At 46.6% G+C, this 71,831-nt stretch overlaps 2 protein-coding genes across 3 annotated transcripts; both read right to left on the bottom strand.

Annotated features, from left to right (window-relative positions):
• Window positions 1–218: 218 nt before the first annotated feature.
• Window positions 219–4,860, bottom strand: LOC311191641 (serine/arginine-rich splicing factor 5-like). 2 transcript variants are annotated; one of them, XM_084263878.1, is made up of 8 exons: window positions 4,760–4,860; window positions 4,045–4,190; window positions 3,781–3,851; window positions 3,301–3,396; window positions 2,508–2,577; window positions 1,136–1,209; window positions 705–815; window positions 219–558 (listed from the first exon to the last, which is right to left on the bottom strand). In XM_084263878.1, exons 2-8 carry the CDS (start codon window positions 4,168–4,170, stop codon window positions 312–314), a joined length of 795 nt encoding a protein of 264 aa, XP_084120004.1. In that variant the 5' UTR covers window positions 4,171–4,190; window positions 4,760–4,860; the 3' UTR covers window positions 219–311. The 2 variants fall into 2 exon arrangements, with proteins under 2 accessions (XP_084120004.1, XP_084120005.1); XM_084263879.1 differs by having other exon boundaries at window positions 219–555.
• A 15,788-nt stretch (window positions 4,861–20,648) lies between these two features.
• Window positions 20,649–61,205, bottom strand: SUSD6 (sushi domain containing 6; the record flags this gene model as incomplete). Its single annotated transcript, XM_084264208.1, has 6 exons — window positions 20,649–20,674; window positions 22,225–22,646; window positions 23,832–23,970; window positions 26,124–26,321; window positions 56,682–56,711; window positions 61,085–61,205. 6 exons carry the CDS (start codon window positions 61,203–61,205, stop codon window positions 20,649–20,651), a joined length of 936 nt encoding a protein of 311 aa, XP_084120334.1.
• Window positions 61,206–71,831: the final 10,626 nt, after the last annotated feature.

Raw genomic sequence — 71,831 nt, 5'->3', positions numbered from 1 at the left:
TGACTTTTTTCTTGTTTGGAGTACAAAAAAACTGTAAGCTGTCTGCTTTAGTTATAAAGAGCTCTGCCAAAATACACAAACTATACACTTCAGACATTCACAAAAAATGTGAGCAAGAAAAGGGTTATCAAAAAACATTTAATACAATTAGTCAATAACCCTTCCCACCATGGTCCACATCTACAAAGTCCCCCTGTCCCCATCCCTCCCCGCTCCCTATCCAAACCCTTCCCCACAGAAAGTCACATACTTACCACAAGTATTAGCAAGTATGGTTTAAAAAAGGGCCCCCAGGGCAAGTTACTTATAGTTCAGTTGCCACTGTCAACAGATCTCGATCTCGACCTAGACCTCTGCCGATCCACAGATGACGGGGATTTTGATCTACTGGAAGAACCACGTTTCTGGCTCTTCTCTGGCATTGGAGATCTACTAACTGATCGAGACTTGCTACGGCTCCTACTCCTTGACCTGCTGTACGACTTGCGGCTGCGGGAACGGGAACGGCTACGAGACCTGGATGAGCTGCTACGAGACCGTGACCTGCTCCTGGACCTACTGAGGGAGAGAAGAGCACCACTGTTAGCAAAGAAACCTCACACACCACAACCACCACCAGGCAGTTCGCTGGTCTCCAGTTCAGCTGCCTGGTCGCTGACTTGAAATTTTTCTTAATGGATGTTGAAGAGAACAGAAATGCATACCTATGCCTTTTGCTGCCTTCAATTAGTTTTATTTTCCTTCCATTAATTTCTTTACCAGAAAGCTTTTCAATAGCATTCTTTAAATCACTGTAAGAGGCGAATTCAACCACCCTAAAGGAAAAAAAAAAACAAACCAAAAAAACAGAACACAAAAGTTCACTACTACAAACTTATCTTTTCATGATAAAGCAAAACATTCTAGGGAAAAAAAAAATACCTAAAACCCAAAGCCAACTCGAAACCTCCCACTCCAGCATCAATTGATGAACTCCCCTCCCCAAACACCAGAGAACTGATTTTCAAAAGGAAAAAAAAAAGCTACATTAACCCCCAAGCAGCTGCCTAGCACTGACACAGCCAGCTTCCCTCCCCAAATGTTACACGCTCAACAATTGCCCTACAGCTTTCAAGAGATGATTTTAGAGGCTTACCCTTCATTTAACTTCGGTCTGTGTGCATCTGCAAAGGTTACTTCCCCAGCTTGTCTCATGAAGTCTTTGAGATCCTAACACAAGACCAGTTACGTTATGCAAAGAAGTGAAATTAACACTTACCTATACAAAAACAGCTAAATACAAACAAAAACACCCCCAATTTATGACTACTGAAAGAGAAGGTGTTAGATAAATTACAAGCATGGCAATTGCCATACTTGTGTTCTATCAAAATTGAATTATCTAGATCAGGGCACGAAATAAATGAAAAGGGCACACTGCTTTAAGCAAAATGCCAGTAAGGTGTCTTAACATTAGGGGAAATATTAGTCTACAAAGATTAGATTAAGATAGAGAGAGAGAAGGAGAGAGAGAGAAATAAAAAAGTACATTTGTGTATATATATGTATATACTGGACTGAGTGGGAAATACTACTCATGTATTGTTTCAGTCTCTGTTTACGTTACAAAAGAACAGGCATACAAAATTACATTTACTTAATACCAATTATTTTGTGCCCCATTATGCCATTAAAAATATAGTTTACTTTACCTTTATTAATATTTCCCTAGGCTAGCCAAGCAGCAAAGTGCATTAAGCGACCGGAGATACCGTCATGATATATGCCCGACTGGCTCTTCACCACCCACTTGACGAACACTACCCAGTCGATGGAAGCCATTAATCGCACTGCCCTCCCTTATTGGGAGGCCACTGATGGATCCAGACACTGGCTACGCTTGCTGTCACCAAGGACCACTCTACTGCGATCAGGATTCCAACGACCACCTAACTCCGTATCTTTCAACTCTTTTTCGACCAGGACCTCTTTACTCGGAGGCGTTACGGGAAGAACAGCTCTCAACTTAGGAATCAGATCTCGTTAAGGCTCTGGGATCGCTGCAATGTGGCACTTTAAGGAGTGCATCGATTACGTCTAGACCGGCAAACACAGATCTAGAGGTGGCCATGTGACATTGTAGGAGCGGACTGGAAAGTCAACCAGGCCCGACCAAGAGTGACCAAGACAGAACGGTTAGGATAACCCACAGGCACTCCTCGTCATAAGGCCAACGACACAGATAGGCTGGCAAATAAAGGGTTTAATATGTGGTTAAAATGGATTTAAAACACAAGAATAAATAAATATATATATATCCTCAATTACATACATTTATTATTATTACACATTAAAATTAACTAGTTTTCATTAAAACATTTTAAAAATTATAACATTTAAAATTACATTAACTACACAAACATTTTAAATAAATTATATTAAAATGTTTAGTTTAATTACTTTTACAAAATAATTACATTACATACCCATTAAACGAAGTCAAAATAGTTAATCGTGTTTCAACAAACCTGCCAGCTGACTCGGGAAGACAGATTTTCTACTCTGAGGCGGTTTTCTGTTCTTACAGGTGGGGCATTTCTGTTTAGAAATAAACAGTTGAGACTCTTGTTTGTAAATAAAATAATAAAGGTTGCACCGAGAACTAGGGCCACAAAGATGATCAAAGGGCTGGAGCACCTCCCCTATGAAGAGAGGGCTGGGGGAGCTGGGCTTGTTCAGCCTGGAGAAGAGAAGGCTGCAGGGGGACCTCACTGCAGCCTTCCAGTCCCTGAAGGGAGCAGAGAAACAGGAGGGGAATCAACGTTTTAAAAGGGCAGACAGTGGCAGGACAAGGGGGAAGGGGCTGCCCAGAGAGGGGGTGGATGCCCCGTCCCTGGAGGTGTTCAAGGCCAGGTTGGACGGGGCCCTGGGCAACCTTGTGTAGCTCCAGGCCTGGAGGTTGGTGTCCCTGCCTGTGGCAGGGGGATGGAATTCTACGATCCTTGGGGTCCCTCCAAACCCAGACCAGTCTATGATTCTATTCGCTTATTACCATCACAATAATCTAACTATGCAATGAGTAATCTAGGACAATGTTATGGGGGAAGTGGGTGGGAGCAGGACACAACAAAGCAGGGACAGACATGCCATAAAGACAAGCATATGTAACAAGTTTTGCAATCCTCACTACCCTACTGCTGTATCAAATGCTTAATTAAGAAGGAAAGCAACACAACAATGCCTTTTAATAACTCCTTCTAGCTCAAGCTCTTGGATGAGCCCACAGTATTCTTTTTTAGACTATATCAAAGATATGCATACCTCCTGTCACTACGTGGACGGCGGCTACTGAAACGGTCAGAGTACCTCCCTCTGCCTCTACCCCTAGAGCGTGCTCTTGCATGCTCAATTGTAACCCTAAGGAAGAAAAGAGGAAAACTGTAAGTTTTTACATTTTTCTTTTTACACATTCCTTCACAGGCAATCCCACAAAATACATTAGCCAGTTTAGACAACACAATGCAGGCTACAGTTGACTCATTGCACAGGAAGTTCCACACCAACATGGGGAAGAACTTTTACACAGTGAGGGTGACAGAGCCCTGGGACAGGCTGCTCAGGGGGGTGTGGAGTCTCCATCTCTGGAGAGATTCAAGACCCGTTTGGACACCTCCCTGTGCGATATGAGCCAGGGAGCTGCTTTGGCAGGGGGATTGGACCCAATGATCTCTGGAGGTCCCTTCCAACCTATGACTCTTTTAGATACTCAGGCTTATACATTCATGAAATGGGTTCTCTCACCTCTCACTGCAAAGCTCTTTGCCATCCAATTCATACACGGCATCATCCGCATCCCTTGGATCCTCAAATTCCTGCAAAACCACCACAGTAAAAACGCAGCAGCAGTAAAACCACCCCGCGCCCCCTCAGGAACTCACACACGCTGACTCGCTACGCGGTATACTTAGCTGAGCTCGTTACCGGCATTATCTTTACAAGTAGCTTCGTGCGCATCGAACGCGCCTGAGATCCGAGCGCCCGCCGGCGGGCCGGGGCCGCACTCACCACAAACCCAAACCCCCGCTTCAGATCGATGTCCCGGATCCGGCCGTATCCCTTGAAGAACCTCTCCACGTCCTTCTCCCTGGCGGCCGGGTTCAGCCTCCCGATGAAGACGCGGCAGCCGCTCATGGCCGTGGGCTCGGAGCTCGCTGCGGGAGACACGGTGCCCCGGCCCGTCAGCGCCCCCCGGCCCTGCCCGGTGACTCAGCGCGCCCCCGCCCCGCGCGGCCGCCCGCCCTGCCGCAGTCCGCAACAGGCTCCGCGGCCCGGCCTCGGCCTCGCCCCCGCTCCGGCCCAATAGGAAGGCGCTCCGTGGGGCTCCCACCTTGGCCTGCACCAATAGGAACACGACGTTCTGCCCGCAACCCCGCCCAGATGACGCCGGGAGCCCAGGCGGCCCCGCCCACCCCCCGCCAGGCGCATGCGCAGCGCTGCCGCCAAGCTCGGAGGAGAAGAAAAGCCAACGCCATCGCTCCGGCACAAAATGGCGGCCCGGGCCGCACCCAGCGGCGACGCCGAGGGCGCCTGCTCCGCGGAGGCACTGCAGCGGAACGCAGCGGCCAGAAAACCGGCCGCCAGCCGGAGGCTGGCCGGCTGCTGTGCCGGGAGCACCCTACGCCGCCGACCCTGCTCCCTCGACGCCACCCGCTCACGGCGCTACACTCCACGGGGAGGGCCTCCGCGCTCCGCAACGCCGAGCCCCCGGCCCGTCACGAACCTGGGCTGCGGGTCGCGGCGGAGTCCGAGCCGGTCTTGAGACAGTCGGCGCCCGGCTGGAGAGCGGCTCCCTCTTCGCTCCGTGAGGACGGGCTCGGGACTGCAGCGCCGCCCCTGCGCTGCGAAATGGAGGCGGCCCCCGCGCACCGCTGGCGCCCCACGTGACGCTGGCGGGGCCCGGGGATTGGCGGACCTGGCAGCCCCGCCCCTCCCCCGGAGTATCTGGGGCGGGGCCGGCTCCGAGCGCCGCCCTCCGGGGCTCGGGGTGGGTGTTGGTCGCTGTCGGCGCCCCCGTCACTGGGGCTTCCTCTGGGCGCGGAGGAGCAGCCAGCCAATGTGGTTGATAAAGCAACCTGCAGCGTTATTGCGAGCACACACTTCCTTTCATAGTGCTCCTACCACGTGTTATACCTGTCGTGTTCTCACTGGCTCTTAACTAAAGGTTACATTTACATACTTCACCCATCTGGCAGCCTGGGAATCATATCTCCTTCTCAGTCCCAGGAGCACTGAATCCTTGTCACACCTCCTGCTCCCACATCTTGTGGCCTTGCTGCATGACACACAAGAATACACTGATTGTTGACCCGTCTGTTCTCACCAGGACGGCGTGGGGCCTGGTCTTACTAAGCCACACAGGCAGCTGCTTGGACAGCTTCTCCATAGGCTCATGGCCTGGCTTCTCAAGCCACTCTGCAACACGGAGGGAGGTCGGGCGCCGGTGTACTTGCCTTCTGCTCCTCAGCCTGGGTTAGGTAACCGGTGGCGGCAGGCAGATGAGGCTGGCCCGGCGTGAGGAAGCGCGGTTGTGTCGCCGCACCTGGAGAGCGCTCTGGGGAGGCGTGAACAGCACCGACAGGCTCGGGTTTCCGCAGGGCTGCATAGCACAGCGCTGTCGTTAGAGCTCAGGTGATGGGTTAGAGGCAGTTACCGGACTCCTTCATTTGTAAAGCACCTAACAGGCTGAAATGTGCCGCGCCTGTGTGCAGGGCAGGCACCAGAGCAAGCAAGGCCTTGCAGGAACAGCCGTTTCCCTCTTGGCCATCATGAGCAGAGAATGAGAGGAGCAAAAGGTGCAAGGAGCACCTGACCTGTTTGCATCCTCCCTTGGAATCAAGTGTGCGGTGACAGGGAGCCAAGCCTCCTTTCTTGTTTTACATACCTCTGCAGAATGGATCACTGTTTGGCTTCTGGATGGCTGCGGTGAAGGCAACAGATCACCCCAGGGGGCACTTGTGGAAGAGTGGCTACGTGAGAAGCAAGGCCATGGCTCTATCGAGCAATTGTTCAAGCAGTCTCCTGTGTAACTTAGTATCAGTCTTCTATGAAACTTAATAGCAAGAGTAGGCCTTGCACCATCCTGACGCAAATGATAGAGAGGAAGGTCTGTATGTTCTCGATAGCGATGTTATACAGTAACAAGATGGGTGGTGTTACACAGTAACAAGAAGTAGGAACAAGATGTGTGTTTCGAGGATCTGCTGTTCCTGCGAATGAGAAGGAAGCACAGTTCTCAGAGCACAAGGTGGGTGATGTAATCTTTAACCAAGAACCAATCAAGATGTGATAATTATAATATGCATTAGTAACAATTATAATATGCATTGCCAATAGTATAAAAGAAAGCCGTTTGCCATAATAAATCGAAGCTTGCTGATCACTCATATTGAGTGCGCCTGTCTTCCCTCCGTCACCACAGGCACTCAAGATGCAGAAGTCATCTGTGAGTTCAAAACACACCCACTAGTTTTCTGACAGAGGCTGTGGTTCTGTGACTTACCCTTGCCACATTTGTGTGCTGCTGAATTAGGTGGCTTTACAGAGAGAGTTAACTGGTTGGTGTAGCTGCCTCAGGTCGAGCCGAGGACATGACCCTTCGGATGGCATCTCCCTGCCTTGCCACCTGGAGCCCTGTGCTGCAGGGGCCCTGCTTCCCCTTGTGGGCTGGGATGTGCCACTTCGCTGCCCCCACGTGTCTGTTACTAACCAGCTCTGTGAAGACCAACTTCTCTGTTTCATGCTTAGTCACAGGGGTAAATTCCTCTGGAACAGCACTGCACATGATGCCGCTGACATCATCATAGCATTGCAGAGCTGCCCACACACAGAGGCCCAGACAGCAACAGTGTGCACAGTCCCCAAACTGGGACAGTTATGTCTGCTATGTGCAGGCAATGGTGAGAGAAGCTACAGTGTAGCTAAAGGTTTAGAAAGGGCAGCTGGCAGCAGCCCCTGCTTTTCACCAGGATATCTACTTCCATTTGGGTCTGTGAGAAAAGGAAGGAGGATACACGCATGGGAGGACCTGCAGTAGAGGAAGGACTTCAAGCAGTGAAAGACACTGCTTGTGATGATCCCTGAGGATCATAACCTTTGTCCATTGAGGAGGATAGACCTCACATCTGAAATATAACATTTGACCCTGCTCATTTCATATTGAGCTATGGCACTCTTGACAGGTGCCACGGGAACAGGCAGTCCCAACACGGGGGCTCTTCTGACCACAGAGTAAGCTGGTTCACAAAGCTAAACCAGCAAAAATGAGCCCTGGAAGAGGCAGCAAGCTGGTTTAACTCATCAGGGTAACCAGGTAAATACTGTTCACTATTTGGAAGAAGAAAGGGCATGAAGCAGCAGAAGACTAAATGAAAGCTGAAATAAAGTCCCAGCCAGCTAACCATTACTGTCCAGCACTGCTTGTGGAAAATAGTCACTAGAGATTAACTCTTCAGTGTCTCTTTCAAATACCAAAATTAGATCTTATCAAATGAAGCTAATGAAGTCCAAGGTCAAAAGATGCAAAAGGAGGTGGTTCTTCACCAACTGGTAGTAGACCTCTGGCATAACATGCTGGAGGATGCTCTGGATAAAGGAAGTAAAAAGAAAGGCTCTAATTGAGAGACTCTACCTGCCTGAATACCACCTGCAAATACTACTACCCCCAGACCCACCGTGAAGCTCCTTGGGCAGCCAGAGACTCATGGCTCGCCCATTTCGGTGGCAGGTCTGTGAACCCAGGCAGAATGTAGCAAGCATCCCCTCCTGGTGCTGGGGAACGAAGTGGACACTTCTTCCACTGCGGTTTTGCATACGAATCTCCTTTCTGTACATGTGTTTACCTGTGTTTCTCTGTCTTGTTTCCCAAGGCTCTGTGAGCTCTCCTTCACACTGCAGGCAGTGACATTGGAAGGATCAGGGGGATCCAATCTCTGTGGCTCCGTGGCTGGTGTCACAGTTTTGGTTTCTGTGGCAGTGGGATAGCCTACATGGCACCAGGCTTGGTGGTACCTAATGGGAAACACCTTTCTCACAGGGGGAAAAGGGTCTTTGCCCAAGAGATTGTGGGGCTGATCAACAGGGCTTTAAACTAGATGTGAAAGGCTTGTCTGTGGCAAGCTGTGGGATGACTCATCCGGGTTGGAGGGACGGGGTACTAGTGGGGGGGCTTCCATCTGTTGCCCTGGGGCAGGCTGGGGATGCTGCAGCACAGTCAAAGTCTTACGGGGTTGAGCCAGGGCTCCTGAGGTGGTCGGAGTCCATGGGGAAACAGCAGTGAAACACCTTGAGGGATGTTCCTCTAGGAAGGTGACCCAGCCAGCAGCCCAGCTGATGTGCCTCTGCATGACCACACGCAGCATGGGCACCAAGCAGGAGGAGCTGGAAGCTCCTGTGCTGCTGGAAAGCTCGGGCACAGTGGCCATTCCTGAACCGTGGTGTGATGAATCCCGGGACTGTCGTGTGACTACCAATGGTGACAAGCTGTTCAGAAGGGACAGGCAAGGAAGGAGGGGCTCCTGCTAAACCCCCTTGGATATGGTTCCTCACACTCATCTTTCCTAGCCAAACATAATGATATTAATTAATTATAGCTCAGCAGCAGCATTCAACTAGTCCTGGAGGTACCTCATGGTGACAGGGGGGTGTCTGTAGCGCATCCCTGAAGTTGCAGACCTTCCCTCTTGGTTCATGTGAGCTGTTCAAGGCTGCGGCTCAGGCAAGTACTGCTCACGGCTCCTCTGGCACATGGAGCAGGTGCTGCCTGTGTCTTCTTAGTTTTCTGCCACGTGAGGCAGTTAAGGCAGATTCACAGCATCACATCAGCTCACACCCCAGGAGAGATTTAATGCCCATGAGGCATTCCACAGCACCACGGTTTTTACAGTACCCCCTGCATGCATCAGAGCTTAGGCTAGGTTTACCTTTGCATGCTGAGTTTCTAGCAGCTGCAGAAGGACAGGCAGTACTTGGTCCAGTGTGAAGCTGACAGGTACAAAGTGGAACAGATTTTTTTTTTCTCTCTCTTTTGAGTTAGTATCTGAATCACCACAACACGTTTATAGCGACTTGGGGTGTTTAGCTGTAGACACAGAGTGTGAACTTGTGAGGAGACTTCACAACGCTGTGAGAGCAAAGTCTAGACTGCTACAAAACCACTTCCCTGGGTTGAAGCAATTTATAAACCTTTGGAGGGTGACAGGAGAGCTGCTGCAGGATCACACGTCCTCCCTTGGCTGGCCCTTTCCTGAAAGCCACCCGGGCCCCTCTCTGATTTAACTGGGCATTAGATGTGCCCCCAAACGCAGGGGCGTGGGTGTGGTCTGCGGTTGCATTCCCAAGCAGTTCCAGTCACACCACCTCTTTGCTTTGGCAAGCTGTCTGCTCTGCACAGAACTGGGGACTGATGCTGGCAACAGTTTTTGTTTGGGGCAGGTTGCAAACACCGAGCATGTCATGTCACCTTCATCTTTGGCTTAACAGACCCCTTAAAATGGGTGTGAACAATGCAAGTTAGCAGGGGAGGAGCAGGATGAAGAAAGTTCACATACTCTCAAGCAGCCAGCACTTCTCATCTTAAGAAATTCTCTCAAGTGACTAACGAACCACGGAGAAATCTCCAGCATCATCCCAAATGCCCAACTTCCTGGTGGTGCAGTGGTTTTTAACTTCACAGGTCAGGAAGGCAGTGGAGCACAAGATAAAATCAGCAGTTTATAAGCACTTTCATTCAGTGAACCCGTAAGACGCTTGTGCCAACTAGACAGGCAATCCTCAACAATCTGTTTCAAATGAATCCAATCTTCCCCCTTGGAATAACTAAGCTAGCAAGCAAGGGGGGGAAAATAGAGATAGTGCTAATCCTGGCTGTAATAAAGATTTTAGTGCATTTTCTTAAGCAACTGGGGAAATAGGAAGGTAAAATTCATCATGTGCTAGCACAACAACATTTTCAGTCCTCACATTCAAAATAGAACCTTGACAAACTCGAGGACAATTCCTTTGTGGGGTCAGGGCTCTCTTAGCAGAGTCCCGTTCAACACCTGCATTAATAATTTGTTAAGCAGATTAGGGCATGCAGTGTGAAAGCATGCAGATGGATCAGCCTGGGGAGGGTTTCAAACACTCTGAAGACAAGAACAGAATTCAAAATGAGTTACAGAAACCGGGGGGATGATTCAACAAGATGAAATTCTGCAAGAACAAGGGCATGCTATGTGTAGAAGGTCTAGTGTATCAGCACAAAATCAGAGAAAGCCAGTTAGGAAGTAGTAACTTCTAAAAAGGCTTGAGCTGAAGTAGATTGAGATTTGAGGCACCGTCTGGAGTCCTGTGTCCAGAGCTGGGGCCTCAATACAAGAAAGATGTGGGACTGTTGGAGAGGGTTCAGAGGAGACCACAAAGATGATCAGAGGGCTGGAGCACCTCCCCTACGAAGAGAGGCTGAGGGTCCTGGGCTTGTTCAGCCTGGAGAAGAGAAGGCAGCAGGGGGGACCTCATTGCAGCCTTCCAGTCCCTGAAGGGAGCAGAGAAACAGGAGTGGAATCAGCTTTTTAAAAGGGTAGACAATGGCAGGACAAGGAGGATGGATTGAAGCTGAAGGAGGGGAGGTTTAAATTAGATATTAGGGGGAAGGTTTTTACAGAGAGAGTGGTGAGGGGCTGGAACGGGCTGCCCAGAGAGGTGGTGGATGCCCCGTCCCTGGAGGTGTTCAAGGCCAGGTTGGATGGGGCCCTGGGCAACCTTGTGTAGCTCCAGGCCTGGAGGTTGATGTCCCTGCCTGTGGCAGGGGGATTGGAACTCTGTGATCCTTGGGATCCCTTCCAACCCAGACCAGTCTATGATTCTGTGATTCTAAAAAAGAACTCGACAACTACACTGGTGCTGCAGGAACAGGTAAAACCCATTCCGGGACGTGGTAACAGAGTGTCTGATGCTTAATGGACAAGTGGTGATCTAATTAATGACAGTATGGTGAGTTAGATTTAGTAGTGACCTCAGCTTTGTTATGGTGTGGTGCTTCTCCCACAGGCATATGGCTGTGGCACCAGAAACCAGGAGTAAGCCTGGTGCCACTGAGGCAGCGTTAACAGGCGGGCATTCTGTGTTGCAGCGCTGGATGTACAGGGGATTGCTTCACCCAGCGTGCATGGCACACAGGTGCAAGCAGACAGGTTTTATAGAGTAAGGGTGTACATATTCATTCTATTTCTGGGGAGCCATCTTCTTCTCCTCCCCGCCACACGCTCAGTGACTCGAGCTGGTCGGTCGCACACTCGTGTCCATGGGCACGAGCGGTATCACCAACCTTGTGCAGTGTCATTCACCTGCCCAGAACGACCTGCCCGTGATCACTGTTCCTTCCTGGCCTGTTATCAAGATGGGCAAGGGCTGCACAAGAAGCGCAGCAGCATTGTTCATTGCAGTGGTCAGTTGGTTTCACCACTCGTTACCTCATCCACCATCACGTATTCCCTCAGTTACAAAACTGCACATCAAACAAGCTCTCTTGACCTACTGACCACCCCCCTTCTCATACACCCCAGGACGCCATTGGCCTTCGTAGCCACGAGGGCACATTGCTGGTCATGGTCACCCTGCTGCTCCCCCGGATCCCAGCATCCCCTTCCTCTGTATTGCTCTCCAACAGCTCCACCCCAACCTGTAGAGGTACAAGGCTGACCTGGACCAATCTCTGCTGCTCTGGGGCTGCGTTGCTGAGAGAGGCAGGAAAACGGCCTCCCCATCCAGTGAAGGACACCTGGCTGTGACTCCAGCTCAGCCATCCGACTGAGATAGAAGTACAGACATCAGGCACTGGAGCTATCGGGCAGCTTCATACCGGAGAGGAGGAGTGACTGGGGACAACACTGTGTGGCTCTGTGCTTGGCCTGGGACATGCTGGGACCAAATGGGAAACTTGGAGCTGTTCCTCATGACTGCACTGGGGTTGCATTCAATCTTCCTTTGGGTTCGGTTCTTTTCCCCAAGGCTGGGAGGAAAATTATTTAAAAAAAAAGGGGGAGGGGGGTAGGGAGGCTCATTTCATTCCCTATTTAAAGCTAGGACAACTTTAATAAGTTTTTATGCATTACTTAATTATTTTCACATTCCAGAAGAAGCAGGTGACTGTGTGGTTAAACCTTCAGGCACCCTGACTGCCCAGCTAAGAGCAGCCCCAGCGCTGCAATCACCAAGGGGCCCGTCATCTGGGCTCCATGCTCCACAAGTGGGCACGTGGAGGGAAATTCAGGCAAGATCTGCCTTGTATGGCTGTGGAGAAGCAGCAGCAGCAAGACTGCGAGCTCCTGAAAGAAGGAATAAAGGCCCCTCACCAAATGGTTAAGCTCCATTTCTGTTACACAGGCTATTAACTCGAACCGGTCAATGACATAATGGCTCATGGCTGCTTTATTTAAAGTTTCATTGATCTTTCTCTGTTGGGAGCTTATAATGAATACCAGACCCCATAGCCCTAATATTTTCTATGGAGACAGGCAAAAGGAAAACACTTAAAGCAAAGCAAGCTTTCTTTGAGAAGCAGGAGAGGGAGGAAATCCCCCTGAAGCATTAATATCCTTCTGCTCCCTCACCAGACTAAAAAGGAGACACATAAAATTTTTAAATACCTTTTTTTTTCTTTCCATTTTAGAACCCAATAAAAGAAGAAAGATATTTGGACATTAAAAATATTATTAAAAACTATTGTACTTTGTGTCTTTGAAAGTTTCAGAGGAAACTGCACAGAATCATGGAATCCCTAGTTTGGAAAAGACCTTTGAGATAATTGAGTCCAACCGTTCCTGTCCTGTGCTAAACCATATCCCTGAGCACCTCATCTACCCGCCTGTTAAACACATCCAGGGTCAGTGACTCAGCCCCCTCCCTGGGCAGCCTGTGCCAGGCCCTGACAACTCTTTCAGGGAAGAACTTTCTCCTAACATCTAATCTGACCCTGCCCTGGGGCAGCTTCGTGCCTTTTCCCCTTGTCCTGTCTCCTGTCACCTGGCTGAAGAGACCATTGTCCATCATGGTGATAAGGTCTCCCCTCAGCCTCCTCTTCTCCAGACTAAACACCCCCAGCTCCCTCAGCCACTCCTCGTAGGATTTGCCCTCCAGCCCCTTCCCCAGCCTGGTTGCCCTTCTCTGTACTCGCTCCAGGACCTCGATGTCCTTCATGTAGTGAGGGGCCCTTGAATGGCTGTAAGAGTAACAGCAACAGCTGTTGTTTTCTGCAGCAATTGCCCAGGAAAGGCGATGTGTCTGGAGAGTTGGTTTCCTTGCCTATAAGAACACGACCACAGGTTGCTCTGGCAAAGAAAGCAGCAAAGCGAGCTCTGCTAACTGCAGGAGCTGGTGACTGTCTCCAGCAGCCACAAAGACTGGTTTTCCCAAGGGCCCTCAGACCCACAAACGAACCCCACATCTTTGCACTGAAGAAATCAGCAGGTTTTTGCCTGGAAAAAAAAAACAAAACAAAACATTGTCCTGTCAAGTCCTCTGCCAAGGAGTTTCTGGCCCCAGGCAGGTGAGGGTGTTTAGCACGAGCTTGTGACCCTCTGCAGATCATTGAATAGAATCAATTAAGGTTGGAAAAGACCTCCAAGATCATCTAGTCCAACCGTCCCCCTACCACCTCTATTACTAACCCACCCATGTCCCTAAGTACCACATCCAACCTTTCCTTGAACACCCAGAGGGACGGTGACTCCACCACCTCCCTGGGCAGCCCGTTCCAATGGCCAACCGCTCCTGAGAAGAAATTTCTCCTGATTTCTAACCTGAACCTCCCCTGGTGCAGCTTACAGCCATTCCCTCTCATCCTGTTGTTACTTATCTACGAGAAGAGGATGAACTCCAGCTCACCACAGCCTCCTTTCAGGGAGCTGTAGAGAGAAGTAAGGTCTGCCCTGAACCTCCTCTTCTCAGATGCAAGAGTGTATGGACAGGAGTGGCCTCCCAGCACGTCCTTGAGATCATTTTCTCAGTGTGTTGCTGCCATGGCATTCACCATTGCAGTGGAGAATCCCAGACTGCATTGGGTTGGCACGGACCTTTAAAGCCATACAGTCCACCCCTGCAGTGAGCAGGGATGCCTTTAACTACATCAGGTTTGTCAGAGCTTCCTTCATCCACCTGGACATTAAATGTCTCCAGGGATGGGGCCTCCATCACCTCTCTGGGCCACTTGTGCCAGCAGCTCACCACCCTCAGAGTGAAGAACTTCCTAAGGTCTCGTTTAAACCTGCCCTGCTCTAGGTTAAAACCAGCACCCCTCATCCCATTCACTCCATGCCTTTACAAACAACCCTTCCCAGCTTTCCACAGGCAGACACACCCGCCACCAGCCCAGTGTGCCCAAAGCCCCAACCAGCCTGGCCTTGAACCCTGCCAGGGATCCAGAGGCAGCCACAGCTTCTCTGGAACCCCAGTGCCAGGGCCTCCCCCCCTCTCCAGGAGAAATATCTTCCTTACATCTAAACTAAATCCACTCTCTTTTGGCTTTAAACCCTTGTCCTATCAACTGCAGCCCCAGTGAGGGTATGCTTCCCCTGCTGCTCCCATCTCCCTGACTTCCTGTAAATCTGGATTGACTGATAACCACTGGTGTTGATTGTGATGCCTGCATCGTCTCACGGTGAGCTCAGGAAGACAGGTAACACACAATAGCCAAGGGCTATCTCTGCTCATGTGCCAGCCCCACAGAGCACTGGGCAGTGTCCACTGGCATCTACGGGTGGTATGTAAATATGACTGAGCCAATCATCTTACTCCATACATAGTGAGCAGTCCCAGAGCCCTCTGAGCTCTCCTGAGAGGACAGTGGCTGCACGCCAGGATCTCCCCTGGAAAGGGACGCCTCTCGAGGTTAACTCCTTGAGGTGGAGAGAATCCTTGCTGCAACAGATCCTTGGTGAGTTGGGAGTAAGCGCACTAAACTTTGTGATCTTGGTTGAGAAATGTGAAGGACTGATTGTATAATATAATCCTTTAGATATAAACCGTTGATGAAGTCTGGGATTAAGACTGAATCCAGCTGCACCTCGGCTCCTCTCTGAGGAGTTTAGAAAGCAAGGGGGTCCTTTCTGAACCTCGTGACTCAACGGCAGGGTCTCCCCGATAGATTTATCTGACCCTGTTCTCTATGCACTAACTAATCAAGATTCCCTCACCATCAAACCTTAAACACTGTTGCCTTTATTACCAAACACCCTTTGTTTTCTATCAGTAAACAGATTGTTGCCTCTCTCAAGAGTGAAGTGCATCCTCTTACCTGTCCCACCTGCAACAGCCCCTCTCCAGCTTTCCCGCAGCCCCTTCAGGTCCCAGCAGGCTGCCAGCAAGGCTCCCTGGAGGGCCACAAAGACGATCAGAGGGCTGGAGCACCTCCCCTATGAAGAGAGGCTGAGGGAGCTGAGCTGGTTCAACCTGGAGAAGAGAAGGCTGCGGGGGGACCTCATTGCAGCCTTCCAGTCCCTGAAGGGAGCAGAGAAACAGAAGGGGAATCAACTTTTTAAAAGGGCAGACAGTGGCAGGACAAGGGGGATGGACTGAAGCTGAAGGAGGGAAGGTTTAAATTAGATATTAGGGGGAGTTTTTTTACAGAGAGAGTGGTGAGGTGCTGGAACAGGCTGCCCAGAGAGGGGGTGGATGCCCCATCCCTGAGGGTGTTCAAGGCCAGGTCGGATGGGGCCCTGGACAACCTTGTGTAGATCCAGGCCTGGAGGTTGGTGTCCCTGCCTGTGGCAGGGGGGTTGGAACTCTGATCCTTGGGGTCCCTCCCAACCCAGACCATTCTGTGATTCTATCATCTTCTCCTTTCCAGGCTCAACAACCCGGGGCTTTTCCCCGCCACGTCAGTAAACGGCTGTGCCACACACGCTGCAGAGCACAGAGCCAAACCGTGCCCCCCAGCAGCATCCTCATTAATGCCCCCCCGTACCCAGCAGGCCCATGCCGTTACAGAAACAGGCCAGAGAGTAGAGATTCACTTCAAAAGAACTTTTTTTCCTTTTAATTTAGAAATGCAGTTATATACATAGAACAATTAAATTAAACTTTGTACAAATATTAAAATACTATCTTCACACCCACTGCAATGTACAGGATACCAGAAAAAAATATATATAAAATAAAGCAAAAGAAATCAAATCGAGTGACATCCTGCACAGCTTCAACTCTGGTTTTGTTTTTAAATCCCACATATACGGAGTACCATTCTGCAAATAATTCCCACAGTGGTGCAATTCAGATAGAAAGAAAAAGCATAGAGGAAAGAAGAAAAGATTAATGCACAAAGGCAATCAAGCTCCCCTTGCATCACCAACCACCAGCAGACCACCCATTGCATCAAGAGGACATCTGCTGCTCAGACAACTTGGCTTGGTTTTCTTTTGGAAAGAAGCAAATTCGAGATTTAGAAACTAAAAGCTTTTCTAGCACAACTCGGTTGCCTCTGTCCTTGCACGCCCTGGGACAGAAGCAGAAGCCCAGCTTACAGAGAGCCCATGCAGAGCACTGGTAGAAACTGTTCTGGTGGGTACATGTCACCATACATCATCTGCAGAGGGTCCAGTTTGGAAGCAGTGCTGAACACAGGGCTCCGAAGAGAAGTGTGGGAAGGGGCACGCTCTGTCCAGATGTGGAAGGGTGGGAGAAAAGAAGGAAGGGTTGGGAAAAGGGCTGATTTCCTGTACAAAAATATGCCTTGAAACAAAGGCTGCTTTAGGACACCTCTCTGCGCTGATCACAGAGAATAAATGTTTTCTAAAGAAGTTCTGGTGTTCACAAAGAGCAGGCCAGTCTGCAGCTCCCTGGTAAGGACTGAAGGGTGGGGATGGGGTGAGGCAAGATGTGCAAAATGGATGGGATTTATTGCATTTATATATGGAAACCAGGAAGTGGAACTGATTTAATTGGTCATCTGGATAGATTAATAAGGCTTTTTCTTGCTTTGTTTTAAATAGCTGCTGTCAGAACTGTAAAACCAGGTTTTGCAAATATCTTCTAAAAAGGTCAACACAGAAATCTCAGCATGTCCAGCCAGTTGCACATTAATAATTTTATACAGCAGGCTGCTGGTGTCTGCTAAATCATCTGAAAACCAGAACAAGCTTCCTTACAACCCAATGATCAAAGTATCAGCCCGTTAGCCTGCAGCATACCCACCCCTACTATCCCTCCACTGCTTGGCTGTGCTCCTGCATCATGTTCCCTTTTCTGTGCTGCCCGCGACTCCACCATCCGAGATGATTTCCCACAGCCAAGCTGGGTGCTCCCTCAGCCCCACTCCTGGCTACTGACCAAAGTCACCCACCTCCAACCATTTCCAAACCAACTGAGGGGAGCAGATTTCTTCCTAACACACCTGACTTCTCCATGTGCTGGAAGGTCAAATAAAGGTGCATTAAAAGCATCACCACACCAGAGCTGAAAGGCTGAGGAGAAACCTCAGGGGAGATGTCCAAGGGGTTAACAAGAAGCAGCATGCTTGCTGAGTAAGCATTCTTCTGCAGCAGGTTCCCTGGTAGTTTAAAAACAAAACAAAAGGATACAAATGCATTAAGCTCTTCTCCCTCCCCAACTCAAAGAGTTTTAACTCAGCATCAGGGCCACAGGCCTGTGTGCTGCCGCATGTCTGTCCTCCTGGATTCATTTTTTACCCCTTCTGCAGTTACTGACAGGGAGCCACAAGCTATTCAAATGCTGAAAGCACAAACCCATCTCTCGCCAAGGCTGTTGACCATCTTCGAGGGGGCAGGTGGCTCCCACACAGCCAAAGCTGCCTCACTGTCAGAGCTTTGGGGTGTAGGCCCTGCCAGGAAACTGCCCCACGTTCCCCACTGGTCACTGTGAGCTTCACACTCTGGTTCCCTCAGACCACTCCAAGCTCTGCAATGCTTGGGCTGTTGGGTTTTATCCACCTTTTTAAAAAGTCCTGTGCAACTAAAAAGGAGCAAGGAGAGGTTTTTATTGCACGTTGTACTTTGAATTTCTGAAAGGCCCTTTTAATTTGTTTCCCTATCTGACTGCAAAAATAACAGAACCCTTCAGAGGAAGCGCTGGTTTTATTTTTTCCAACATAATTAAACAATTTTCATGTTCTTGAATACAGCAAAATCCAGCATGTGTGACAGAACATGAGGGATTCTGTCGGGGGTGTCCAATAAGAAAAAAATGCCTCCCTTTGAATTCTTTTGCCAGGTGTAAGTGGGGGAAGAAAACAGAAGGAGGCTGCAGCCCCATTAAAAAAAACCCCAACAACCAACTGAAAAACAAAACAACAACAAAAAAAATCATGTACTGCCCTACATATTGCAAGGCTCTGTGCTCCCCATGCCACCCCCTCGAGAGCCCCGCGACAGGCAGAGGACACGCTCTTTGCTCAGAGGTAAGGAATGCTCCTGAGATAGAGGAGCTCAGGACTGAGGGACCTTTCAGCCTCAGCCCTGGCTCCCATAAGTAGACAGGGCCTTGCAATTTCCAATCTCTGTCCAAAAGCCTTCCCAATCCCTCAGCCTCCCCAGAACGAAGGCAAAGAGGAATGAGTATCAGTGACTTGCTGCTCAGTGAGGCCTTGCTGCCTGCTCCCCCTGCCTCCCTGGGAAAAAAACAACTCTTGAGCAGCACTGGAAGCTGAGAGACCACAGCCCACTGTAAAAGTGACATGGGTCTTTTATCATCCAAATGGAACAAAAGATGCCCAAGCCACCCAAACTGGATTTATCAAACCCTTGTGATAACGCCAGGTAATGTGAGCAATGCAGAAGGAAGTTTAAAATTCTGTATTTTTAAATTAATAACATCCCTCTAAAACAAGGATAGGGAAAATAGGATTCTTCCATCCACAGGCAGGCGCTGTCTCAAGTGTCCTGGGATCTAAGAGCTCATCAGGAACAGGAGCAGCGGGCATGTGGCTGGATACTACAGCCACTGCCCTTTCTGGGAACTGGAGCTAAGCCATGGCAACTTGATGGATCAAGCCGCTGCATTACTTTAACCAAGTGCTGTGATGGTATGTTCCTGAAATGACAAGGATGAGGATGCTGAGGATCAAAACCCAAAAGCAAAAGAGCAAAGAGAGCATCCCTATTTACCTGTATATTACACATGATGTATAAGGCCATGACATTTTGCTCCAACTCAAATCAAAATTTAGCAGCTTCTCACAGGGCAACCACTCCCCTAGTTACTTCAAGACAGTTGTGACAAGGTCCATGCATCTAAGAAGCCAACTCTTCTCACTGAAACCAATCCCAGTGAACACAGTGTCCAGACCTGCCTTGGGTGGAGACCCTTACAAGCAGCACGATGCTTCTGTGAAAGCATCACCTGCCCCAGATGAACGTGGCTTCTCGAAAAACAAGAGTCCTGTGAACAGCAACCAGGATGTTCTGACCTGCTGTAGGTAACTGTGGCGGTCAGAGGTATTACATATTTTTGGATTTTCTTTTCCCTACTACCAGAACCTGAGACAATCTTGAAAACTTAGGTTCAGGAATAAGCTATGAAAAGCGCTACCTCTGCCTGGAGGTCTGCCCAAAAGAAACCCAAGCTTCAGTGCAGAGCCACCTGAACTGACAAAGCTCTGAGACACAGCTTATTCAGAAGAGCAGCGCCACAGACTTGCTTCTGGTCCCAAGGCCTCAGTGCCTGGGACTAACTCATAGCTAACACAGGGTTGGGTAACTGAAAGTCACATCCTTGGAGCTTTCTGGACCGTGCTAACCACTGGCCACTCTCCAAGGCTCTTCTACAACCTAACATCAGAAGCTGCTCTGGTACTTGATCAAAGCCAAAAGGGCTGTTTTATTGGCTGTACAGTCCCAGGTTCTAGAGACACAGCAAAACCAAATGGGCTCCAGAGGCAGAGGAGGAAGGAGAAAACGAGCGTGGTGTTTAGGAACAGACTCCTGCAGAGATGGTCTGTGAGAAGGGGTCAGAGGGCGTTCCCACACGTTGGGCTTCTCAGCCTTCAGCGCTCTAGCAGCTCTCAATGAACTGTTACTGCACAGCTGTGTTGTCACACAGCCCATCTCACGCGGCGCTTCTACATGTCACGAGCTGTCCCTTCACTGGGATCCCTCCCAAACCCAGCTTCAGTCCCAGCAAGGCATTCTGTCCTGCCCTGTCACCAAGAAGATGCTAGAAGAAGAGCCTATATAACATACATAGGTATATATAAACTGTGTCTGCACCCAGGGAGCGAGCGGTCATAGCCCCTGCTCCGTGGGCAGCAGAAGGGCTAGAGAGGCTGATAAGCTGCAACAAGCCGGTGTGAGGAGGAGAAAGGCACAAGTAAAGAGCAGCTCTTCAGAGACTGCTGTCAAACATCTGGTTGGGGGAGAGGGGAGGAGAGCTCAAATCCACTCTGTCCCTTGAGCCCCTGATGCAGATGGAATGGGGAAGCCAGCGCTGCACCAACCCCACTGGTGCATCCAGGAGGCAACCTGGCGACATCCTTTGGATCTTCAGCTGAGGGCGTCTCTGCTTGGAGGTATCCAGGGTACAGCTCATGAGGATGGGGAAGGCTGCACAGAGTGCTTCTGTCTTGAAGGCAGGGGAAGGGAGGACAAAGAAATCCAAGAGGGAGAAGGCTAGGCAGACAGCAGGCCTCATGCTTCCTTCAATAAGGGAATATCTGAATGGTGGGGAGAGAAAAGAACAAAAGTAATCAAACTTTTGCAGTTTCCTAGTGCCTAATCTGAATGTGTCAAGTCACAGCTTGTGGCATTGTCCCATGTTATATCCCCTGGCTGTGAAGAGTTTGGCTCCACAACCTTTTCAGCTCCCTGTAATCGCAGTCAGTTGTTGACTTGGCCCTCACCTGCCTCTTCACCTGATTAAAGGAGCTCAGCTCCCACAGTCAGCCTCCACTAGACCCCAGCTGTCTTGGCAGGCCTCCAACAGAGCCTGTCTAGTTTCTCCACATCTCTCTTGAGCTGAGGGTCCCACAAGAAGATACAGTATTCCCAGTAAAGCCTCACCAATGCTGTTTAGGGGAAGGCAATGATTTCCTTTCAAAATATCAGTTTCCTTCTTTCCCATGATCTCATCAGTCTTGTAGTTCCTCAAAAGGTCTAAGAGATGTTTCTCACTGTGACAGGGATGGTTGGAGAAACCCACCCTCCAACCACAGCTGCAACTTCCTCATCTTTGAGCCGTAAGCACAAGCTTTATGGTCTCCTACTGCAATCTGCTACCGTACAACAAACCTTAGAGGCAAGAAGCGTTTCAGGCAGCGATGAAAATGATACAGTGTAGAGGCAACACCCTCTAATTTCTAAACTACAAAAATGTTTTTGTTAAGCTCTACTTTTGGATTTCTGCTGTTTATGCATCTGAGGTTTAATTCCCATCTTGGGACATGCTGCCCCATCCAACCTGAGCCCCATCCAACCTGGCCTTGAACACCTCCAGGGATGGGGCATCCACCCCCTCTCTGGGCAGCCTGTTCCAGCACCTCACCACTCTCTCTGTAAAAAACTTCCCCCTCATATCTAATCTAAACCTTCCCTCCTTCAGCTTCAATCCATCCCCCTTGTCCTGCCATTGTCTGCCCTTTTAAAAAGTTGATTCCCCTCCTGTTTCTCTGCTCCCTTCAGGGACTGGAAGGCTGCAATGAGGTCCCCCCCCAACAGCTTTCTCTTCTCCAGGCTGAACAAGCCCAGCTCCCTCAGCCTCTCTTCGTAGGGGAAGTTCAAGTACTCCTGGCATGCCAGGGCTGTGGCACTGCATGCTCTGAGGCAGTAAGCTGCTTACTAAAGCAGTCTAACAATGAAGGAGCCCAAACGTCACACAGGGTTTGTGTTCCACCCAAATCCTCCCGCTCCCACCACCTTGCTTTCCACAAACACAGGTACTTTACAGCACTTGCACTGTGATGCTGGGGACTGGCATTTCTCTGCAAATCCTTCACTAAGGTGACGAGCAGCAGGACCCAAACAGTCTTTCCAGACTGCCCCAGGCTGCCAGTCTGAGAGTGCCACATACTTCAGGAGGTGGCATTAAATACGGCTTGTGCCTCTAGGATGAAAAATGTGCCATGGAGGCTGTCACACCTCTTTTCAAAAGCTCCTCTGGTGACTGACATACCTAGGGGCATCCCTTGCCATTTTCATCCTAGGCACTCAACTGCAGCAACTATTCTTATGAGGTTCTTGTTCAATACTCCTTGCCTAAGTCACGTACCGTCTGTGTACTCCTCAGAGGAAGTGAGTGATAAAAGGCTCTGTATGTCACTGCTTTCTGAATCTTGGACCTCTTTGTGCACAGCTCTACTGTTGGCCATGCCAGCTACCCAGGAAGAGGTAGCGGCCTGATGCACAAGTACAGTTTCAGAGCGCTGAGACCCACTGGCTTCACACAGTCCAGACTGTCCAGGGGCTTCATCTTCTCTTTCAAAGCTGTTGCGAGCCCCTTGGTCCTGCTGTTGTGTCTCTCTGGCTCCGTTCTGCCCAGCTCCCTCCGCGAGCACGATCTGCACTCGGGAGTCCGAGGGTGGAATGCAGTTCCCTGTGCTGCCATACACTGCTTCTTCGTAGGATGGCAGGGCCACCTGGACACCATCCACCATGATGGAGACCTGATCTCCAGACACACCTTGGTCTCGCCTCAAAAAAAGAAACAAAGGGGAGGGGGAAATCAAATTGAGCACTTACATTTTTATACAAATGTTAGAGAACTCCAGAAACTTCCCACAGCAGAACTCTAGTGTTCCCCATTGACTTTTTTAGAGAACAGAAAGAAGCAGGAACAGTGGTTTAACAAGGTCAATTAACCGTGGCCTCGCAGTCCTACTGTGAGTTACCATAAACATGAGCAGGCACTGTAATTCACAGTGCCAAAATGGGTTTAGCAGCAAGAGTTGAAAAGGTTACAATGCTGGGTTCCCACCTCACACACCTCCATCCCTGCGTGTGACAGAGATCCTGACTGAGAGCCTGCTGCTGTCACACAACCCACAGATAAACACCAGCTCTGACTGCTGTGGGTTTCAGCTTGCTCCGTGCACTGCCATGGTCTGCAACTCCCAGTGCTGCCTGTTCTGTCACCTTTGCTGCTGGCAAGATAACCTCTGGCAGGGTGGGGCAGATGGCTCCTAAACCAGGACAATGTGGATCACCTGAGCCCCTGAGTTAGGGCCCTGAGATTGGATTGTGGTGGTGGTTTGGACTTCTTCAGAACAGGGCAGACCCCAGGGCCCCTCAGCCTCCTCGCTGCTGACCGCCATGTCTCTGCTCTTTTTTTAAGGAGATTCAGGAGAATCAGATTTAGCTGGTTCAGAAAGTCCACACTGACTCTGTTGAAATCATCTGGCAGCAGTGTTACGTCTGAGTCCCTCTTGTCACCTATAAACCCAGGCCAGGAGGGTTCACCAGCCACGGCAGGGATCAAGGGCAGACTGGCACACACATCTCAGTGGTGCTGTCACCCTTCGTGTCCATAGGATCTCACAAAGGGAGTGGGGGAAATAGATATCCAGACATGCACTTCAGCAGTGAGAAGAGGCAGAGGGTTGAGCAAGACCAGACAAGCAGGGATCACAGCTTTTCCTATTCAGGGCCAAGGAAAAAGAACAGGGAAACCACTCATCAGATGGCATGTCAGCATACAGACTGCAGCTGGATGTCACGGACGACCATTTAAGACCATAGGGTGCCACTGAAGTGATTAAAACAGGAGCACAGAAGCAAGGAGGTTAAGTGGCTCCAAAATGAAGGCCTAAAGCAAGTACTTTAGTGGGTTTCTGCTGCAGAGAAACTGGACAGCTCTAACCACCTCCAGGCCCCACTTACCTGCTGTGATGGAACGACTTCAGCTTCGGCTGCAGCAGGACAAACAGCACAACTAAGAGCAGAATGAGGGCGACAGAGCTTGCCGTGGAGGCTACTATGGACAGCGTGGGTACTCCGATCGTCGGAGGAGAGTCCTTCTCTGCAAAGCCAAGAAGATGGAAGGTAAAATCATCTGTTCCCTTAAATCACTGTCATGGGGAACGAAAAACATCCACAGTGCCTGCCCTCAGGACTTAGACTTGGGTGCACACGTTTTCCATCCAGCCAAGGCGCACCAGTTCTCTCTTACAAAAGGCAGTTCAGAGCTCAAGGTGACACCTCTCCACCAGCTGTGAAGGGAACCTAAACCAGACCATGCACACACAAGGGTCCTTTGGCAAACCACAAGACAAACAGAAAAGCAGTGTAAGCAGGCCATGGGAGCTGATGGACGGTGGCAAGAATCATCTTACATACAGATCTGTCTGAGCAGAAGCTAAAAAAAGTCCTGATGTCACCAGCAAGGCCAACAATTGCCTAGCACAATAGATAGGACATCTTAGACCAAACAACAGATTTTCCTGGCTAATGGAACAGTCTCCCAAAGGAAGAGGGGGAAGTCACCTGGCTGGCTGTATTTAAGATGCAGCAATCATTCTGTTTCTTACACACACAAACACGTGTCAGAGAGCATAGAGGGAAGGCAGATGTTGCTCCAGGATGCTGAGTTTTCAGTGTTAGATACACGGGCCCTGTTCACCACAGTCCTTCCTACCCTTCCTTCAGGAACACAGGTCTCAAACTGGAGGGGGATGCAGGACACACCTGCAGACAGGGAGGAGGGTCAGAGGAACACGTAGACAGAAGAAAAAAGCTGGAGGACCACTGTTTTAAAGCCTACAGCCTGAAATCTATGTCCAAACTAGGCATCTAAGCTGGAAAGTCAGTCTGTGTTTTCTGCACCTTCTCTGAGGGTCAAAAGTTTTGGTTTGTTTTGAACTTCTTGTCCTGAAATTTTTGAGAAGTACCTTGACCTCTCCAAAGGGGAAAAACAATATGTTTTTTCCCTATGGTAAACAGGGGTGAATAGGGGTTCCCATTTTCAGCGTTACTGAAGGCACTGAGTACACTGACAGGGAAACAAGTAGGCAAATAGAGATGCTCTGTTATCAGCATCAGTAGGCAATGCCATAAAACTGCTCACCACCTGGGGTATGCTCCAGCACCATCTCATATTCCAACAAGATGATCATGAGTATGAGTTATCATACAATAAAGTGTCAAAAGGCTATGACAGGCTCAGAGCCACCCAAAACACTTGGTTTTATTTACTCTGTAAAGATCAGATGGGATCTGATCCATTACCAGTCATTTGAAGAGCTGCTGTCTTTCTATCTACAGCCTTTCACCTCCTCCTTTTAGCCCTGTAAGGAAGACTGGTTAGTTAAACCTCAGTTGCCCCTGACCCCAAACAGTTGTTTCAAAGTGCTGTGGAAGTAATGGCTTTTCCACTGGGTCAGGCTTTTGAGGCCCCATATTTTTAGTAAGGATCCTTCAGGACACTGAAGAAATCTGAGGGATTGCTGCTCAGCACAAGACAATCTCTTCAGCCCAGTCCAAGTGCCACCATGCAGGAATGTGACCCAGGGGACACCATTCAAAATAGCACAGCTTTGTTTTCCAGCCCAGGGTTGAGCAATGAGAAAGGGGAGCACTGTGAAGAGGAAATTTATGCTGAATTTGAGATGTCTCTTCAGGATCTGATCGCTGCCAGGTAAAGTCCCAGTTCCTATCCTTTACATCACAGGAAGGGGCTACAGGAGTGGCTGTGACAGGGACACTGAGAAGACAGCATCTCTGGGAGAGGACAGGATGTTCCAGAGATCACAGATGTGCAGTGAGCTCCAAAGAGAGCTTGAAGCAGGTGCTTTTCTGTTTCCTTCCTGGTTTTGCTTTATGCATGATGAGACAATCCTGGTGCACACATCCTGCTGACGCAGGGTGACTGAGCAGTAAGACTATCAACAAGCAGAACTAGAAGAGGGGAGGGAGTTCTCCCTTTATCCAGCATGCATGCTTTTAAAACCAGAAGAGCCATAGGCAAAGTAAGAGCTGTATGACATTCCTGCAAACTTTTTCACTTCCAGCTGAACAGGAATTCCTTCATCAAAGCAGGGGAGAGACCCACAGAACAAAAGCTTTCCCCTCCATTTGGAGAGAAGCAGAAATCACCTGTCAACAATGTCCTTCCTTGCCCGTGCAGTGAGAAGCAGCACCCCTGAGGCACAGGAGGCAGAGTCAGGGAGCACTCACCTGGGCTGAGCCTGCAGCTGACTTCCATGGCCGGGTTCCACTCCCCATTCTTGCAGGTCAGGTATTTATAATCTCCCTTCAGCATGTAGCCTTCAACGCACAGATACTCTATGACACTGCCTGAAGTCAGAGGGTTGTTGCAGGGGCTGGGGTGGCATTTATAGCCTCCATTCTCAGGCTGAGGTGGCTGGGGACAATCTGGAAAAAAGAAAGCAAGCATCACAGAGGATACCTCAGAGGATGACATCTGTTGCATAGTAGATACAGCATGTAGGCAGCCTTCTACCTACAAACACCTACTAAATTAAGAAACTACCAAAATTGAGAGGAAAGACTGTTTCAGAATGGCAGAGGAAACTGCTCAGTTTCACCTCCAATGTGTCTCCTGTGATTGCTAAATACTACTTGTTGTTCCAGCAGTACAAAGCAGGCATCAAACCAGTGATGTTTTTGAACAGCAACACCTAAGTTTCTCACAACAGACATTCTACATGAGAGGAGCCCAGGAAATTCTTGGTGCTATCTCTTCCCCACAGCTGCTTCACTAGAGACTGGTACAGAACCTAACAGCCAGCGTTCCCTACTAGCCTGATACCAAAAAAAACATGGGACCTCCTGCTGAAACAAGGGAAGAATGTGAACACCCCACTGTACTGTGGGTAAAACATCAAGGTACACAGAGCTGCCCTGGAAGGCACCCTGGAAGCCTCTAAGACCACACCAATTCGAGCTATTTTACACAGGTTTTATACCAAAAATATATGGGGAAAAAGTGTGGGGAACCGAGCTTTGCTTCAGTAGGACCAAATATTCTAGCCTTGTTTTAAGAAAGAAGTAGTTACATAACAAAGATATTTCTAATATATCTGTTTGCCTGTGTGAAGCCTGGAGCACTGAATGCACCTGACATTTCTCCTTGCATCCCACCTGTCCTGACTAACGGGCGGAGACACAGCACATGCCAGAAGTTTTCTTGCAGAATTTTCAATAGCCATTCAAATAGAAACAACAAACCACAAATGAGGAAACTGCATAGAAAACAGGATATTTATATTGCTTAAAACTTCCTCTCCTCTGGTGGGTCACAGTGACCCTACAGAACAGCCCCAACACCCCCGCTGATGCTGAAAGGAGGACAAACACAGATTTTTCCTTTGAAATCTACATCAACTTCCCAAACTTCACAGAAGAAATCAAATCATCAAAGATTCCTCCTGAGACATTTTGGGGCATGGAAAATCAACCATCCCATCACAGCATGGTGATCCAGGGCTGCCACTGAAGCCTAAAGCATATGTTCCCACACAGATTCTGTCCCACTTACCGTGGGACAAACAGCAAGAAACAGCTGGACAAAGTTTAAGCAACTGGATTTTGGGCAGAATTTAAAAAGCAAAAGAAAACTACAGAGAATCATTCCATTGTGGAAGAATTTGCTACATTGCTGCAGTGCAAGTGACCCTTGAACCTAATCACATGTGTGAATGCATCACAGGTAACGCCTTGTAAATGCCAGTAAACCCTGAGATCAAGTGCTGAGTGAAGCCAAAAACTCTCTGGTATGAGTTCTGCCAGCTTTATGACTTCACTTCAATTTACTTCCTGAGAGAAAAGGTTAACAGGGGTCTAGGCAGCAGCCTTTCGAGAGGACTTTGTTCTTGAGATTTGTTCTTAAATAAGCTTTGGAGAAGCCACTATCCTGTGCTTCATGAGTATAAACTGTTGGCTCTTTGGCTTTCCTTTATTTTTCCTTTATGCAATAATTTCCCATTTTGTAACCAAGGGTTTAACCCTTTGCCTCATCAGGCTAAAACTAAAACCTGTTTTCACTTTAAGCCTGTCCAAAACTTAGGATCAGCCACAGCCTCATGGCACACTTCACATCTAGGTCCGTAGAGGAATGCCCTGCTCCATCTGTAGCCCGATTTCATTTCTTGTTAAATTGGGGAACCTTTTTGAGCACCATAAATATTCTCAGCAATGTAACGGGTGCTTCTCTAGGCAATGGTAGAGCAGAGTGCTGTGGGGAAAGGGAGGTGATTGTGCCCCTGTACTGGGCATTGGTGAGGCGGCACCTCGAGTGCTGTGTCCAGTTCTGGCCTCCTCACCATAAGAAGGGCATTGAGGTCCTGGAGCGAGTCCAGAGAAGGGCAACCAGGCTGGGGAAGGGGCTGGAGGGAAAATCCTACGAGGAGTGGCTGAAGGAGCTGGGCGTGTTTAGTCTGGAGAAGAGGAGGCTGAGGGGAGACCTTATCACCACCTACACTGACCTGACAGGAGGTTGTAGAGAGGTGGGCGATGGTCTCCTAAGCCAGGTGACAGGAGACAGGACAAGGGGAAATGGCACGAAGCTGCCCCAGGGCAGGGTCAGATTTGATGTTAGGAGAAAGTTCTTCCCTGAAAGAGTTGTCTGGGCCTGGAATAGGCTGCCCAGGGAGGGGGCTGAATTACCAACCCTGGGTGTGTTTAACAGACGGGTAGACGAGGTACTTAGGGATAGGGTTTAGCACAGGACAGGAATGGTTGGACTCAATGTCTTAAAGGTCTTTTCCAATCTTGTGATTCTGTGTGAAAACTTCCTGCTGCCACAGCAGCTACTGAAACTTGGAGCAGGTGGGACAGTTTTCCTTTTATGCCACAGGAAAATGCTCGAGAGTCACTCACAGCACCTGTCCACTACCTGGTTGCAGCAAACAGAGCTCATTCCCTCTGCTCCCCCTTCTCCTGAGCCATACCCATGCGTGGCCATTGCACCAGGAGCCATTTTGGACCAGGCAGCAGCTCACTGTTCAATTCCCCTCCTGTTGTAAAGTGCCACCTATGGTGACGAGGTTTCTAAGTTACACACAAAAATAAGCCAGCAGCAAGGAACAATTTCAGTCTGTGATTTACACTGTGGCAGCACTATAAAAGGCTTGGAAATATGACAACAGTTACCTACAGAACCCTGACTTGGTTTCCTTCTGCAAGGGCTTCAGGACAAGATGCTAAGCAACTGCAGATGCAGAGGAGAGATTGAGGAATTAGTCACACCCCCCCTTCCCCCCACCCCTTAGGTCATTTGTCATCCCAGCATCCAAAAGTGTCACAAGTACTTTAAAATGTCACCTCCAGTGCGACAGAAAACCTCTCTTTACATGCTAGGGAAAGAGACCAGAACATTAACATGGGGATCAGAACATTAACACCCTCCACCCTCAAACGTACTGAGCGTATCTGGGCAACTCCGGCTTCCCTAGAGGACCACTTGGACCGTCCTCTGCGAGGCGGCCTCATGGCAATGGAGCATCTTGGGGCCTGCAGCTCTGGAGAAGGCTACCAGACAGTGCCAATGACTTTGAAAAATCGGTGGAGGTGGCCCAGGCAAGGGCTGAGTAGGTAAATGATGGTCTGGTAGTGCCTGAAAAAAATTCTGAGGAACCAAAACACTTCTGCTCCCTGCTGGACCAACTCCCTTTCCTTGGCATCTCAGAGCTCAGCAGATCTGTAAATTTAAGCCTCAGCAGAGGTGTCTGTGCACTGCTGGCTGGTTGCTGTTTGGATAGTACCTTGGCACACTGATCCCTTTTTTGAGGCGTGTGAAGGTAAGCTGTGGAGGAGGGGTTTTCTGCATTTCAGCCCCAATTAAGGCTGGGCAGATTTCAAGGGACGTTGCAAAACCGTGACCCCCTAGACTGACTCAAAGGTGTGTGGCACATGGCAGATACACTGAAGCTTCCCAAAAGGTTACAAAAATTCCTTTAAATCTGTGGGACACATACTGTAACCACTGACCCCCTCCCCAACAGCATCAGCCCATACTCACAATGGCACCAGGCTATACTTGAAATATAAAAAGGCATGCAGGAATTTCATCAGCTCCCTCTTTGAAACACATGCTCTTGGAAGTATCCCAGAGCTCATGGGACATCTTAAAACAAATGTTGAAGCGAGGCAGGGAAGAGAAAAAGAGCCAAGTTACAGAAGTTATCAACTCCCTAGGGGGTTACCAACATCCCAGGCTTGCAAAGCTTTTCCCAGGATCTTGACTGAGGCCACACAGTGGGCTTAAACCTTGCAGCACTGCGAGCAAAGGGGGCAGAGCTCGAGTCCCAAATTCCCCGTCATTTTTACGAGTACTGACGTTTATGACATCTCCCAAGAGAGGTGGTTCTCTGCCAGCACACGCTGCTGGGAAACAGGAAGGAGGTAACAACCGACGAGAAGTCCAAACACTCTGAGTATCACTGAACTCTGGTCAGAGGCCAAGAAATTGTCATTTCCAGATTGAACAGGAATAAATAAAAGTTATGCACTGGAGTTTCTGCCAATGCCATTCCAAAATGCTGGAGTAATTAATATATGGACAATCTTTTTCATATACAGATTAAACAATATGAAGCCAGTAGCCACTTACACTCAGTTTCAACTCAACTGCCTACAATTACTGTGTTTTTTTGCATCTAGGTCACATGAGCAAAGACTCCTATGTTCTCTGAATAGCTGTTAGTAACTTGACAATAAGCTGCACAATACTAAGGATCCTCTTTTTTCATTCAGCCACAGTGCCATCACGTTGTACCTTCACCTGCTCCCTTTCCCATGGCTCCACTAGTAGTAGCAACAAGCTGCACTTGTTTTCCTTTCTACCAAATTCAGACAGCTATGAGGGGTTGGTTGGAACATGGCTTTTTTTGAAGACAGTAAGAGATGTTAGTTGGCCAAATTGATGAATCTTATCACCAAAGAGTGAAACGGATCTTCTGTCTTGTCTGAGCTGAAGCTGAGCCATGGTCCTGAATGCCAACCTGATGCAGAGCTACTAAAGCATTTCTAACTTAGCCCCTTTCACAGTCTTGTATACTTGGCACTGGGCACTTCTTTCTTTTCCCAGATCCTAGCAAGGGTCTTGCAGCCTTCTTCCTGCATCAAGCACCTGGCCTGTATTTCAGTCATTTGCCTGTTTTGCTGGGCAGCCTCACCGTGCAGAGGTGAAAACTGAATCCTCCTTAACACTGCATTCTTGTAAGAGAAAACAAAGTAAACAAAAAACACCCTCACAACACCAAAAACAACAAGTAGAGAAAGACAACTACTAATAATCATCTGCTAGGGTATCTGTAGGTTTGGAACTGAGGGTCAGCAAACCACTGTATTGCTCAACTCACGTGGGTGGGCAGGACATACCATTGCTTAGCAAAGAGGTGACTGGCACTCAACATCCAGTAACATGTCTTCTACTCCTCCACAGCAAGGCACAAAGGTCACTTGAGCAAGGATGGGAACAGTTTTCACAAGTCAAGTTTGCTGTTTACATGAGTCAGGCCCAAACCCCAACAACTTCAAGAGGAAGCTGAACTCAGCCTCAGCTAAGTTCCTGACTACAAGAGTGCTCCAGCATGTCTGACCATTCTCAAAGCAGCATCACAAGAATCTTACACCTAAGTGCTGAGGTAGCCATCTGGGTATACGACTGTTCTGCTGGATCATATGCCCTGTTTGGAGATGTCAACACCTCCTAACACCTGGCCTTTCATACATACTCCAACTTCTAAGAGATGCAAAGAATGGAAATGGAAGATCCTAAGCTCAGTACCTCTGTTTCCTCATCTACAAGATTTACTCCATTTAACCAATGTTATCAAGAAGAAAAACATCTGACAAATGAAAGCCACCGTCCTGATCTAACAAGATGCCTGTTCCCCTGGCTCATCTGGTTAAACCTGTCATGATTGTCTCACCCCTGCACATCCTGCCCAGTGAGCAAACATCTGTACAGAAAAACAAAGCAGCACCCAGTTAAACTGTTGCAGTATTAGAGGTCATACTGTGCTGTGCTCTCTGAAGCCTCATCCTAACTCATGCTGCACCTTGACTCCACCCCAGCACGGGTTTTGTGGAGCAAGTTAAAAAAGTCTGTCTTGCCATCATAGAATGGTCTGGGTTGGAAGGGATCCCAAGGATCACAGAGTTCCAACCTCCCTGCCACAGGCAGGGACACCAACCTCCAGGCCTGGAGCTACACAAGGTTGCCCAGGGCCCCATCCAACTTGGCCTCGAACACCTCCAGGGACGGGGCATCCACCACCTCTCTGGGCAGCCTGTTCCAGCACCTCACCACTCTCTCTGTAAAAAACTTCCTCAATACCTAATTTAAACCTTCCCTCCTTTAGCTTCAATCCATCCCCCTTGTCCTGCCATTGTCTGCCCTTTTAAAAAGCTGATTCCCCTCCTTTTTCTCTGCTCCCTTCAGGTACTGGCAGGCTGCAATGAGGTCCCCCCACAGCCTTCTCTTCTCCAGGCTGAACAAGCCCAGCTCCTTCAGCCTCTCTTCATAAGGGAGGTGCTCCAAGTATATGCCTTCAAGTATATATTTTTTTTTGTCTGTCTTCATACCTCCCATCACACAGGAAGGTTCCCCCTGGTCATGGTCACTGCCTTTAATCCCTTCCAAGTTGTTCTCCAGCACAGTCCACAGCTGCAGGGATCACTTCTCTACCCAAGTGTCTGGTTCTTCAAAACACTGCCACCTTCATTTCCTCAGCCAGGACTTGTCACTAGCCACAGAAACAGCACATCCCTCTGACTTCCAGTCTGGATAATCTGCGTGTGTGCATCACTTCAGCACAACAAAGGGAACTGCAACAGCCAATACCAATTTCTGGTAAGGACTTTCATAGAGCCCCAAACTCTAAAGCATCCTCTCTACTCCCCTCTTCTACCCAGGTTCCACCACAGCTAGAGGGGTGGTCTGGAACACCAGCAGCACCTGAATCCTCCTGCAGAGACCGTGCGTTGTCAGCACCTCAGACCTGAGGCTCAGGTTTAATTAACACCCTACTGAAGGCAGCAGAGACAGGTTTGCCATTTCTCCCCAGTCAGTGCTCTGAACAAGCTTGCAGGAATAGTGTGGGGTGTTTTCAAGTTACTATTTGTTTATAAATTCATACACAGGGACTCCAGCTCTTTCACATAATGCTTCTTCACAATAAAATGTAACAGCCTGACGCAGCCAGCCAGGGACCCCCAAGTGCAAGTCAGAGACCAGCAATAATGCTCACTTCAGCTTCCAGAGGGACTGGCAGTTCCAGCAGAGTGCTGCTCCCGGATCACACTCAGAGCTAACACCCAACACTCATTTCGCCTTAGGAAGCAACTTGACCTTTGCTAGCAGGAGTTCTGGCTATACTTGCTAATAGAAGAGACAATGCTTGCTCTCTGCAGACTCAGTTCTTGCCAGCAGGCCACTACCCCACCTCTACACTAATCTCCTGGTTGTTTAGTAAGCCAATAAAGAAACCATTTACCCCTCCCTCAGCCCAGTCCTTGGATTTCTTCTATTTATTGCATATACTCACAAACTCTATCACCGGTACTCAGACAGGCATGAACTGACCCAACCAGGTAGCAGTGTCATTACTGTCCTAACTCAGTTTCCAGTGGGGAAGCCAGCAGGAGTTGCCAAGCTCACTCAGCAGCTTCTTGAACAGCAACATATCAGTCTCACAGTGCAGATGGCGGTGCCTCAGCCTACACCTAACAGAACACACTGTCCAGGTTTTCACATAAGTCATTTTCTTCTTTTTTAAATTTATTTTCAAATGTAGCTTTTCCTCCCAGAGAAGTGGTTGTCTCAAACTGTGTCCAGTTCTGGTCTCCTCACTACATGAAGGACATTGAGGTCCTGGAGTGAGTCCAGAGAAGGGCAACCAGGCTGGGGAAGGGGCTGGAGGGCAAATCCTATGAGGAGCGGCTGAGGGAGCTGGGGGTGTTCAGCCTGGAGAAGAGGAGGCTGAGGGGAGACCTTATCATCATGATGGGCGTTGGTCTCTTCACCCAAGTGTCTGGAGACAGGACAAGGGGGAATGGGCTCAAGCTGCCCCAGGGCAGGGTCAGATCAGACATTAGGAAAAAGTTCTTCACTGAAAGGGTTATTAAGCACTGGCACAGGCTGCCCAGGGAGGGGGCTGAGTCTCCGGCAGATGGGTAGATGAGGTACTTCGGGATATGGTTTAGCATAGGACAGGTATGGTTGGACTCAATTATCTCAAAGGTCTTTTCCAAACTAGGGATTCTGTGAAACTCTCCCCAATTTGCTAGGGTAGAACAGACTCCTACCTAGCATATGCTGATCTGAAACCCCATTACCTAGCGACCAATTGGAAAAAAAACCTTACAAAAGTGGCACCAAAGCTGAAGGCCAGCATGCAACTGGCCATTTTCAACAGGCACTTATTTCAGAAACCCTTCCCAGCTAGCAGACAGGAAATTCACTGTCCCTGTTGGCTGCTTTTCTCATGAGAGCTTCACCCCTTATGCCCTGAAGTCTGGGCTAAAAGTGCTTTGCTGCCTCAAGGAAGAAAAAAAATAGATAGATACACATACACAGGTACCTAATTGACTCAAAGAGTATACAGACACATATCAAGCCCCTCTAACCCAAGTTTCCTGCTGTGTCATGTTCTGGCAGAGCTTGCAAAGCCCAGCACAGCTACATTGTCACCATGAACAGAGTGCAAAAAGTCCCAATGAGCTTTTCTTTGGGTCAGGATTTTCTCCTCCTAAACATTCAGTCACACATAACGTTTCCTTTTGCCTGAGGCAGGATTGGTGTTTGGCTCCAGGAGACTTCAGCAGAGAGAGAGATGATGGGGAGGGGAGAGAGGACCAGCCAGCTTTGCTACCAGTGTGAAACCCAGACATCCTAGGTTTTGATCTCTTCCCTTGTGTACCCAAACCAGCCTATAAACAGCAGGACCCACTTTTGGAATGCCCTCCCTCAGCAGCAATTCAGTTTTTGGGAGATGAAAGCCTGTATAATTTCATACCCTTTTCAGACAAGCTAGATCAACTAAGCACCATCTTTCAAAAGAGCAAAAACTATCTCCCAGGCAGCTGGTCTGCAGGGAAAAAGCACCTGATAGGTTTTGATCACAGTACTGTCTCTTCCCTGCCTACACCTTCCTTCCTGTTGGGAAAGTAAAGACAAGGGGATGCACGCTGGTGGTAGATGCACAAGTGGCAGATACAGAAGCAGTCACCTCCATCCACACAGCCCAGCTAGTGAGCGGTGCCAGCTCTGTTTCCAAGTTGAAAATACGTTGAGGTTTCCAATCAAGTGATGTTTGCCTGGATTCATACAAAAGCTTTCAGCACAGCAGCTTCCCACTATGCACCCTCTGCTCCTGCGTTGTCCTCCACAGTCAGAGTGTTTGGATTAATACAAACATCAGGTTAGAAAACGGCTCATCAAGTATTCTGGGGATAAATGGCACTGCTTCTAACAGCAGGTCTGTGCTGAACACCAAGAGCCACATGCTTTAGGTGGGGGTTTCTGTTGGCAAGCTGGGTCTGAGCACAGTAGTGACCTGCTCTGGGAATCACCATTGATACTGCACCCTGTCCTGATGTCCAGCATCCTGTTTTTTAGCCCACATAATTAAATTCCAACACGAATGTCTCCCAAGAGAAAAGGTGGGTTCTTCCCAGTGAAGGTGAAATATATTCTGCTCCCCTTTTAGGCACAGAAAGGCATTAGTAGGGTTTTTAATTTGTTTCATGTGCACAAGCAGGCTAACCTGTGTGTTTTAATGATACAAACACAGTAGCTGCAGTTACAACATCTGAAAAGGGACCCAGACTGAAGGTATCCTCTGCCAGCTGGAAACAGTTGAGAGCTCAGTGTATTTCCCACCAGAGACAGCGTTCACAGAATAAAAAGACAGATTACCAGATCCCCAGGTTTCCCACTGTTTGTAATATCTGGGGTGGAGATGGGGAGCAGAATCAGGAGAACAGATTTTGAACCTTCTCCTTTTCAGCACTCTGTCTTTCTCTAGCACATGAGCAGATGGGACATCTCCCAGAGGGACCAACCTAAGACAGCAGCTGCTGCTGGGGCCCAGTCGCAACAGCTGAGGCTAAAGGACCTCTTTATATTTTACTTACAGGAGGCAGAAGTCAATAAAAGGCCTCCATTGTGAGCACACACGCTTTTCACTAACCCTGCCCCTAAAATATTTTAAGCCTTCCTACAAACACACTGCAAAACATAACAACATAACCCTCTTTTGGGCTCTGCGCATTAAACAGAGGCCAAAGCCCACTGAAAAATAACCTCTCTGTCTTTACTGGCTCCAGATGCTGCTTGTAACAGAAGAGTCGACTGAGCAGGGCAAGCAGAGCCTCTGCAGGCAAATTACAGTTTCCTTAGCAAGGACATGCTCTGAGGAGGCGGCTTATTTTTCTTTATGTCATAATGTGGGTAAATGAGAAGAAACCAAAGCAAAGAGATGTGTATATATAATCATATAGCTGTACATTTATACAGTTAGACACAAACACTTACACTGTGTACAGTCACAGGCACCCTTCACAGCCATCCCATCCACTCTGAAACTGCCTCTTTCTTTTCTGTCTCTTTTTTTGGTTGGTGGGTTTTTTTGTTTGTTTTTTGGGTTCTTTGGGTTTTGTTTTTAGGCAGGGAAAGAAAAAAGAAGAAAGAAAAGCCTCTAATTGCAGCCTTCCACCAATGCAGTCACCATCTGGTAACTCAAGAGATACATGGAGCAGAATTATCTTAATTAACATGTTACAACAGTACTTAAAAAACTCTTTGCTTATTAACACTCAGCTGTGATTAGCCAACCATGGAGGAAGCCTGCTAGTGCAACATTAATTATGGGTCTTGTCTGTCTTTCTATTAGAAATACGTTGGGTTTTTTTTTTCCCCAGTGGCTTTATCTCTGTCCTAAAAAGAAAACCATTAGCATCAAAGCTCGCTCTAAAACACCAACTCTATTTGCATTCTACAAGAGTCAAAATGTTTAGGCTACACAAAGCTGACGCTGGTGCTTCTCGATTGGCTTGATATAAACCGTACTCCCCTCTGTTTGCCCCTTAGAAAGCTTTGGACACCCCTTGTTCTCCCTGAAATGTTAGCAGAAAAATGAGTTTCAATGCCTTTCAAGTTCCTTTCCCAAACAGGAGCACAAACTGCACTGCTTGCTATGCAGGGAAACTGAAGACTTAATATCCAGGGCTAACAAAAGAAGTGCATGAGAGAAAGGAAAATGTCTCTGATGGAAAGCAGCAGCCAAAGCACAACCACACTCCAGCAACAGACTTGCCTCCCTAGAAGAATACTACTCACTATGACAACTGTATTTTCCCTGTAATAGAACCATGTGTAACGTGCTCCTCTCAGATACATCCCCAAACACTTCAAGCCTGACAAGCTCCAAGACTGCTGCTGCCAAGTTTTTCAGATTTGGCTCCTCATGATGTTTGCACAGGGCTGGCTACAGCAGGGCTCTCATCTGCACCGGGCATTCTGGACATCAGGATAACACCAAATCGTAAACCAAAGCCCTGATGCTTTTAAACTAAGCCAGGACTGCTGAATTAATTCCAGAAACATTAATGAGGTGGGGGAAACAAACCAGGAGCAACTGCAGAAGTTTTAAGATCTTTTGATGAAGCAATCTTACTGTTGCATGCATGCCCACACAAATAAATAAGAATTGCTCTTGGGGATGTGTATGTAAGCTCGTGCTGCTTGCTCAGGTCCAGTAAGGATGAAGCCTGGCTGACTGACAGCATCCCATACTGCCTGGATAGTTTAAACAATTTGCATCTGGGCTGAAGTTGGTGCCAGCACTACAGTGGCTCTACAACAAATCCTGTTTAATGCAGAACCCTCCTCTCCCCCGTGGGCACAGTGCAGCTTTCCAAGTGGCACGTGTTTCATTTGCCTTTGTTTCCCAAGGAGGCTGCCGGCCTCCCCGTGCCTTCCTCCAACCACTCCATCATTATGTCCACGTGTTTGGAGAAGGAAATTAAACAAGTGCAGGAACAGCACTGTGTATGATCACTAGGGTTTCAAGTTCTGCTTCTGAAACACAAACTCACTCATAAGTAACACCCAACTAGTCTGGTGGGTTTCCTTCCCCTTCAAAAGTTCCATGAAGAGGGTCCCCCTAAGAAGGCTGCGTACGAGTTTTGCTTTGAAAGGTCCAACTATTAAGAAAGGTAGAGATTCTAAAAGTTTTCACTGCTCCGGGCAGAGGCAGTTAACACTCACCTTCAGCCTCTTCCTATCACTAGTAGCTCATCCAATTCTAAATCTTAGTTCCTATTGCAAGGAGGAGGATATTATTAAAAAAGGTAACAAAAAATGATTTTACATTCTTTCAAAGGAGGAACAGGTAACTGCAGGAACTTACAGCACCTACTGTGTAGAGACAGATCAGTAGAAAAGGTATAGCATGGCATTTGAACTCAAATTAACACCCACTGTCCTCAATTACTGGTGCTACTTTTAAACTTCCACTTCACTTTTGTCTCAGCTTTGATTTGTCATCTTGCCCCTGGCTTGCTTCTCTCCAGACACCTTAAAAACTAAAAACTAAACTCAATGCAGAGGTAACCTAAACATTTACCTGGCTGTTTGCTTGGCTGTTCCTAGGTGGGGTTTCAATTTGGATGCAGTAACACCCTAAAGCTGTCTTTTTAGGATAGCAGCCTGAGCAACACTATGGGCTCTGGTCTCAGGAAAACCATCTGGCTCTTCAGCTAAAACAAGGAGGTGCTGTAGGAAAAAGCATAACCATCAAATGTTCATGCTGATTTTGGACACCAGGTTTTGACAGGGCAAAGATGACCCATTTGTGCAGACCAGTCTGTAAGCCCTGACTGAAATAAAAAGCCTCTCTATTGACACTCAGTGAGGCCATAGCAGAAACATACCTTCAGGATTACAGCAGAACAAAACTCATCCTCTACCAGCAACTCACAAGAGCCTTGCAATTTACAGTGACTGGGGAGGCTTAACTTGCTTGTGTATTTCCCTCTAACTACAAAACTCTCCCATTCCCTAAACTTCCGCCTAGTATGGTAACCAGGTTCCTTTCCCCAGTCTCCCAAAACACGTCCCTGTTGTGGGTTTCAGCACAGCCACTTGATGCCTGGGTGACACTAGCAGCAGGAGCCCATTGTTCTCCTACTAGAAGGTGGAGTCACCACCAATCCATACAACACCTGGCTCATCCCTACCTTCTAAGCCAGTTCTGCTAGGGTTTAATCTGAGACTTGGCACAGGTCACTGCACAGCCATGAATCTGCGCAAGAGGCAGTCCTAAACTCCAAGGGATCACTGGAATCTCTGAAATAGTAACTTTAAGGTTTAGAGTCTCCTTACCTACGCATGGAAAGATCCTGACATAGCCAAGTCCCTTTAAAGCTCTGCGCTGGTAGGTCTCCGTAGTTCACTAATGAGCCTTTCGCAACTGATTCGTTTTTCATCCTTTCAGCAGCAGCAGCTGTTGCCTCTGACTCAGCCTATCCAAAAAGTACTAATTTGGAAGTTTGGCCAAGGCTGATCTAGTAATGACATGCACACAGAAGATTGCTTTATGCTAAGCATTGTTCCACTTTCATCCATGTGGAAACTGAACCAGGAAGCTCAAAGTTTTAGGTTTCAGAGAATCATAGAATCCCTGAATCTCCTGAGCTGGAAGGGACCCATAAGGACCATCGAGTCCAACTCCTGGCTCCACACAGGGCCAGACAAGGCAGAGCACGGCACTGAGCGCATTGTCCAGATGCTTCCTGAACTCAGCCAAGCTCTGTGCTGTGACCATTTCCCTGGGAAGCCTGTTCCAGTGCCTGATCCCCCTCTCAGTACAGAACCTCTTCTGACATCCAACCTAAACCTCCCCTGTCGCAGCTTCATGCTGTTCCCTCGGGTTCTATCCCTGGCCACTCACAGGCACCTGCCCCTTCGCTCCCCCTCGTCAGGAAGTCACAGACTATGATAGGGTCTCCCCTCAGTGCAGAACAAAAGTAAAAAGAAATGTAGAGCCTTCGGTTTCCGAAGTTACCCTCAGAGGGATGCGGACAGGTCGCTTTGCCAGGGAATGGTGGGTTAGGTCAGCAATCCTGAAACCTTGGTCTAATATATTGACACACACTGGAGGAAGCTTTCTCATCCTGCCATGCCACTTCTCTTGCGACCTTTTGCTCTGTTCAGGACCACTGCACATACTGGAATCCTGTATCTGGGCACATTTGTTTATCCTTTAAGAATGACTCATCCCTGTCACGGGACTCTTCAGAACAAACACTCAAATCATTTACTACTGGCTGGGCAAAACTGCAAAGAGTTATTAGTCCTCTCTCACTGGAAAGCCTCTCTCAAGCACACTTCATATTTTCACTCTAGATGTGGTTAGGTTAGCTGTAAATATTAAGTCATCTTTTCTGCTGGCTTTACAGGAGTTCAGCAGCGCAAGCAGCTTCACTGCTGAATCTGGCAGGAAAGCAAAAATAGCCCCACTTGAACACTCCTCAAGTCATCCCACTCAGAGTGGGAGGCACCTCAGACCAGCGTGACAGAAGTATTCCACATGGCAAAATCCAGCCTTCTCAGAGTCCTAGAACCTCCCCAGTTATGCTGCAAGGAAGTTCAACCATACTCAGCTCCATTTTGTGGAACTGATTAGCTGATGCAGACTCAAATCAGGCTCTAAAAATTCTAAGTCTCACACAGAGTGAAGTAGAACAGCTCAACTTCAAAGCAAAGAAGCTTCTTCTACAAAGAGTTTGCTGTGATACACGTTTCTAAACTGCCCAATGCTTTAACACTGTATAACCTGTACTGAAATGTAACAGCTCCTCAGTCTGTGGTCTTCTCTCTTTACTGGCAACACAAATAACAGGAGTGTGTTTTTTACAAGGAAAGGAGGTAACTAACTGAGAGAGGCAATCTATAAGCTTGCTTTGTCACTGGAGTATGACTAGGAAGAGGCATCAAGGTCTGGTGGGATGCTGCTGCTATTTTGATTTACCAATCACAGAAGACACCATCAGTTCTGTCAGAACAGGCAGAGTCCCACACATTCCACCCACTTAAATTCTGCTGAGGATCAAGCAGCACATAGAAACTAAACTGCAACTCAAACTTAAAAATGCAGTATATAAAAAGCATTCAGATTTTCCACTACCTCCTTTGAGAGGATTGTCTTATTATACAGGTGTAATAGCTCCAAAGCATTTGATTTCATACCTCTGCTTTTCCAGTACCTATCAACAGCTCAAAGCAACCCAATGGATATGAATTAGCAAATTGTCTAACAAGATGTATTAGCAAATTGTCAAAACCACACCTAGCAGTAAAAACATACAACCTTCCTTTCTGTCTTTCTAGCTCTTCATCCCAAACACCCACAGGGTAAGCAAAGCTGAGCTGAAACAAGCCAGGATTGGGAAACAGTTTAAAGGAACAAGCTTCTTTTGCAGCTGGCAAGAAAAGTGTTCAGAAAAGGTGTGCAGAAGTTCTCACCCTTTGAAATATTACTTGCCCTTTTGATGCTTTCATTATAGCCATAGGAATCAAAGCACAGGCAAGTCAATACACGCAGCTGGAAGAGTATGTAATAAAAATAGGTTAGAGGCAGCAACTACCTAGACAGGACCCACATGTGGCCCTAGATGCCTCATGAAAACCTAAGAGGAGATGAAACATCGCTCCCTCCATTTAACACAAAAGGAGATGATAAAACATACTACCCGAAACTCCACAGTACAACTGTTCTTAAAACCAAATCACCTCAAGGACAGCTAAACGCCAGTCCTGCCTCTGCATTTTGCTGCTTTGGAGCAACAAGAAATACAAGGACACATACTCTGCTGTTGTGGTGGTTTAGACCTGGCTGGAGGCTAGACGCCTATCACTCCCCTTATCAGTTGAACAGGGGAGAAAATATGTATTGAGAGGCTTAGGAGTCAAGGTAAGGACAGGAAGAAAAAAATCATCCTGTCATCAATGAAATGGGCAAAACAGACTCAACACAGAGTGAAAGAAAGAGAACTAATTTATTACATTACACACACAGTGAAACCAGAGGTAGATCATGAGAAGCGCAACCAGATCTTAAAGAAGCGTGACCAGATCTTAAAGCACCTTCCCCCCACCCCTCCCTTCTTAGCAGACTTCCCTTTAGTCATGATTTTGCTCCCTGTCGTGGCATGGGGAAGGGGAGTGGGGGCAGGGACTGGGAGAATGGGGTTCTCAGGCCTTGGTGTCTGCACAGCTCATTACATCTTCTCACTCCCTTCTCTGGTGGTGAAATGCAGCTGCTTGTGGGGTTTTTTTTTCTGCTATATGCAATTCCCAGAGGTGCTGTGACCATCGCTGATTGGCTTGACCTTGGTCAGCAGCAACTCTGGCCTTGAATTGGCCGATGTTTACTCTCTGCGGCCTGCAGAGAGCTTCTGGCTGCTTCTTAGAGCAGCCATTTTTGCAGGCCCCCGTTCTCCGTCAGTACCCAGCTATGCAGAACTGTGACAGCTGCTTATTTATGTTCCCCTGTAACCTAGTGCAACGATTTACAGGTCCTTGTCACCCTTAATTTCAATGACAAAGATTTCCAGATTAGTTGGACTGCTTTAATATTTGTTTATTTTGCTATACAAGGAAGACCAACACAGATGCAGGATTTCACAGTTCAGTAATTCTTCCGCATAGAAGTATCTGTTCAGGAATTTACTACAACCTTTACTGCCAAAAACAGGACTACCACACAGTTAGGGATGTGTATGCTGCTTTACCATCTTGCAGTGGTACTGTCTGATTTTAACTCAGCAAGGCTCTGTTTGTGTCAGTTGGGTTTTTATTTGTGACACTTCATTAAGTTTCACTTATTGTTTTGAGGCACTTATTTGCTCAGCTCTCTCAAGTGGCTTCCTTCAGCTACATCTTATCTATACAGCATCATCAGTCATGTCAGAACAGCTCTTGCTGAACCAGCTAGAGTATTTCTTAGGGCAATGTGCAGTTAACAGGCTAACAATAATGTGAAAAAGCATGACTGAGTTTTGGCTGTGTAAGATACCCAGAATCACACCTCAACAGCACCATTTTACCTGGATCACTCTTGAATTCGACAGGCAAACCTGAACGATGCTATTATCAATTCTTGCCAGCCAGACCTTGGTGTGTAGGACACTGCCTAATGCAGAAAAAAGAGACTGTGCAGGCCAGTTTCTTCCAGATAATTCAGTTGTCTCGCAGATGCTGCTAGAAAACCTGGTTTCCTTGAACACCACAAGATCCAAAATAACATAAATCCATTTTCATTGCTTGTTGTCTTGTGCACTTTCCAGATAGCCTTTACAGCATCAAGCTGGAGAAATTTCAAGTCCCTCTTCAGCTTCTTACAGTTTTGCATTGTCCATCCTGAAGTCTAACTGCTTCTACTCAAAATCTTTTTGTCAAACATGCATGAGAAAATTCCCTCACATCAGACAATCATGTCAACTCCCCAGTTCCTCTTTCAGCTACCTAGCTCCGTAAAAGAGCATGGCTAGCTGGGGTTCTGGTTTTGTTTGGATTTTGTTGCTGGTTTGGGTTTTGTTGTTGTAGGCTTTTTTTAAAGCATTTATCTGCAAGGACAGTTTTTGCACATTTCAATGCTAATGAAGTAAAATTATCAGTGGGTGCTGACAGTATCCACTACATTAGCACTTGTTGCTTTTTTGTCTAAATTATCAATCCAGCAGGACAACATCTCACATTTAGTTTCGTGAGGTACAGAGCCACCCTGCCTTCACTGGGAGAGACAAAAGACTTATCAGAATGAAATGCTAACTTTACATTATACAATGTCATTATAGTACATTACAGTTATGATGTTCTGAGAAACAGGATGAGGTGAGAAGGCCAGATTATTCCAAAAGGTAAATAACTGGTTAAAGGTTTTGTTTGTTTGTTTTTTTTCTTCTTGTTCTGTTTTGTGTTGGTTTTTTCTTTTGATTTTATTTTTGGTGCATAACTCCCTAGAACATAAAACCCCCTTCCACTACTCTGGTCAACTCCAAATACATTTCACATCTACAGACACTGATCTAGCAGACAGATTTCACAACCACCTTCTTCTGACTTGGAAGGAAAGTATTAAGCAAAAGCAACCAAGACAGTAGGAGAAATTACTGCCTAGCAGCTAGAAACAACAACATAATCTTTTCCAAACCATGGAAGAACAAAGCAGTTTAAAGAAATTCCTTACACAGAAGTTTCAGGTGCTCTCCAGGGAAGAATGCAGTAGAGGAAGCTGTTGCAGCATGCCCAAATGCCACAGGAAGTGCTGTGATGAGCACAAATCGGGGGAAAAAACCCAGAAGAATTCCCAGCTTCTGCAGAGCTGGGGAGAAAGCTCAGAGGAATGCTGAGAACACTCTGGAGAGCCACACACACATAGTTGGACCAGTATCTGCCTCCCACATCATCACATGAATGCATGTCGTAAGAAGTAAGAATCCAGCTCCCAGCTCTTCCCCAGTATCAGTGCTCCCATCTAATACCTCCTCAACCTCAGGGAGAGGAGAGAAAGAGTAAAAAAAGAAAAATAAAAAGCAAAAAGATGAAAAAGCAGCATCTGTTTGTTTTCTAGCACGAGTGCTATGAAAAGCTTAAGCCAGGGGAGGGCAGCGGTCATGCTATTCCTTTTCTGTGTTCTCTCACCAGAGGCCTCAGTGTTACCATCACTGCTGGGGTAAAGTTTCTGCAGCTACATTTCCCTCCTACTACAGATCCAACTGCTGAACCTGCCTTATACACACCTCCCCAAGTCTCACAAGGCTTCTGCCCATCAGGCCTGGCTTCAACCAGACATTATGTGCCCTGAGCACTGACACTGACTCAGCAAGCCCCATTTCTGCGGAAAGGCTGCTCACAAGCAGATCATCTGACACTTTCAGGAAAAAAAAAAAAAAAAAAAAAAAAAATCTACATGACCCCTCAAAACATCGTGCACCCCTATCCTAAAAGCTGACCCCATGCATGTTCCCAAGTCACTTTTTCACGGAGCTGAAGAAAGCACCTCTTGTGTGGGGATCCCCAGACATTCAGGCTCAGTTCTGTGGCACTAGACATCCCCAGGACTGGTAGATCCAGCATACTGTCTTCAGGAAGCTGAAGGGCAGACCAGATGTGCAGGCCACTGACTCCAGCCTACTCTCCATCACATCTTCATCCAAACACTTCCCATGCTAACTAATGCGACACTCCTTCAGCCATTTCTAGACTGTCACCCAGCTTTACGTCTGTCCCCCCAATAGAAGGCAAGGTCTCCCTATGCTCCATGAATTCCCTGAATCACAAACTCCTTCCCCCTCATTTAAACAGATGACTCACAAGTTAATGCATTTCGTTTTCCCCCGCAGCAGATGTTCAAATTTCTCCCCCAGCACCCTCTGAACTGTAGTTCAGCAGTGGGGCAAGAAACCACCACGCGTTATGGCCAAATGGAGTTTATCAGTTGACACAAATGAAGACCCCAGACACAGTGAAAATAAAAGAGTACACAGATAATGCCTCTGTATCAGTTGTTTCCAAGCTTTAGTAACTCTATGCTATACCAGGATGTCTTTTCAGCTGCTCAGGGGAGGTCAGTCTACCAGAGTTTGGTAAAAATGACCACACAGCACTTGCAGGTTTCCTAAGTAGCAGAGTGAAAGTTTCCCATGTAACTTTGAGATCCATTTACAGTATTGTTCAACCTCTTGCCAGTTAGTGAAATTTCTCACACAAAGGAAATGGAAGCCCCAAAGAAATCATGCTAAAAATAGCAGAAATGCTGCCTTGCAGAAACACATATTTGGGAACTCTCCCAACTGTGCACGCAGACTCCTTGAGAACACTTAAATAGCAGATACAGCTGTATTATGCCTGAGAACTAGTGGGGAACCAAAACAGCAGGGAGAGAGGTTATTTTGGTGCTGATAAATTACTGTCCAGACAGTAAAACAAAGTTCCAGAGAAAAATCAGGAGTGTATTTACAAAATTTATCAGTTACTGTTCTGTAGCTGAGAAAAAGGGGAATTTCCCACTGTTAATGAGGTGGGTGGAGGTGTCTGTCTTCTATTAAATGCCAAGCTCTACTTTCATAGCCCTGACCCCAAAGCCACGAATGCAAATGACAGCAATCTAGTTATTGCACATCAAAGCTGTCACCATCACTCTTCTTCTCAGGGAGGAAGAGACAGTTGACATTTACTCTTTAGCTTGCAGGGTAAACAGAAACCAAGTCACAACATCTCTTCTGCTGCTCCAGAAAGACACTTATCCCTCACTACCCTGCAACACCACCACTGCCAGGTCTGGTGTTGCTTCTTCTGCAGTACCTCCAGAGGAAAGAGCCAGCTACCCAACTGCACCTATGTTTTCTCTTAAGAGCTGTAGGTTTTTTGAAGTTACCCCTTCCTGCTCCTCTTACACTCATCAGCAGCTAAAGTCATCCCAGTGTGTCAAATGCACTCAAGGAAGAGGTGGTTTGTGATCCCATACCTTCTTATTCAGGGGCACAAACCTCTGCCAACTGCAGAAACTGTTTGCACTGGGAAGCAAACATGCATTTAACTCCACTTGAACACAAAGTAGCTTGAAAGTAAGAAGCTGTCATGTGGCAGGCAGAACTACATGGACTATTATTATTACTTCTGAAGATCACTGTTTGGAAGCTTCTAATCCTAGCCAAGCACATTTGCAAGCAGATTTCCAGTCTAGACTCTGCAAAAAGCTGCCAGAAAAGGAGTTTTTCCATAATGCAGTTCTGAGAGGAGGCCATGCAACTACAGGAACAAAATTTGGATGTATTAAGGGATCCAGCACTACTCAGTAAAAACAGTTAAAAGCATTCAAAATCAAGGCTCACAGCAATGGGCACATAACATGTAAACCCTCCAGAGCAATCACAGGCTACTAGACTGAAGTGAGTTTGTGTCTAGAAGCACAAGATACCTGCACAGACAGAACTACATTGTAGTCAAGGAGATCTCCAGGGCTACAGTAGCTCACAGGAAGGATGGTTTTGCAAGAGGTGCTCACAGGACAAGGATGAACTGTGACACCCACCCGAGACCATCTGTATGGGCCCCATTCAGGGAACATGCCTGTACCATGGCTGAGCATCCAATAAGACTGACCAAAACATGGCACGGTGCTTTGTGATGACTTGACAAAAAGAGTCACTAAGAAAGATCACAATGATCCGCCTCAACATAGCTGCATAAAACTGCTTCATCCAACATAGTATTTCCAAATAAATCATGCCCTGGGGAGCCCTCACACTGCGGCTGACACTGAAGATAACAGAAGAGCTTGTTGCTACTGGGCAAACTGGGAACACAAAACCATCTTTCCAGCTGAAGTATGACACTTCCCTCCATCGGTATTTAAGGCCAAGCCCCATCTCTGGCAATGAATCTGTTCTCATTTGAATAAATTGGAAATAAAAAGCTCTCTTGTACTGCTGGTAGGCTGTTAGTACAGGTAAGTATTATTGTCTGGGGGTACACACCTACTAAGAGGAAATGAAAAGGAACACGGCTATACCCTGCCTTTCTGAAACAACATGAAATGGACTCCCATAACCACAAACTGTTTAGTGGAATAGATTGGTGCCTTCCTCCAAATAGCGATCTGCTTACTAGTCAAGCAACCTTTGGAGAAAGCTACTTTCAGTCTCTCTTCATGGATTTCCAGATGTTACTCAGTTTCTCTGTTATTCAAAGTAATCCCATGTTTCTGTCTTCATGGGAATTTTACAGCTCTCCTGCCATACTGTATTGCCTGCACATTTAAGTAACAGAATACTAAGTCCCTCTTTCAGATTGTTAAATATACTGGGCAAAATTTTCAGCAGTGCTTGCTTGACTTGAGACATCCTCTCTCAGCTGATAACCAGTAAGACAAGCACTTTGGAACTTTTCTTCTGGTGGTAAATGTCTCTGACAGCATAGCCATCCCACCAGGTATCTTCCATGTTTTCAAGAAGATGCAATGCTATTTTTCTTTGATACTTACTTGCTTAGCTGCTGTATCACTTTATAACCCCCAGTTTAAGCTGACAAGAGGAAACAACTTAGTGGAACCTAAACTATACCACTGAGAAAGAGGAATTTCCGACACAAGCTTTAACGTACAGAGATTCTTGATTCTGGCATTCTGCCCATCTCCTTTCCCCTACCTCATGCACTCTTGCGGCTTGTTACACAGAACGTCATTACTCTGCTCAGCCATTTCCTTTCCACATTTGTCTCTAGTTTACACTGGCACCAACAAAAGAAAGAACAACTTTATTACAAGGATTTTGAAAGTTGGTACCTCACTTACTTCCCTGCTTTTACAATCACATATTCTTACCCTGATTTCCCCACTCTCAGTACAGAGGCATATTAATTCAGTTCTCTTAACATCTACAGACAAAAAGCATTTGCAATGGGGGATACAGCCGCTAAGTTCTTACCCATATCTTCAATTATTTTTATTGAATTGCCTCTTCTTTTAAAATTTGCAGTCTCATTACTTTTGAAAGAGACCCACAAGTTTGCTACTAGCTATTTCCAAGTTACTGAATAAATTAAACCAAACAGGAAGTAAGGGAAATAAAACCTTCTCCTCCATTCTCTCCCTCCCCACACCATAATAATTATAAATGTTCTTATCCCACTAAATGCTATGACCATCTCTTATTAATTCTATTTTTTGCTGTCCTTATCTTTCTCTTGCAAGACAAGGAGTAATTGCCCTGACACTGGAAAGGATGACAGAGGGTTCCCCCCACAGTAAACCTAGAAGTTGATCAGCCTCTCAGAACCCAGCCTATTTGATGTTTCCTGCATTTGGTTCTTAGGTTTTTAGTTCACAGCAGATTTACAGTTTTACTTTTTCTCCAGCATGCTTCCACCATCATATTTAAGTTCTATCATCCCTACCAGAGAAGGCGTTGAGGAAAGAGGATACAGTAACTCACACATCCCAAAGCCAGACATACAAAGATGCATGGTAATGAAATCTAACAAATTCAACAGCCTACTCCAGAGCTGGTTGCACAGTGACTCAGTGACTATCTTCCCATGCAGACTGCTGGCAGATATGCATAACTGTGCCTGCTGGCACACTTGCAGAAACAGAAAAAAAACCCAAGGGGAGGACAAGACAGAGTGACTACAGCAACCTGCACCTCTGCCACTCTGCTTTTTGTCCAGCTTATCTGAGGCACAGGGCAACCCAAAACTCTTTCACTCAGTGCAGTTCAAATCTAGCATCTACTGTTTAAAGACACTCCATCGCTGTTTAAGTTTATGCATAGATGTGTGTTCTATAAAAATAAAAAGATTAGAACGGGCCTGAAGACCAGAAGAGTTAAAAATACATTGAGTAAGCCCACACACCTTGTCAGCAGCCACCAGGCTCCTGGAAGGCATTCCACAGATCCTGTTTTCATACAGAGAAATTAAATGCCTCCCTTCCTCAGCACACCAAGTACACAGTGCTGTGTTTACAGAGGAAACTACTGCTGCTCGTCCTTGATGCCCTGAGGGGCAGCTTATCTAGGGTCTAGGCCTACGACCTTCCACTCTCATTCAGCAGTTCAACACACAGCCCAGGACAAAGCTCCAGACAACCACCAGCTTTTTCTGCTACATGCCCTCCAACCATGTTCACACAGTCAAGCTAAGGGGCCCCTATTTTGGATACTGTGGGTCAGTTACTAATTTTAGGCCCCATTCACTGTGCAAGAGATTGCACAAAGTACTCTTCCCTCTCTCTGCTAGGTAAGCAGGACAATTCCCTTTGCTCTCTTGAACCAGGGACCACGTACCAACCCGCCTGGCCTAACCCACCATTTTTACAGGTAATGGAACTGTAAAGGGGATAACCACAGGGATTTTCCACTAGTGCCCAGTTTATGTAGGGTCTTAACACAACTTTCCAACACAAAGATTATCTGAAAGGGAAAGTTAACTCAGTGAAAAACAAAGATCAGCTGAATATTGATGCAAACTGGAATGGTGCTGCAAGAGTCAGAAATTAAGTTTCATTAGAAGAATTTTTTGTTTAAAACAAGACTTTATAAAAAAATAATAATCTAACCACAAAACCATTTCTCCAAGGAACTGCCCAGAAATCCAGGACCTGGGCACAGAAAGAGCTTTTGGTACCATGAGAGGCTCAGAAGGCAGGGAATTAATAGGATGCATGTGCTGCTCATTTTCTTCAGTTGAAACACATGAAACAAACAAGTATAGTTACCTGTAAGCATGACTTCAGGATGCTTCTCTAGCTACACAGTTGTGATCCCCAGGCACTCCCTTTAATTTAACTTTTCCATTAGGATATTCTCAGATAGCCACTCCAGATTAGCAAAACTGACTACTAATCAGCAACAACTTTGCATCTACCAATCCACATTTAGGTCAATAAACAACCAGCTTCCTCACAACAGTTGTTTACATAGTGTGGCCACCTTCACCAACCCTTCAGGATCAACATACAGGGGAAAAAACCAAATAAAACAAACAAAAAAAAAAAGCAGAAATAGCCAGAAAGCAGTTTTTAAAGTAACAGTTAAAATATCCTCCTCACAGAACCTAGGGGGCTGTAGTAATCCCTTTTGAAATGCTAATGTCATTACAACCATAGCACCAGAAGACAAGCGGTGGGCCCTGGGTGACAGAGCCTCTGCTGTGCCCTTGCACAGATGATTTAAGGGCCTTTTGTAACTCTCCTCCCCAGAGCTCTCTGCCCAGCATCATGCTTGACAGGAGCTGCAGCTGCTGTCCAACCCACCAGAGAAGCAGGGGTGGAAAGATCAAGCTGATGAATTCATCCGTGCAGGCCTGAGGCCTGGGGCCCAGCAGCCATACAACACAGCCTTGTGTTCTCCAAATGCGCACGCAAGTGTAAAGATGGGATTGGGGAAGACTTGAAAAAAAGAGGCAAAGCGAGAGGTCCCCAGCTGCTCTCTTGCTGATGAACAATTGCACAACGGTAAAAATTGTTACAACTGGTCATTAGACTAGGCACACAGATATTGGTACTGGAGAGCACGGCTAAAAAAAAATAATCAACATAAATGCACCTATTCTCACAAACCCTGCAATCAGCTCAGTCTCAAGGAGCTTGTCTCCTGTGAAAACGATTGGAAGTGGTTGCTGTGGGGAGATCAGAGACCAGACTGGGCACCACAAGTTTGATCCTGCCACCATGTGATATCTAACATTTGACAGATGGTTACCAGATGGCTTTTTAGGTTTTTTTCAATTTAGACTTCCAGGTAATGACCAGGGGAAAAACAACTTCAAGTAATAATTGGTTTAAATGCTGTAGAATTTACAAAGGCAAAAAATAAATTTTTTTTTCTTAAAATTTACCATTTCTTACCATGTCCCAGAAAGACTCCCACTACTAGAGAAAAGTGCAAGCATCACCACAATGGCTGAGAAGTAAAATAAAACTAAGATTTACACCAGGTGAAATACAGGTTAACTGGAAAGCTACAGACTGAAACATCATTTGCCAGTCGCAAATACTGCTGCATTTACAGCAATTCCTACTTCACTGTGAGATTAGGTGAAACTATGCTAATGTCACAGAAATAATACAGAAGAGCCCCAAATCCCTCTGTCAGAAAAGAAACAAGAACTATTTTGTCTTGAAAAGCTTAGTCATCCCACTGCTGCTTAGGTGTCTGAACTGCTATCTAGAGAGAAGGATCTCTGCAACGCACTGAGGCAGCCAGCAGAAAGGAAGAAGGTGACAGACCCCTCTGGAAATGGAGATGCACTTGGTTTCATCTGTTCAGGGTGCACACTGGCAAGCAGCTTTGAAATACTGTTACCATTTTTAAATGAAAAGCACTAAAGCCTTGATTCTGCAGACACCCTCCATTGGTGCTACTAACTAATCAGTGCCAGAAGAAAAAATTTCCTCCATTTAAAGCAGCTAATTAAGTTAAGAGTTCAGCAGATGGAAACAGACTTTGTGATAGATGCTTCCCTGATGTCAGAGGATGCAGAACAGACATCTGTTTTCATCCTCTGAAATCGCTCCACTGCACCTGACACAGCTAAGCATGAAATAACTCCCGACCCGCCTCAGACAAGTGGCAGGTAGCCAGAGGTAGAGTGGTGAAATGGTTAGGTCTTTGCTCACTCTGACTGTAGTCAGAGAATGAATTGCCTTACAACACCCCTAACTGGCAGCTTCCACCAGCCTGTTTTACTGACAGCAAGAATCAAAAGATGCTAAAAGCAGCTCTACCTGTGTACCAGATGACAAACTGCAGCATCCCTTTTTCCCCATGCAGTCATGCCACTGCCCACCCAAGGATTCAACTCTTAGAGATCAGCTCATCATTGGAAGGAATTGGTTGAAGTGGGATCACACATGACCAAGTGTTCTGAAAAGGGGCTCCAGCCCTGAGGAGTCTCCACAGCTGGACACACAAGCAGTAGGCTCTCCAGTGTGCTAAGAGGAAGAACCTCTCACAGAGGCTCACCTAGCACAGCACCCACACTGCACTTCTAGTATGTTCCCCCACCAGAAGCAGCACCCTACGCCAGCAGTGATCTGACCACCATCTCACACACCCCTTCCACATGGCACAAGTGCCAGTCTTGTGATCTGCCTCAGCCCAGACTTGCTGACTACTCATTTCACCACTTCAGTGACACAAAAATGGAAAAGGATCCTGTATCAACAGAGAGACTGGCTCTCCCAGCACTGTCCATCTCCCCCAACTGTGCCAAAAGCAGAGTCTGGCTTACTAAATGCCATGGAAGAACCAGCCACCATCAAAGCACAAACTGTTAGCTTAAGTATTTGAGAAGTAAATGCAAGCAAGAAGATTCAAAATGGGAAGGCCTGAAGGTTATAATTATGCCAGCTCAAGGACATCATATTTCTAATGTCACAGCAAGACTCATTTCTGCTTTGGGCTACTGGCAATAAATTTGCAACAAGACTAACTTGTTGGGAAAGTCAAAGAAGTGGAGGACAAAAAGAACACAATTGGAAAAACAAACTTGCTGACTTCCTCGATTTCACTAAGACTTGTGCTCAAAGGCAAACTCATCACAGCTAATGACCCTGTTGAAATTTTTCAGCTTACATAATAAGAATTACTGTTTTCCTCAGTTGAGAGAAAAGTGACAACTGAACCTAAACACTCAAATGGTAAAGCTTTTATGTTTTCTTAGTGGCTTGTAAGTAAATTATGCCCAAGAAAGTGTTCCTAGTGAAACCTGAAGGTTGTTCTCCAGAAGCATTCAAATGTTACTTTTGTGAGGGAAAGCAAAACCAGCAACAGAATAGAAGAAGCACTAGCTTTAAGATAATACAGAGCATTACATTTAAGGTCCTAAGGTCCTTTGCCTATGCTAAAGGCGTGCTGGACATGGCTCAGCACACCTCTTATACTACTAGTCCTCAGCAAGAAGCACATCAGCAGGCCAAAAGCTTCAACTGCTGGAGATGGATTACATAGCAGGCACATCCGCTGTTTCAAAATTACCTGCTGTGAAGGTAGGAGTGGAATGGGCCAGAGGAAGCAACATTAAAACCCCACACCTCTCCCCTCCCAACCACGTATTAATCAACAACTGTGGGTTGTGTGTGACATGCCAGAAGCACATTCCTGAAGTCGTCTGCAGCATCAGGTAAGTCTCCTGGAGATAAATATCCAGGATGCTGGTGATCCAGAATCACCAGAAGTCACTAACTCACTCTGATATAATTTCATTCCACACCTACAGTGACACACAGACCCCACCTGGAAAGCAATGCCATCAGCAGGGAGCAATACCTTGGTCTTGACAAGGATCCAAGGTCTAGCAGCTTTTATAGGTTCATCTTGTTTACACAAAGGGTTCCCCTACAGTGAAAGTAGCAGCCAAAAAAGTGCAGGATGAGAGAGAACAAAGCAGCTTGTAACTATAGAACTGAGCATAGACTAAGAAAAGCAGAACTTTCTGGGAAAGTCACATATTTCTCTAAACACAGCAGCAACTTCCACTTGAAATTCCTCCCTGTGCCTTGTTTCACACACTTGGCTCTACGTTCTGCAGTTCCTCTCCTTCCCCCAGATCCCCAGCCATGTGACTGGCATCTTTGCCTAGCTCTGCTCCTGCTTTGAGATTTCTGCCCTGAAGCTTCAGTCATGCCTTGGAATCCTCAAGTTCTTGAATTCTGTGTCCCACTAGTCATGCCTGTTGCATACAAAAAAGCCTCATAAGTCTGATGTAAAGCCATGTACTGCATCACGATGCTCTTACCTAATCATTCAGAATATACACACATGTACATATATTTCTACTAGTGTCTTCCACCCCAAGGCCACACTATTTCCAACCACTCTTACCTGCTTGTGTAACTAAAACACTACCTTCTGTCAAGTCTTACACTATTTAATCACTAAGCCACTAACTGGCTTTTCAAACCACCAGGACCTTTTCCACAGTTCCACCTGTGGAAACCACCACCTTCCCGTTTTGCTGCACACTCCTGTCTCCATCCTTCCTAAAATATTACTCTCCCCTATCCTCGTTCACATTCAACCTATTCTACCACATTCATACACATCCCCATTTGTTATTCACCATGTTGTCTTTCCCAGGACACAGAAAATGTTCCTTCAAGCCAGAAAACCAGCTGCAGTGCCTGACTTTGTAGCTATGACTGCAGGTGTCAGGCCTATCATGCTTCTTCCCTATCTCTGTATTGAAAACTGAAGACAACATCTACCCGGGGTGGATCTCACTCTACAAGGCAACATTTCTCAAGTCAGACCTGTTCTTCCTTTACGAAATAAAAGATGTACCTCAACAACAGCAGAATGTTTCTTTCTGCTCTCACACAGCTAAGATTTTCCCCATTGAATTACAAGATGCTAGATCCAAGATGCTTACCCCACAGGATTTAAAGACACTCTTTCATTACTCTGTTGTTCAATTCCTCAGCTCCTGCTTACCATATCAAGCAGATAAACGTACTTATCCTTACATTCACAGCATCAGCCCTACAGAGAAGGAACACAGGAGGCATCTCCAGCCAGCACCAGCCAGACCAAGATATACAAGTAAGGGAACATCCCCACAACCTCAGCTGCAATGGGAACCAGTTTAGGACTCAAAGGACAGGACCATCTCCCATATGAGGAAAGGCTGAATGAGCTGGGACTGTTCAGCCTAGAGAAAAGAAGACTATGGGGGGACCTTATTAATGTTTATCAATATCTTAAGTATGGGATGCAGGGGGAAAGGCCAGCCCCTTTTCAGTGGTCTGTGGGGACAGGACAAGGGGCAATGGCTGCAAGTTGGAGCACAGGAAGTTCCATACCAATCTGGGGAAGAACTTTTTCCCAGTGAGGGTGACAGAGCCCTGGGACAGGCTGCCCAGGGGGGTGTGGAGTCTCCTTCTCCGAAGAGATTCCAGCCCCGTCTGTGCAACCTGTCCTAGGGACCCTGCTTAGGCAGGGGGGTTGGACCTCATGAGTTCTCAAGGTCCCTTCCAACCCCTACGATTCTCTGATTCTATGACAGAAGCAGCAAAGGCTTTGTCAAATAGCACAAAGCAAAACTTTCAAGTCTTTTCCCATGAGACTAGGAACAAACCCAAACTTGTCCCAAAATGTACATAAACGGGAAGGACTCAGTGATAGAAAGAAGCTGCAGAAGACAGACAAGTGTTTACCTTATTCAGGGACATCAGGACAGTAATGCGACACAGCCTGAAGTTCACAAATATTTTCTCTTGAAGAACAAAGAGTGCCATTCAGTGCCCCTCCTGTCTGCCTTGACAATGAAGCTTCTACCAGTTTCCATCTTATTCTACTCTAGCCCAAGAAGCTAAGGTGAGTTGGATCAGACAGCTCCTGAGTTTCCTAAAGCAGCTGATATTCCTGCTAGCAATCATGGTCAAGGATCAAAAGCTCACTAATACTATGTCTGTGCAATGACAGTATTGCCAGGAGTAAAGTTCTGGCATTGGATAAAAATCCAAGATCCAAAGGATTCCATGAGCATTTTCCCCATCTATCTGAAGACCAAAATCTGACAGATGGTAAAATTCCCTTCCCACACCTTTACATACTTCATTAATTTGTTCCCCTCAAAATCTGATCCTGTATTCGTTGTCTGGGTTTTTTGGTTGGTTTTTTTGGTGGTTGTGCTTCTGGTTTTTTGGCTAAGATCAAATTTCAGGGTTTAACAAAGATTTAGACAAACTGTTATATAGTTAGAACAGATACAGAAGACAAATATGCTTTCAAATTCCACCCGAAGTTACGTTCATCCGTAACAAGCACACAGGAAAGATTTTAGACTTTTTCTGAGCACAGGAAACGGAAAGCAGGAGTACCCAATGGAATATAACCAGAGTCATCCTCTGTGATGAGATGTTCACCTTTCTTGATTAAAGGAAACAAGGGGGTTTGCCTCAGCTTGCCCTCTTCTTGTCCTCTCAAATCCTCTCCAGCAAGACTCTCACAAACAGGATTTCTCTCTACAATTTAATGAAGTATTTATTCTATTTGCCTTTTAAGTCATTTGAAGTTAAATGCTATATAAGGCGCAGGGACCCCTCCAAGCAAAGGAAACACGTGAAGCTGCTCTCCTCAAACTGAGTGCAGTTGCCTTTTCCAAAAGCAATGGAAACGGGGCACAGAGACAGATCTCTATCCAACACAAGTACAACGCATTCATTTCTCACAGTACAGCAGTGACATAAGTCTACTCACATGCAGGTCCTTTGGATTTGCTGGGCCAACCTAGGACAGAGAAAAGGAAAATTTGGGATTAATATTATGCTTGCCTTAATTCATCCTTAAACAGAACTGCTTAAAATTAGACGTTGTGTGACTTTGAGATCCCTATTACTCCTTTGAAACCAGCTGCTTAAATAGCACTGCCTAGATCAGTGTAGTAACAGTCTGAATATGAGTTTAATTCTGGGCCCATCTGCACCCTAGCTGCTTGTATAGCCTGACCATTATTCTGTGATTCCTGACCGTGTTGTTCCATACCACTCTGCTCATACTGAGGTCTCCACAGGGACTGGAAAGAGGAATCACACCAGATCCTGCTCTCCTTTCTCTCCATAGAGAACTGCACACTTCTTTGGGCTGACCCTGTAACTTCTCCAAACCCACACTGAGATAAAGCACACAGGTCAGAGTCAAGATCCTCTGTTCATGCACAATGCCTCCCCACATTTCTGTATGGCCATCCAGCATCCTTGTTTTCCAGACCATTGAATTTCATCCCTAGCTGTACAGACACCTTCCTTTCAGCTGTACAGAGACAAAGGAAACGTTTGCTTTGCACAGATTCCCAAAGAACAGGAACAAGTCTGAATCTGCTTGATGACTGGAGCGCACGCTAACAAGCTCTCTGTGCAATGCAAACAAATACCAGCAACATCCAAGAGCTTCTGTGCAGAACAACCTTGGCACTGAAAAAACCTTAGAAGAGCAAGCTGCAGACTGTCTGCCTTTGTGTCAGAGACAATACGCAGGAATGAAGAGGTCTCAGTTTATTCAAGTTCAATTTATCACTTTAATGGCAATCCTAAAAATTCAAGAGGTAGGCATACTGCATTTCACATGTGATCAGTCAACGAACATTAGGCTGCGTCTAAATCTAAATGGGTTTAGATTCACCAAGCACACATTATAAATATTTTTAAAAGATTAATATTTGAAGCCTTTCCTTCATGGGTATTTCTATTTGATTAATTGAGGTTACTTAATCCTTATACCAACACCTTTACATTTTCCAGGACCAGGTGATGCTATTACCAACCTATGTTGGTGCAACCTATGTTTTCAGAGGTTTCTGACAGAGCTGGTTATGAATCCAAGGGGGATTACAGCATTTGGAACTCAAATGGCAGGAAGCTTTCTGAGTATTTTAGAGACTATGTGTTAAAATTTAATGAACAACTTATTCTGATGCACCCTCATCTTTTCAAAAATAGCCTGGCCAGACAGGAAGACCCTTGTGAATGAGATAGAAACACAAGGCCTTGGAGAGCTTGGTAATAAACTTAAGGGCCACAGATAGGAGGGAGAAAAAGAAAAAGAATTAGAAAAATCTCAGCAACAAAGAAAGAATAGAGAAGCTTTATCTGTAGAAAAGCAGACCAAAGGGTTGTTACTGCTCCTCTCCAACATTTCAAAAATTTTCATCTCTACCTCCTAAGCCCCCTGGCTCCTAGCTACATTCCAGATGAACTAAAGAAAACAGAAGAGACGGGTGGAAGAACAAAGCCTCAGCATTTCAGGTGTTTGCTTTCCAAGTCTCCTTGCTTGCCTTCATTATTTCCCACAACTAATCCTGAAGAACTTGCTAGATGGGGAACAATGGCATGACAGTGATAAGGCTCAGAAAAATATTTCTGAACAGCGGTGAAGTTCCCATAGATTGTCCTTTTCTGACATGGCCTCATGGCTTCCTCATCAGCAAATGCTGCCTCTTCTGTTAAAACATGTGCAGTGGTTATTTTTGTATTAATGGATATCTTCCAGTGGAAACAGAGATGTTTCCCCAAATTCTGCAGTGTGCTTAGTGACTAAGCAACTTAAAATACTCATCTCCTGGCACTCCAGGATATTTGGATAGATTGCTTGAGACAAAGCACTGAAGATTCTTCTTAAGAATCCATGCATAAATAAAATCCATTTATTACCAGAGGACAGACCAGATGCTCGCTGACTGGAAATGAGTCTGCCCTCTGCATTAACCACATAGCAAAGAGAACACATTCCTGACTAGAACATGAATATATCTCTAAGCCTCCTAGAACTCCAGCAACGGAATTTCTAAACAGCAAAATTATTGCAATACAATACACATCATATGGTTTTAAACATATGAATCACCAGCTCTGCTTTCTCACTCATAGCTGAGCCAGCCATTGTCTCCATGCTTGTCTGTCTGGATTTTTCTTCAGCTTTTGTAGCAGTTATGAGCATGTTACTTTGGCCCCGCATTCAAGAGAAGCATTACCACCAAGGGATGTGCTTCACGTTAACATCCCTTTGCTCTGTCTCCTCTGAATGACTTTGCTACATAAAGCAATAAGGTGAGGATGATGGTGGTTGGGGGGGACAAAGATGAGGGAAAGATGATTTTCAGCACGCCACACCGGCATTCTTTGTTCCTCCATCTGGCTCTCCACTCCTCAGCTGACTGGCTCATTAATGTTACTCACGGCTTGGCATGCTGCTGCAGGTGCAGCTCTCCAGCACCATGACACATCACTGAGCACCCCAACCCTCCCAGCACTTGGCAGCTGGGTTGCTACCTCCCAGTCTCAGAAAAATCTGTATATAGAAGCACTCCTCAGCAAGCCCTTGGCCTCCCCCAGGATTTCCCCTTACCCCTGCACGTCTTGCCCTCTGCTCCCCCTCTCCACACGCATTCACTTTCTCACTTCCCCGGCAGGAAACAGCTCATGCCTACCCACTGTAATCCTATTTGGCTGATGATCTGCCTAGATCAGTTTATACCACGGCTGGTTTCAGGTCCTGAAGCAAAAGAAACACAAAGGGAAACAATGCTGAACCACTCCTGGGTCTTCTGACACGATTAAATAGTCTTTTTAGTTAATGTGACTGTATGCCTCAAACGATAGTAGAAAGGCTGGCCAGTCTTGTGGCTGCTTCTCCGTATGCGGCACAACTCATTTGCATAGTGATTACAGACTTGATTGAAGGTGCTGCACTGTGTAGTGGGAGTGTCAGGAAGGGCTGGTGCACTCCAGCACCAGGCTGGGAGGTATATCTGACACGCCTGCACCTGAAACGAGGTGGTGACATTACTGCCAACAGCAGCAATACTTGGGGGGGAGAAGTGGAAGGGAAGGACAGACCAGAGGCAAAAGACCTTGCCTCTTCCTACTCTCACTATCTGTTCTTGCCAATTTGTCACACTTATGTGTGTGTGTATCCCTGCCTCTCCTTATCTACAGAGCCAAAGTCAGGCCAGGAAGACATACAAGTCTGGGCTATCTGATTTCCACAGCCTCTCCGTTCCAACCTGAAGAGACAGAAATACTGAAAGGAGATCAACTCAACTTCTCCTCCAGCAGCTTCCAGCACCAGCAGACTTTTCCATACAGGATCACCTCAGCTTTGAGTGCATCTGGCAACTAACATTTATTCTGCTCTACCACACAGAGGCCAACTGAGACTTCACCGTGCTGAGGAGTGTTGGTCATGGCACATTTTCAGGTGTCATGCTGTGTCAGACAAATAGGTCTTAGAGTTATGTCAGGAACTGAGGTTTTGTTTTTAGAGGCAAGCAATTGTTCTGCATTGCAACAGCTGCTGAAATCAAACCTACTTGCCTTTCTGGGACAAATCCCTCAAAGTTCTGGGCAAGAGCACACAAAGTTACTCCTTCCATTTCATGCCACTCACGATCAGGCACGTCTCTACAGACAAAAGCTACACCATTTGAGAGAGAAGACATGTTTTGGGGTATACTGGGTAAACAAGCACATACTTCTCATCATGTACTGTCTCTGCTGAGATCTTACATATCATCTCATTGCACCACTATATACAGTATTCACAACACTTATCCATCAAATAACCATCGGAATTGGAAAGGGAAGAGGGAAAAATTCAAGCTGCAAAGAGGATCTAATAGAGGGGTGCAGTTAATGGGTTCTAAAGTATCAAAACATATCACTCAAGAAAATACTGAGCAGATTCATCATCGGTGCTGAGAGCTGAAGACAGTCTGTGCTTTCAAAACTACTTCATCGGAGGAGTTGCTACAGGGCATACAGATAAGAGTGCCTACATGAGTCTCTCATTCAAACCAAATGTGGTCCACGTTCCTAAAAGAGTCAAAGTGACACCAGCTGCAGTGAAGGGATGAGAATGGAAGGGGAAAAAGCTAGGGGAATCAAAGTGACAGGATAAAGGACAAGCACTTACTGACTACATGAAAGACATGCTCAGATCAGACATCGTGCCTTCAGCTTAACAAGTAGCATTGGAGTTTTCCCCATCGGTACTGAGAGATGTGTACAAACGCACCAACCACCACCAGCTTCCCCATAACAATGTAAGACTGCACCCACACTTCTATTTCTCCCCCTCCCTGCAGCATATGCAAAGGTTTCACTCACCTGTGGCCTGTGCTTGCAAGATAAAGGAACCAAAGAAAACTAGCAGAAGAAATAACCCATGGCTGGTCAAGGCCAGAGACAATCCTGTGCTGCTCTTTGGTGCTGTCATTCCATGGCACATCTTTTACTCGCCCAAGTTTCTTTTTTAAAAAATTCCTGGAAAATCTGGTTGATCAGGAGCACCCAAGTCTACAAAAACAAAGACAAAGAAAGAAATGTTAAGTGTTGAGCCAAACACCTACAGCATCTGGGGAGGGGAGGAAAAGGGGAGATCCAGAAACAAACAGGAACACCCTTCTGCCTGGTCTAGCATTTAGGAATCTTACCAAGAATTCACAGTTCACAACATAGCAGGACCAGAAAAGACAATCTTCTGTGCAGGAAACACTACAAGGAGCTGCATTTTAGACAAACCAGAACTTCTCCCTCAGCCTCTAATATTTCAGACATGAAGACTGCCTAGTCTCAATTAATTTTAGCTTTTCCTTTCAAGACAGCCCCAGAGGGTATAGCACCTGGAGAATTTGTTTCAAAATAACTTCAAGAGAGCCACCCTTCCTACACCCCCACCGCTGCTGAGGTCTCTAACACCCAGCAGACTGCACTAGACAGCTTGGATAAATAAATCAAATCAAATGCTTCTTCAGCCACCTGGAGAGACAGGGTAAACCTGACAGCTGGCTGGCAGGCAGGCACACACACGCTTATGAGGGGGAATGTAAAACAGCTTGCAGACCTCAGGTGCAGTGTCCTGACGGTACAGAGCACAGTGATTAGAATTGCAGGATGAGATACTGCTCATACCTGAGGAGTGAGGGATTCAGCCACAGCCTTTTGTCCCTGCCCGTGGCGGGGGGGATGGAACTAAGTGAACTTTGAGGTGCCTTCCAACCCAAAAGCGTTCTGCGATTCTATGGTCCTGTCAGGCACTGTCAGTGCCAAACCAGGATGTAAACATGCAGGGTGCAGCTGAGAAGTGAGGAAAGCACAAAATGAAGGAAAAAGACCTTACCAACCAAGCATGGCTTTGGCCTGAAAGGTCTCCAATGGTAGCTTTGGACCCAGGGAAATACACTGTCGTATGTAGCTCCAATGCTCAGAAAAGCCAATTCAGATTAAAAGAAAAAAGTGTGCAGTGGTTTTACAAAGGAGAAAACTGGGATGGAGACAACTGGAAGAGTGATGGATTAAAAAACTCCACCAGAACAACCCACAAAACCCAAGCCACCCCCACTACCCCCCCAACTACAGACACATTTCAAGGCTTCTTTCATGCCATTCCTTACAAACATCTAAAGTTCTGGGGGTGGGTGACATTGTAGAAAGTAACATGTCTTTACACTTTGAATTTTGAGGGAAACCCCATTCAGCCATAGCCTCTTCAGTTAAATGTATATTCATACTAAAGGGAGATTATTTTTTTCTGACTTTCCCCCAGAAATCAAAAACTGCTGGGTAACTCCAAACAAATCTGAGGGGTGCAGAGGCAGGTATCATACTTTTTCATACCCCATGAGAACAGATGATCTGGATTAGTGCTCCTTCTATTAGGGAAGGCTTTCAGACCTTTTCAGTACTTCTGAGATCAGTCAACACAGCAGCCCTCACCAGAGAAACACACACCTCAAACAGCCACAACTCACATTTCCAATCCCTTCGGCAAAAAAGCAGCTGCATTAAGAAAGGGAATATGTAATTTGTCATTAAACCTGGAAGTCGTCCTAGTGAAAAAAGGTTTTTCTTTAGTTCCATGTCACTACTTTGCTCTGATTTACTTCACAAAAGGGCTATATACAAAATATGGATCTTTTAAGTCAATTAGTCTCTATCAAAGAGGGATTCTTTGTCTGCATACACCCCCGCCTTGAAATGTCAGTTCGAGATGACATTTAAACTGCCATGTGGCTGTGTCTGCCCCTTTTGTTTCCTGCTTCATTTGGAGGGGGAGGGAGAGAAGTCAGGCTATACCACTGTAGCACAGCCTACAGATTTCCCATGTCTTTCACAGAGGAGGAGCCAAAGCTTTGTTCACCAAACCACTACCATGCAGAAAGGAGCCCGGATGCTGCCACTCACCTGCTAGAATTCCTTCAGCAACAATTAGACCACAGAACGAAAAAGAATACTCCTTTTGTGAAGAAAGCCAAACCAGCTAGTACATACATCTGCCACCTCCTCTCAAGTCAGATCTCCAGCATCTATTTCAGATTCCCGTTCAGCTGGAAGAGGCCAGCACACAGCCTGTGCTCCAGCCAACAGCTGACTGCCTTCTTCCAGAGTCACTGCTCTGAGCTGAATTACAGCTCTGACAAAGCCATGCACCAGCTTCAACAAAATGGCACTTCTGATTAGATCAAGACAGGTCTGTCCTCTCCATTCCAATTTAATGAAGCCTCATTAGTATGACAAACTCCACAAGTCTTGCCAAGGTATCTTTTAAAGGTGGCCTTCCCCGCCCTCCGAACAGCACCTGGGGTGACACAGGCAAGGTAGGGAAGTGTCGGGGAAGACAGCAGGCCTGCCGGCGGCCTAGCTCTCTTCACAGCAGACATAGGCCCTGACAATATCCTCGAGTTCCTGAGAGACAGGAAAAGTTACTCATGCTGAGAGGATGTTAATCACATTCTCAAAACACAGTGGCCTTGAAGACAGGGGTACAGACTGCCCTAAACCAAGGAGTTGTTATGGGAAGGTACTTGGGAGTAACGGAACATGTCAAGAACCAGCCATAATAAGATGGTCACAACAGCAGGTGTGCGGATGCTTTTAGGCATCAAAGGTAAACTAACAGTGTGTGTAACCAATTAGCAGTTTTTTGGCTTGCCACGTTTGCAGTAAGAAATGTATAGAATCTGTGTGATTTCACCCAATAAATGGCTTCACCTAAAATTCATATCAAATTGCGTGTTGCCCATCGCTGGTCTCCACAGGGAAGAGGGCATGCAATTGCCACAGGGTTTGCCGAGCAGCTGAGATGTGCATTGCCTTGCCCCAGAGGTGCCTTCCTCTCCTAAAGATTGCAGGTGGAAGCCAGCAGTCTCTTTTTGGTCTCTAAACAGCCACCAAGTTAGAGATACCTAACCCATGAATATCTTCTGTTGGAATCAATTACTGCTTGATCTTGATTCACTGACAGATTGCTCCAGAGCACAACACTGTTTCTCTCCTTCCTTCTAAAGCCAGGCATGGTTTCTTCATTTCTTTTCAGCTACCAAGTCACTTGAGCCTCAGGTTACTGGGGATCTCCTGTCAGGTGCACAGGACTGCCTCACAGGGAACTCCCTCACAGGGAATGCTGTAAATCCCTGCTGCCATGCCTAGGGTAACATCCCACTAAGCTGTCATTGTGGTATTTAAAGGAGACACAAAGGCAGCAAAACCTTTTAGTGGAAGACAGCATCAACAAACCCCTCAATTGTTAGGAGGCCATGGGCACAGGTACTGCCTTGAGGATCCTGCCTCAGGCTTCAGCCAACTTAAAAAACTTGTTCCCAGCCTTGACTTTTCCTAGGCAAAATGGAAAGATGAAAGAGATTCTGGCTAGATAAGGAGGTATAATTTCTTCCTAGAGTGGAGCTGGTGGTTGGGAAGCTATTCAGACAGACATTAAATTCTCTCCAAACTAACTGATGCTTTAGCACATTCCTCATACTGACAGCACAGGGGGAAGAACTTCCAGAACTCTTCAGGCCTCCACCTCCAGAAGGTACCCGCAGTACACTGCAGAGCACACACATTTGTGAGACACATACACTTCAGAGATGGCTTAACAGTTCAGGGTTCCCATGAATCAGAGATTCCCTGGTTACACACAGCATTAAGGAATGGGCTTGTTCCTTTAACAGACCAGCCATTAGCAGCACCAGTACACAGAGCAGGGACACTTCAGACCCATTTCACATGCCACAGCCCAGGCCGAAGGGCTATGGGAGGATTAAGTTTACACAGAGATGTTTTCAAAGATAATATTTAGTACAGCTAGCGGTTCCCATAAATACAGTAGAGGGGAGAGGAGATTCTTCCCTGCTAAAAGTACATCTGTCAACAGAGGTATTTTTGTTTGCTTTCTTTTTAGTTTGTACTTTCAAAAACACCCTAAGTATGGGTAAGAAAATACACTATCCTCTACGGCCACAAAGTCATTAGCCACACACCCTCTCAGAGAATGCTGTGAACAAGGAAGAAAGTACCCATCACTCCTGGTTATAGCCACAGAATGGTTTGGGTTGGAAGGGACCTCAAAGATCACCTAGTTTCAACACCACTCCCCCTAACCCCCCCATAGGACACCCTCCACTGGACCAGGTTGCCCAAAGCCCCATCCACAGCTGCTCTGGGCAACCAGTTCCAGTGCCTAACCACCCTCAGAGTAAATAATTTCTTCCTTGTACCTAACCTAAATCTAAACTCCTTTATCCTAAAGCCATTACCCCTTGTCCCATCACTCCACACCCTTGTAAACAGGCCTTCTCCAGCTTTTTCTGGTGCACCACGGACATTGAATTGGATGTCAGGAGGGTGGACAGAAGAGTCTGAGGCTCTCCAGTTGTTCAGGTGCCTTGGCCCAGTTATGTCCTGTGTCACTGTTGCTGGAAAACAGGTCTTCAACCTGGATTCTTCACAGTTCAAGGAAGTGTTTAGCATGTTTGGAATGTTACTGGATTGGCTTTTACATACCATACTCAAAACCTGTCATAAGAAAATTAGTCATCCTCATGTACATAGGAAACATCTATTTTATCCACACAGTTTCTCTCTCACAGAATACTCAGAAACTGTTATCTCTTGAACACACACAGTAAAGGTCTTGGCAGCAGGATGAGTGATGGGTGTGCACAGGATACCTTTTGAAAGGCTAAGCCCAAATGCTGAAGGTTGAACCTAGTGTGCAGTGTGGTTCAGAGCATTTAACCTTCAACCTCAGTTGCTGATTTGGTTGTATCCTTATTTTGTCTGCTTTCAATAAGCAGTCAAGCTTTAAAACAATACGGAATTCACCCTCTTAGCTGCTTAATAAGAAAAATAACAGAAAAGTCAAGTCCAAGTGCCAGCAGAGGAAAGAAATCCCTAATTCTACTTACTTTCTGTAGCTAAATCAGTTGAATTGAAAGCTTTTAGAAATAGAATTGTATTTATAACATTTTGGAATAGCTTTGCAGGTCAATTAAAATGTTCAGTTAAACTAGACAAGAATAAAGCTCCTCAGATCCCAACCCCTGGCCCCAAACAACTTTCTATGCAGTATCCTCCTGAGAGCTGCAAGATACACGTCGGTGTTTTGAAGACTTTTTGTACGGAGGATTCATCGGGTATGTCAGCCAAATGATGGGGTCCCGGATCCCTCAGGGAAAGTCAGAGCAAGCATGTTTTCACCACACACTTTAAACGTCCATTTCTACACCACTGTCAGACACAGCTGCTATCCTTCTGCATGGTATCTTAAAGAACCAGCCAACCAGCCACACTGGTCTTGTAAATAAATCTGTGCACTGCAGTACTAAATTCCACCTTCTCAAGAAACTAACAGGCCTCCAAAAACGACTTAACTTCAGCAACGACTGCATCAGACACCGAACTGCAGAAGACAAACTGTTACCAAGGTACTCTCAATACATCAACATGTGTCACATCATCATCTTGAAGGTATAAAATGTGTTCTCTTCAACTGGCTTCCCTTCCCATCCTGTGATACAGTGGGGACACCACAGCAGAGCTTTAAATTCCTGTAAATAACAAACACTCTCATACTGGTAGAAACAGGAGTCAAATTGTTAGAAGCAGCCTGAGTCTTGTGAAGACTCTTCCCCATTTCCAAGTACTGTCATTCTCATGCCAGGTCTCACATAGTCACAGAAGATTTGAATTTTATAACTTAACAAAAAATAAAAATAAAAAAATTCCATTTTCCTTGCCTAGGTAAGTCCAGGAGAAAGTCCTAGATATCATTAGCTCCCTGAATTTTAAGTACTTTCCTTGAAAGAACTTTTTCCGTTCTACTTGGGAAGAAGGTGGCAAAAGATGAAAATCGGATTGTCCTTCCAAGTAAGGACAGAGAAGCTAGTTAAAGGCAGGCTGTGAACTTCCAGGCACCAGTAGGAAGGAAAGGAGAGCTCTGGAGGGGTGGGTTGGACAGTTAATGTACACAACATGGCACAGCAGGTTACTGCCTCATTACAAAAATACTTTTAGCAATGGGGTCACGTCACCAGTGAGCAAAGAGAAACCAGTTTAAAAAAAACCCAAAACCAAAAAACCCACAACAACCCTAACGTGCTGGATCTGCTTTAAGGGATTTTATACTTGTATCTGTTGAATCTACAGGAGAAAGCAGAGACTGGGTGATAGCACATATAGCACATCTCACACATAATCTTTCCCAGTTTTGGGTTTGCTTTTTTAAATATGTCTTTATTTGGGCAAGCATTCCCTTCAGAAACCATTGTTTCAGCATTTTCCTCCTGCTGCAGTGCATCAGAAAGGCTAGGTTTCCTACTTCCAGCTTTAATCAGTACAACAGCACATTTACAGAGGACCATATGCACAAAATGTTCCAGAAGGCTTTCCAAAAATAATAAGTCCTAAAAAAGAAAACTCGCAGTAAACCAAAATGGCTTCAGGAGAGGAGAATAAAGAAAAGCTGTGCAAAGGCAGAACCTCTCAAAACCACAGACAAGCTTGAAATGTTACTTTCAGTAAGAACAGGGTTCTCAAAGCAACACTGGCTTGGTCACATCACTTGTACATCACATCATAGAATTGTGGGGGTTGGAAGGGACCTCCAGAGATCATCGGGTTCAACCCCCCTGCCAAAGCAGGGTCCCTAGGACAGGTCGCACAGGGAGGCGTCCAGACAGGGCTTGAACACCTCCAGAGAAGGAGACTCCACACCCCCCTGGGCAGCCTGTCCCAGGGCTCTGTCACCCTCACTGGGAAAAAGTTCCTCCGCATGTTGGTGCGGAACTTCCTGTGCTCCAACTTGAGGCCATCACCCCTTGTCCTGTCCCCACAGACCACTGAAAAGGGGCTGGCCATTTCCCCCGTGTCCCACACTAGAGATATTTATAAACATTAATAAGGTCCCCCCTCAGTCTTCTTTTCTCAAGGCTGAAAAGCCCCAGCTCACTCAGCCTTTCCTCACAGGGGAGATGCTCCAGGCCCTTAATCATCTTTGTAGCCTCCTCTGGACTCTCTCCAGGAGATCCCTGTCCGTTTTGTACCAGGGAGCCCAGAACTGGACACAACACTCCAGGTGGGGCCTGACCAGGGCAGAGTAGAGGGGGGATGGATTGAAGCTAAAGGAGGGAAGGTTTAAATTGAATATTAGGGGGAAGTTTTTTACAGAGTGGTGAGGTGCTGGAACAGGCTGCCCAGAGAGGTGGTGAATGCCCCATCCCTCCTGGTGTTCAAGGCCAGGTTGGATGGGGCCCTGGGCAACCTTGTGTAGCTCCAGGCCTGGAGGTTGGTGGCCCTGCCTGTGGCAGGGGTGTTGGAACTCTGTGATCCTTGGGGCCCCTTCCAACCCAGACTATTCTATGATTCTATAATACCTATGGGCTGAGAGAAGAGGGGGTGGGATATAGGAGTCTTAACAACTTCCTTCTTTTTAAATCCCTCTTGAAATTGCCAGTGCACAGAGGGAACACACTGCTACACAGAAGACTCCCAAGCCTTTCCTCTCCCAGTGGCTTCCCTCCACAGGCTATGCTTAATTTCATTTTCAAACAGGGATCGGTTGTAATTACATTCTGGTTTGAGCAGTACAAGCTAGGAACATCAAACCAGAGAGGCACTCCAGGACAGATCACTGCTTGTTATGTGCCTTTGGGGGACGTACATGCACACTGCAAGGAGACAAACAGAATGCCCAGGACAGGTCCCCTTTGAATATGGTGTGAAACTGGCTTCCTGAGACTTTCAACCATCTTTCAAAGGTTGCACATTCAAGATTTCCACCATTAAACTGGAATGGGAGAGAAACATACCAGAAAGAGCAGAGAAATAGAGTCTGCAGAACAAAACCTGCAATATGCAACTCAAGAAAAGGTCAGTTTGAAGCTTCCACTTCTCCCTCACTCAACTCTGACATTTATACTTTACAAAGCATGGCTACTAGTGAAAAGAACATTAACAGAAATATATCTATATGGACACTATTTGCTGGAACTGAGACAGTCCAAAAGTGGGACCTAGGATGCTCTGACCTGCAGCAGGAGGGGGTGCACACCCACAGCCTCCTGCACCCACTCCACAGCACCTACCCTACAATTATCAAAGGGATTACCGTTCCTCTGCTCCCCAAGATAAAGCATCTACCTAACCACTACCAAACAAGCTCAAAGAAAACATTAAACAAAGGCTCGAGGCAGCCAGGGAGCACTGCCCAGTACTAACTCTTCATTCAGCAGCTGTCAGTATCTTGTCTGTATAACAGCACCGGTTCCTCAGCCTCTACTGACCCACTGGGCAAAGGCAGATTAAAAGCCAGAAAGCTGTGTGAGAGTGCTCCAGGATAGCCAAAGGCAACACAGGCTTGTCTAGTTAAAGGAAATCGAAGCCAGAAGAGGGGCAAGAGTTGCACAAAACCCAAAGTAACCAAAGGGGTATTCATACCATGACATCACACTCAGCATGAAGTGGGGCTGGTGGGGGAGCAACACATGGCTCCAGGACACATGGTGTGGGGCCAGTTCAGCTTTGGGACAGCTTGAGCTGTACAGGTCAGTGAGAAACTGCACTATCACCAGTTTTGTATTTTTTGCTATAAAGTCTCGTTATTAGTATTTCTCTCTCTCCTGCCCCAGTAAACTGTCCTTATCCCAACCCATGTGGTCTGCCTTTGGTTTCCTTTTCCTCTCACCCTCTTCCCCATCCCTCCAGAGAGAACAGCTACATGGTGCTCAGCTCCCAGTTGGGAGTGAAACCACGACACTCACATGTGCAAAGACAAACCCTGGATAAAGCCAAAGGCAACACCTCTACCACTGGGACCAGAAACTAGTGGTGAAGCATCCCACCAGTGACCTGGGTAGCTGCCTCCCTGAAACCAACACATACTCCTGCTGTCCCTTAGCCAGGCACACTGCTCAAGTGCTGCCTCCCTCCTGGCTCTAGTCATAGCTCCTTGAATGGGCCAGCTACCAGTCAAGCTTCCATGAAACACAAACAAGAAGAGATTACAGAGTCTTAATTGGATTTCTGCATTTTGTTACTTCTCCAGCGTGCTGCCGTTCAATGTCAACTGGCTGGGTACATGAACATAAAGGATACCACACATGCTGCCCAAACACCTCTTCCCCATGTTCCATTTGTGCATACAGAGCAGAAGCAGAAGATCCTTCCCCATTCCCCCTCAAATGGGTATTTTTGAGCAGACACATTTAGCTCTTCCATATCTGCAGGGTAGGAATGAACTCTGTCAAGCCAGTAGCAGATAGACAAGTAGCACATCCACTTGGGATGCACACAGGTTACTCTCTGCTTGGGGTTTCGGTGCATCTCCAAACACCCTACATGAATACACTCAAGCCATCAAACTGCTTGTCAAGAAAAAAAACCAACACTTCAGCACACAATTCCCAGTGACCTCTACTTGGCCTCACAGGAAAAAGCACAGCATCTCCAGCTTCAACTGCCTTTAAAGGAAGATTTGATTTCCTCAGACATTTTGCAAACAAATACTATGGTCCTGCCACAGCCAGTAATCCTCGAGCAATTTTCTGTCTCTGGGGACAAGGTCCCCTCAGAGTGAATTGATTAAATAAAGGTTATTAGAATCAGTATAAAACAAGCTAGTTTAAAAGTCATCCTCTTTATGCTTCTACCTGTAATTCAGTGCTCCAAGCATTAGCACAAAGAGATCAGCTACAAGAGCTTACAGGATATCGAAATTAGTATGTAAAACCCATCAAATTGTGAAAAGATTTAAAATTGCTTTCAACAGCAGAGGATTTTCATGTTTATTTAATCATTTTCAAGCGACTTTCTCAAGGGAGTTCACCCAATCCCTTTCTTACTGTACTCTTAACATCAAATTTGGTATTATGTCCATCTGACACACAATTTAGTCTTTCAAGAGTCAGCAGTTGTCCTCACCAAAGCTGTTTTCCTATTGTTGTTGCAGTCTGAGGCTTTGCTACAAAACAATAGGCTAAATGCACTTGCTCCATCTTCCAGCATTACCACTTTCATTTTCCTCTAAAGCCAAACATTTTAAATACAACAAAAAACCATAGGGAGGCGAGTGTTCGTTCCTACAAATGCTAGTTAGGGGTGGAGGAAAGCAATTAGCTTGAAACCAGCATCAGAAATTCACTCAAGGATTCTCCAGCATTTCCTGAAAGGACAATAGGAAGGAACAGTGAAGTAGCAGCTCTGGAGAAAGAGTTGAGAAGAAACAGAGCAACCACTTACATGGAAGCACGCTTTCCAAATAGGAAAGGTCTGAACATCAACAAATTTGCAACTGTCTCACATACACAAGTTAACTGAGCTTCTCATTCTTATCCACAAGAGTTAAATGTGGAGTTTCCAGAAAAGGTCCCTGCATAGGAACTGACAAGGATTTATATATATATATATACACACACATATATATGTATATATATAAACACAGAAGTTACGTATATATATTTATATACACACGCACACATATATATTAACCTCACTTCATTAAATACACAGAGAAACAACTGTTGGGAAAAAGGCAAACAAAATAACCCCCAACCCACCCCCCCAGACAAACTCAAAC

This window comes from Gallinula chloropus (genome assembly GCF_964237585.1).
Source record: "Gallinula chloropus genome assembly, chromosome: 4".
Classification (NCBI taxonomy): domain Eukaryota; kingdom Metazoa; phylum Chordata; class Aves; order Gruiformes; family Rallidae; genus Gallinula; species Gallinula chloropus.
The sequence above is the reverse complement of the archived record's forward strand: the minus strand, read 5'-3'. Positions and strand labels throughout refer to the sequence as shown.

Excerpts from the sequence above, each read along its gene's own strand:
- LOC311191641 (XM_084263878.1), bottom strand. The coding sequence starts at position 4,170 with ATGAGCGGCTGCCGCGTCTTCATCGGGAGGCTGAACCCGGCCGCCAGG. Across the intron at positions 3,852-4,044 it reads AGCGGGGGTTTGGGTTTGTG|GAATTTGAGGATCCAAGGGA; the intron begins GTGAGTGCGGCC and ends GTGGTTTTGCAG. Across the intron at positions 3,397-3,780 it reads AAAGAGCTTTGCAGTGAGAG|GGTTACAATTGAGCATGCAA; the intron begins GTGAGAGAACCC and ends TTTCTTCCTTAG.